The 54657-nt window shown below is 26.9% G+C and overlaps 9 protein-coding genes and 1 non-coding gene across 11 annotated transcripts in view; 2 read left to right on the top strand and 8 right to left on the bottom strand.

The window, feature by feature from the left end:
• Positions 1-396: 396 nt before the first annotated feature.
• On the top strand, positions 397-2310 carry Bma-rab-7 (ras-related protein Rab-7, putative; the record flags this gene model as incomplete). 2 transcript variants are annotated; one of them, XM_001894616.1, is made up of 4 exons in its annotated part: positions 397-588; positions 1145-1296; positions 1766-1895; positions 2146-2310. In XM_001894616.1, the coding sequence occupies 4 exons, from the start codon at positions 397-399 to the stop codon at positions 2308-2310; spliced, it is 639 nt and encodes a 212-aa protein (XP_001894651.1). The 2 variants fall into 2 exon arrangements, with proteins under 2 accessions (XP_001894651.1, XP_042934167.1); XM_043078233.1 differs by having other exon boundaries at positions 481-588.
• Positions 2311-3446: 1136 nt separating this feature from the next.
• Positions 3447-4077, bottom strand: Bm1404 (Uncharacterized protein; the record flags this gene model as incomplete). The annotated part of the gene is made up of 3 exons (XM_043078232.1): positions 3447-3545; positions 3649-3744; positions 4033-4077. 3 exons carry the CDS (start codon positions 4075-4077, stop codon positions 3447-3449), a joined length of 240 nt encoding a protein of 79 aa, XP_042934166.1.
• A 7039-nt stretch (positions 4078-11116) lies between these two features.
• Bm5763 (Uncharacterized protein) lies at positions 11117-15008 on the bottom strand (the record flags this gene model as incomplete). Its single annotated transcript, XM_043078231.1, has 6 exons — positions 11117-11355; positions 11471-11642; positions 11888-12105; positions 12440-12668; positions 13198-13398; positions 14919-15008. The coding sequence occupies 6 exons, from the start codon at positions 15006-15008 to the stop codon at positions 11117-11119; spliced, it is 1149 nt and encodes a 382-aa protein (XP_042934165.1).
• A 6755-nt stretch (positions 15009-21763) lies between these two features.
• Positions 21764-22653, bottom strand: Bm8320 (retinitis pigmentosa GTPase regulator, putative; the record flags this gene model as incomplete). The annotated part of the gene is made up of 3 exons (XM_043078230.1): positions 21764-22029; positions 22276-22333; positions 22546-22653. The coding sequence occupies 3 exons, from the start codon at positions 22651-22653 to the stop codon at positions 21764-21766; spliced, it is 432 nt and encodes a 143-aa protein (XP_042934164.1).
• A 2707-nt stretch (positions 22654-25360) lies between these two features.
• Positions 25361-25986, bottom strand: Bm17481 (Uncharacterized protein; the record flags this gene model as incomplete). The annotated part of the gene is made up of 2 exons (XM_043078229.1): positions 25361-25732; positions 25957-25986. 2 exons carry the CDS (start codon positions 25984-25986, stop codon positions 25361-25363), a joined length of 402 nt encoding a protein of 133 aa, XP_042934163.1.
• Positions 25987-26852: 866 nt separating this feature from the next.
• Bm8317 (UBA/TS-N domain containing protein) lies at positions 26853-30499 on the bottom strand (the record flags this gene model as incomplete). The annotated part of the gene is made up of 8 exons (XM_043078228.1): positions 26853-26957; positions 27369-27451; positions 27740-27911; positions 28173-28367; positions 29009-29244; positions 29701-29828; positions 29973-30091; positions 30347-30499. 8 exons carry the CDS (start codon positions 30497-30499, stop codon positions 26853-26855), a joined length of 1191 nt encoding a protein of 396 aa, XP_042934162.1.
• Positions 30500-32699: 2200 nt separating this feature from the next.
• Positions 32700-35712, bottom strand: Bm17480 (Uncharacterized protein; the record flags this gene model as incomplete). The annotated part of the gene is made up of 2 exons (XM_043078227.1): positions 32700-32774; positions 35566-35712. The coding sequence occupies 2 exons, from the start codon at positions 35710-35712 to the stop codon at positions 32700-32702; spliced, it is 222 nt and encodes a 73-aa protein (XP_042934161.1).
• A 5235-nt stretch (positions 35713-40947) lies between these two features.
• Bma-cutl-16 (cuticlin 1 precursor, putative) lies at positions 40948-46924 on the top strand (the record flags this gene model as incomplete). Its single annotated transcript, XM_043078226.1, has 10 exons — positions 40948-41038; positions 42398-42573; positions 42679-42732; positions 42855-42943; positions 44204-44425; positions 44670-44736; positions 44946-45044; positions 45328-45697; positions 46028-46369; positions 46740-46924. 10 exons carry the CDS (start codon positions 40948-40950, stop codon positions 46922-46924), a joined length of 1695 nt encoding a protein of 564 aa, XP_042934160.1.
• Bm14523 lies at positions 41937-42023 on the bottom strand. The gene has a single exon. It is a non-coding gene; the product is annotated as a tRNA-Ile (tRNA).
• A 7218-nt stretch (positions 46925-54142) lies between the features above and the next one.
• Bm17479 (Uncharacterized protein) overlaps positions 54143-54657 on the bottom strand; it is a gene marked incomplete at both ends in the record, with an annotated part of 4285 nt that continues 3770 nt past the window's right edge. The window contains 2 exons of the mRNA XM_043078225.1: positions 54143-54194; positions 54520-54657. The exon at positions 54520-54657 is cut by the window's right edge and continues 56 nt beyond it. Of these exons, the coding sequence (XP_042934159.1) occupies positions 54143-54194; positions 54520-54657 (190 nt within the window). The remainder of the gene's footprint in view (positions 54195-54519) is intronic.

Here is a 54657-nt window from a genome sequence, read left to right as displayed (position 1 = left end):
TTGATTCAGTGGAAGCTTGTTTACAAGTTCACATGCAATCATTATTGTTCGGTCTTTTTTTCAGATGATTTAGGTTAATGACAGCATTAGCGTTTTTTTTTTTTTTTTTTTCACATGAGGAGATTGTTGTCTTACATTTTCTTTAAAATCTTGTATTAGAATTTTATTTTTTTCATTCTTTGTAATTTCAAACTGTCAACGGTGAACATTGAGTAACGGAAAAGATAAAGATTTTTGGAACTTGCTAATTTTGGTGTTCACTACGAACTTTTATGGCAAGAATCGCTAAATATTTCACAAATTTCATTTCCAGTACGTCTTGTGTAAAAGATTGTTGATTTTTAAATTTATTAATGCTTTATAAGTATTTCAGTTTGTTTACGTAAATTTACCACAATGTCGGCACCGGGTGGTGGTCGCAAAAAAGCTCTTCTCAAAGTAATTATACTAGGCGACTCGGGTGTTGGCAAAACATCACTAATGAATCAGTATGTAAACAAGAAATTCAGTAATCAGTATAAAGCAACGATTGGTGCTGATTTCCTGACAAAGGATATATCAGTTGGTGATCGGACTGTTACTATGCAGGTTGATCAATATTTATTTATTCTTTGAAGATTAATTTGGAATCTAAATTTCTTGGACATGACTTTAAGTGAACAAGAGTTTGTTTGAAATATTCCTCTTCAAGGCTGTGTGACAAAGTAACTGAAAGTTATTTGGGTCTTTTTAAAAGCATGCATATCATTAATTTAAAACTGTTCGCTTTTCCGAACTCTTTCGTAATTGGAATTTTTAAAACTGGTTATTTGGTGTTTGTACATTGGTATCTTTATGCTTCTACTCCTTCTGTGTAGTTAATTGGTTTAATAATCAGGAATGCTAAACTAAGGAAGCTTTATTTAGATGGATATTTTCATATTTGTTTAAAGAGCAGAATCGTTTTGGAGAGTCTCTCACGCATGTAGGACGGCGGTTATTCAGATGCTACCTTTCCATTTTATGATTATTTGTGTCACTTACTAATACTTCCTTATGTCATAAGATAACTAGTATTATTATGTAAGATATAAGCTAAATTGCTGATTTGTACGTTTGGAAATTACTAAATAGATCTGAGTTGGAAGTTGTTGCTTTTTTACAGATTTGGGACACAGCTGGACAAGAACGTTTTCAATCGTTGGGTGTTGCTTTTTACAGAGGAGCGGACTGTTGTGTACTTACTTATGATATCACTAATGCCAGTTCTTTTCGAAGTCTTGAATCATGGAGAGACGAATTTTTGATTCAAGCAAGGTTTGTTTTCGACAATTTAGCTCCACACAGTGATTTTCAGCTGAATCTGAGGTATTAGTGTACCTATTTTAGCTTTAAGGAATGTGTTTTCTATGTAATTGGTAATATGCTACATTTATACATTTTTTTAATTGTAATATTTTTATTTGGGACAAGTAGATTTATTCTAAAAAGGTATAAATGATTTATGGCCTTATGTTTCCAAGAATTGTCTCAAAGGAAGGGAATTCTGAGAAGGTCGATTATCCTATTTAGAAGAGTGGGATCTGTATCTCTTTGCAACGTATGGATTTTTTGTTTGGTGTTTTATTTATAATATTAGCTTTTAATCAAAAAAATATTGTTTGTCAAATGTTATTTCGTATGGGTAGTGCAGGATTTTGTAGCCATATCATGAACAGCGTACCGAAGAGTTAGCAAAAAAATTTTGATGCAGCTTGGAGAGTTAATAATAATATTTGATTTTCAGTCCACGTGATCCGGAACATTTCCCATTTGTATTACTGGGTAATAAAATTGATCTAGAAGCTAGACGTGCCGTTAGTGCCAAAAGAGCGCAAGCATGGTGTCAAACAAAAAATAATATCAAATATTATGAGGTTAGTCATTTAATGGTTTTTGTAGAATAAATACTTAGGAAATATTACAAATGCTTAGCAAAAGTTGGGATGAGGATATTGTTTTTCTGTCGGATGTTTATTGCAGATTGTTACCTGTTAAACATTTCCTATTCGTATTATTGGGTAATAAAATTGATTTATGTGTTTTTTCTAAGTTTACGTTTTCCTTTGCTTGGGTTTTGGGATAATTGCCTTTCATTAATGTGAACTGATTTGTTTCGCATTCCAGGTATCAGCTAAGGAAGCCGTAAACGTAGAGCAAGCATTTATTGAAATTGCTCGTGATGCTTTAAAGCGCGAGGCGCAGGATGTGCAGGATTTTCCGGAGTTTCCCGATCAAATTCGCTTGGATCATCGGGAAATAGCCCAACCTAATAGTGGCTGTAATTGCTGAGGGTTTGAGTGACCGGAGTTTGCATTTAGACTTAAATATAAGGAAGAGTTTTTTTTTGTTTAAAGTATATTTGCATACTTGGATATAAAATTCGAACATTTATGTAATTGTTTCTCTAGTTTCCAGTTCACCTTGGAGACTTTCATAATATTGCTATCAACTTATCATAGTTTCGATTATGTGACACGTCCGTAAATGAATATTTTTCAAATTGCAAAATGCAGCCATAATGCGAACTTCTCTCTCGAAGCGCTGGTTTTTTCTTTTGAATACTAAAAGTGGTCCGTTATTCCCTTTATAAATTAATGCCTTATAAAAAGTTTTGCTTTTGGAGGAAGTTCTAACTTTTCCAAATGTAGAATTTTTTAAACTGTTCATTAAATGTTAATGAAATTTACTCTTCCTCTCTCTCTGTTTATCTCTCACTCTCTCTTTCCTCTCTCTGTAACAAATTGTAAAAAGTCAATCTTTCGAAAAGATTTGGAATTGAGCAAAGTTTTATACTTTTCTGTATCCTGTTTTCCTATAAAGCAGTTGAATAAACAAAGTAACGCTTTATCTCATTGTGATTCTTCAAAGCTTTTCATGTCCACGTTGAGGGAGGCTGATGGCATGTTTTGTGCATTGTAAAGTTATGCAACATGCCTTTTCGCAGAAATGCATTTTACCAATAATTTCCCTTTTCAGCTGTTATTTACACTGCTGTGTAACGTAATGAATAATAATTGCATCTCCAGTTGGTTCAATGCATTTCTGCTAAAATTTTTGAAATGGAACAAAATCCGTTACTTCCTACTCTTATTAATTCTGAGGTTAGCATATTTGTTGGTGATATTAGCAGTTTATTCGTTGTATTAATGGACAGAAATTAGAATATTGCAAGATGATAAGAAAAGTAGTCATGTGCGACTATTTTTCATTATACAATAAATTTATAAATAGTGAATCATCAATGCCATCCTTCATTGATTTCTTTACAAGGGAAAAGTGCAAAATTTTCTACACTTTTATCATCTCATCTTTCCATATATTTCTTATCACTTTACCTTTCGATATTTTTACTACCTTTCAAGTCATAAAAATGTTAAGTGAAACATTTAAAAAGTAAGTATCTGTTCAGAAATTGCAATACTGTTTCAAACTGATTTCACGGACATGCTATTGTCCATTACACATGCCGGTGTTTGTCCGAGTTGAATCATCAGGAAAACATAAGTGAGCATGAACGAAACCAGCTTAGGATAATAAAACATTTGTTAAATTAGATATAATTATATTCAAACAAGATTAAGATTAAGGTTAAATTAAAAACTCTTTTGAAAGCAGGAACACACTCACTGTAGGAAGAAGTGAACGTTTGACAACGAAGAATCCACCAGAAGTGAAAATTATTGGCATTGCTTCAAGTTGATACATAAACATTAGCACTTTAGTCTATAAGTGCGAAATCAGTTAAGCTAAAATAACATTTTACCAATAAAAGTTTGTAATCCTAACCTAAACTAATCATCCGATTATCCGGTAATTATTTATAGGTAAATTAGAAATGAATACTTGTGATCATGAACCATTTGAGAGCTATTATCTTATTACCAAATATTAAAGATCAAAAGTATGTTTTCATTTTTATTTTCAAACTCTAAAATTCTTTGCTTTTTAATCCAAAAAAAAAAAAAAAAATGAAAATGATACACTAAGAAATAATTTCCCTGCGAAACTAACCGCTAGCACAACATTTGAATCTTTTTGCATTTGTTTTTCGAACATTTCCGGACATATTTCCGATATCTTTTTATTCTGTAAAATATTGTTTTGATTAAAATTAACAAAAAAAGAAACGGAAAGTAATGTCAAAAAATTAATAAACACATTAGTAAGTAGTATTACTCATATTTACTGTTTACTTATTTATACCTACTATAACAAACATAAATGGAACAATTACAAGAACTATATATCAAAGGATGATAAATAATATCAATATCAAAATTATTTCTTTAATCATTCAACAATTCTTTTCTTTTTTTTATAATATCCAGCAATTGTATTAATCATTTCAAAAGCATAATTACTGGTAATTCTTCCTCTTAACAACTTAATAAAGTATACAAAACTTTCTGACCATTAAAAGTTTCAAAAAAAAAACCATTAGTGCTATTATTATTTTCAAACCAATTTGAAAATTTGAAATTTTTGCACTAATAAAATGATAGCTGTAACTTTTAAGAAATTATTCTTAAATGTATAAGTAAATTTCAATATTTCACTATTCCATTTATTATCCTTTAGCACTGTCCAATCTAATTAGATTACAAAATTTAATTGTAATAATAAGTAGAGAAAACCTTTTCATAATTGAGATATGCTGGTACTATAAATGATAACATAAATGAAGTGATTTGAATGACGAAAATGAGAAATAATATTGTATCAAACCAATTCCAATTTAAATTTTGTAAATATGCATAAAGTAGACAGGATAATTCAATTAAACAAATCGTTTGCACATAGAATGCGATGTATTTGAAATTAAATTCGATAACATTAGCGGCTTTTTTGAGAAGCTGAAAATTTTTAGAAGTAATTAAAGATGAGAGAAATTGAGGGAAATTGTAAATAAATGAACAAATACAAAGAATTTACAAAATATATGTAACATTTAAGAAAATTATCAAATTTTTGAAAGAAAGAAATAATTTAAATTAGTCTAAATCAATAATTTTTTTTTTTAAAGAAACAATACAAAGTGTTAAAGAATAGTTTTTTTTTTTTTTCATTCTTATCAATTAGATCGGAAATTTTGCAATATTTTCTGAATAAAACAATCATCTTCAAACTGATCCATCCATCCATCTCAAAAGATAACATTTCATGATTATGAATTCTTCTAATTATCATTTGTTATGTCTATCATCATACAATACAATCATTCATTCACTATCATTATCACCACAAGCAAATAGCATTTTTAATAGTGATAACCTGATATCGCTTCTGGAATGATTCCAGTTTATTTAGAGCATTTTCAGATGTCATCCTGTGAAAGACCTTTATTATTCATTTTATTAGTTATCATTTTTAATCAAATATTTGAATGAATAAAAAGTATTTTACTGTTTTATTAAATTATCAACTTTTCCCTTACTACTATCACTTCTTTTTCTTTTTTTTTACTTCACTTTATTTAACTTTGTCAACTTAAAATTTTACTATTCCTAATAATAATAATAATGATTCTTGTTAATAATTTCTGATAAAAATCGTCTTTGTACCATTATTTTAACACTTCTTTTAATATCAGAGCTTTCCTTCATGCAAAACGATTTCAATTTTAAATTATAATATGAAATTTAAACAAAAAAAAAAAAAAATAAATAAACATTTGAATGTTTCACACAGAAATATTGATGATAACATTCACTCATTGAAGGAAAACAAATTCAAATCATTAAATCTATCTGACATTTTAATTTGAATTTGAATCCTTTTTTTGAATCATGCTAAAGATCATTATCATAGTGATAAATATGACTTAAAACAATTTAAAAATCAAAATCTTAAAAATAATCAGAATTGAAAGCTTAATGATTACATATCTTATCATATTTCTCATATTATTCATATATTATCATACTTATATTTGATTTGATTAATTAAAATTTATTAAATTTAGAAAAAAAAATATACTTTAAAGAGAAAAGAGAAAAATAAATTAAATAATACTTACTCGCCATCAAGCATAACTCCAGCATGATACATATCATTTATAAGCTTATCCAAACATCGTGCCAAAATATAGTTTGGCAAGAAATAAAGTATTGTACAACTCATTAAAGCTGATTGCGCCATAAATGCGACGTAATAATCAACAAAGTAATAAATAGTGTAAAACGTGGAAGTTACGTGATCGTTAGTTGTTACTTCAATACGTTGTACTACAAATTTTTTTCATTGATATATAAATGTTTACAGTAATACAATTTATTACATTTAATATTTGATTGTTGTTTATTTTATTCAAACAATTAGTGCAAAATATTTTATTTCATTTTATCAGTTATTTTAATTATTTTTTTACTGATAGAAAAAAATGATATAGTTTATTTCATAGTTTATTTCAATTTATATCCCAATGAATTTGATTTTTTTTTTTTGCCTTTTTGAAGCTAAACAGAGAAGAAAAGTTAAATGTAAATAAAAGTTCTTTTTTTTTTTTTTTTTGCAAAATTCTTAAGCTAACTTCGAGTGTAAAGCATTCATATTAATAGGATTTTGTTTATAATAAGAATTATGAATTAAATTACATTTGTTTATATTTAATTTAAGCTTTTTTGGTGATCTTTTTCCTCCCGAAAGATAGTGAAAATTGTTTAGAAGAACAGGGGAAAGAGATAAATGCAACAATTATTGTTTGAATATTTGCATTAATTAATTAATTAATTAATTAATTAGTTAATTACTTAGTGATTACTGCATGAAACATTTCAAATTGATGTAACATTTTATGATAAAATAAAATAAAATAAAATACAATATATATATATATATACATATTATTATAATTTAAAGTTCTGTTCAAATTACTATTATTTATTTTTTTTTTTTATCAATTACTAATATTTCATTGCTAATTTTAAGTGGAAATTATTTTAATTTTAAAATAATTTAAAAAGCAACTAATTAAATTTTATAATTTTGTATTCTGAAGAAAGAAACAAGAAGAAAAAAAAAAACAAAACAAAACAAAACAAACTGCTATCAAAAAGGACGGTAATACAAGAAGAAACGAAAATAACAACAACCATTAATTTACAAAATTTTCGTATTCTTTTCGAGCAATAAAATTTTTCATCAAATGATTCTATCTGACTGATAACACTTTCGTTTAACATTAACAGATTTTTTTGCATGAAATATAGAAATGATGCACAAATGCCACCACTGTAAACAATTTTTATTTCTTAAATTTTTGATTTCAAATTTATAAATTAGAACTTTCTTTTTAAAAATCGACTATTAAATTTTTTACATTTTTACTCTAACATTAGTTTACAAAAAAAACAAGAGAATTTTTTTTTATAGCAATTAAAAATGAAGCAAAAAAAAAAAAAAGCGATGAATGAAAAAAATGGAAAATTTATTTTAAAATTTAAAATGATTCAAATAAATAAAAAAAATTTTATATGCGAGAAGGAATAATTTTCGAAGTGTTATAATTTATAATTTATTTTATTAATTTTACCTTGCTAAGAAGAGTGCATTTGCAGTTGTAAATGCAAATCGTACCGTAAATCCATCATACGAAAGGAACAAAAGTTTGTGTATTGCGTGATAATTATGCAAATAATTGTTAAAAAAATAAAATATATAAAAAGGAAATTGATAAAAATAATTTATTCAGCAAAATTTAGTTATTCTTATAGCCTTAAAATTAAAATTTGCTATTAAACAAATTTATTTGGCATAAAATTCATCACTATTAAATGAATTTTAAGCAAAGAATTTTGTTGTTTTCTTGATTTCCAACTTTGTTTATAAGCTAGAATTTATGAAATTAATGTGACAATTTATTTATTTTATCAATTGTTTCTTGTCCTAAAATTTTATCAGAATTATTCAAGACTGCTATCACTATTTATAATCACTATTCAGAGTTATTCAAGACTGCTATCACTATTTATAATCACTATTCAGAGTTATTCAAGACTGCTATCACTATTTATAATCACTATTCAGAGTTATTCAAGACTGCTATCACTATTTATAATCACTATTCAGAGTTATTCAAGACTGCTATCACTATTTATAATCACTATTCAGAGTTATTCAAGACTGCTATCACTATTTATAATCACTATTCAGAGTTATTCAAGACTGCTATCACTATTTATAATCACTATTCAGAGTTATTCAAGACTGCTATCACTATTTATAATCACTATTCAGAGTTATTCAAGACTGCTATCACTATTTATAATCACTATTCAGAGTTATTCAAGACTGCTATCACTATTTATAATCACTATTCAGAGTTATTCAAGACTGCTATCACTATTTATAATCACTATATTCTAGCTTATAAACATTTGTTTCCTGTTTTTTTTAATATTACTTATTATTGTTATTTTTATTAAGTTATTATCATTATCATCACAGTAACATTATCATCATTATCATTCCCTGATTACAGCAATTCAAATACACTTACCAAACAAATTATCACCAAAATATTGTAAACTAGTAAAGGTTTCTGTAATCGATCATTATTTGTTATATTTGTAAAGCCCAACAGTCGCATATATGTAATTAGCGGTGATAGCATTGATTCCATCGAATTTCTTTTTTCTTCTCTTACATTCTTTTCATCTTTTCCGCCCAATTCTTTGTTAGGCGCATTTGTTCCTGTCACCAAAATGTCTGACGCACCTTCTATAAGAATGTGTCATCAATTCAGATGACAAGAAACACATCACATTTAATTGAAAACCTACCCGATGAAGATGAAATGTAATCTTCCGGTATTGCTAATGGAACCGATATAAGCGACATTGAATTTATTTTTTGCTAAAAAATAATTCGCATATATTGTAGAATTTTTAAATTCAAAATTTTTAAGTTAAAAATTAAAAATCTTATTTATCTGTTTAATAAACACACAAAATTATATTTTTTAGTTACACTTATTGCTCGCTTATTTATAAAATACTTTGAAATTATGGAATCATTACTCAATACCAATTGAAATTTTACATCGTTTACCTAATTTTACAATTAAATCAAATTATCACAAATTATCTATAAAAGCTGTTTTATTTACTTAATTATATCAATTAATTAATTAATTATCAAAGAGATAAAATAAGCTAAATTATTCAAATATACGTTGAAATGTTCATTACATCATCCTTCATTTATTTCAAAGAATTCCCGTATAAAAAGATGAAAAATTTGATAGCATAAAACAAAAATTGAAAAACATAAAAAAAAAATATAAAACTTTTCGATTCTACTGGAATAATTCCGAAATGAACTGAAAAATGAAAAGTATGCAAAATGTTTAATTGAAATTAAATGTACAAGAAAATGAATGATATGAATAAATTTGAAATGTAAAAATGTAAATTTTATAAAAATTATTAATTTTTAAATGTGTAATTCATGTCTTATTAATTTATTTAAAATTTCTCATTTAAAAAAGGTAGAAAAGTATTTGAAAAATTTTCATTATAATTAGACAGATAATAAGAAAAGAAGGAAAAGCAACAGAATATTAATTTCAAACTTAAAAAAAAAAAAAATTCATTTGAGAGAGTTTTAAGTTTAAAAGTTATATTGAAGAGAAATATTTGAGCAAACATCAATTTAACATAGTTTATCTGAAAATTAAGAAAAGCCATAAAATGAAAATTGTTGAAAGATGCGTGAAAAACTATCATAATCAGTTTGAAAGTAATCAATTTGATGTGTGTATAATTTATTATTGAACGAAAGAAAAAATATGCTTACACTTTTTTTAAAATTCATTTTTAAAAATTAATTTCTCGAAAAAATAATGAAAAATTGGAAAATGAAAATTGTCGAAGAAAAAAAATTTTTTCATTTGACAATATTGTTTTAAAGAGAGAAATTTTTTCTTTAATCATTTAGCTTAAAATTTTTATTGGAAAAAAAGAAAAAAAGATGTGATAAAATAAGTTTAAATGTCTATTATAATTGTAAAAATAAGTTTTACTCTTTTATTTGTTTCATTTTTTTTTTTTTTTTTTTTTGCATCCAATTAAAAATTATTAATTCATTTTTTTATCAGACTGAATACTTTCTAAATATTACTTTTAATTTCAACAATTAATCTGTCGCTTATGTATAATTCATTTTTTTTTTTAATTTTTATTGATATTGTTAATACTGTAAATAATTCATATCATTTATCACTTTTGATTGATAACAATTGCTTATCAGTATCATTACTGATAATAATCAATCAATTTAATTCATTATTTAAATAATCCAACAACAATTACTGCTTCATTTCAATTGCTCACCTTTTAATAGGTTCTCGTTTTATTTATAAATATAAGTAAAGAATTATTCGTTTCTATCTTTTCATCAAAATATTGAAATTCAAATCAGTCATTTAATTTTAACTTAAAATAGCACACAATTTTCTTTCAATTGTAATTATTTTAAATTCATTTTTCTTAAATAACTTATAAAATAACAACTATACTAAAATAATTATTAATAAAGTAACAAAGTATAAGTAAAATATGACAAAAATAGTACGAATTTGATATGCTAATAACATTTGTTTCGCAAAAGAATTTTTTCCGACCATTACGATTCATCGAAATTTCAGATTCTGATGACATCTCATAAACTGCGCGACATCTGAACTTATAAATGATAATGAGGAATACAAAAATAATTAATTACAAATTAGTAATAAGCACAATAACTTATGCCACTTTTCCCCTTTTTTTTTTTTTTTTTTTCATAATACTTTTAAACGATTATACTTTAATATTAAAAGTAATAATTACTTTTTTATCACTTGTAATTTGTAAAATGATAAACAAATTTGAAATGGTACATTTTCTGCTAGTTTATGATATACTGCAAATGATCAATCATTTGAAAAATTCCCAATTAGTTGTTCAGTGAAAAATTTAATTCAAATAAATTCGAATATCTAATTATTAAATAATCAGAAATATTAAATTAATGATAAGCTATCAAAATTTGCTTACTAATTGACATTCTATTTTCATTTATTGTATTTGCACACATTAACGTTTGCAAATTTAACTTAAAAAAAATAAATTAAAATGTGTAATTTAAATTTATTTTGCATTTCAGTTAATAAGAAAGTAAAAAAAAAATCCAATTTCAAAAAAAAAAAAAGAACAAACTTAGTACGAAGTTTAGTTTTAATATTTGTATTAAATGCATGCAAAGATATTGTCGATTTATTGGGAATAATTTCAGAAATTTCTGTCGATGTTTTCGCGATTATTTTTGCTGATAACGGATCACAAGTTCGAGCTCCTAAAAAAATTTTTTTAGGTAAATCTTTTTTTTTTTTTTTTTCGAAAAAAAATTGAAAATATAATTTTGAAATATTAATTAGCATATTTGAATAGCTATATTTACTAAATGATACCTCTTTGAAGAAAACAACAACATATGTGATAACCATCACCATAAAAGCAATGATTATCACTAGATGGCTGATCATTTATCAGCAAGCAGTATCGATATAATTCATCGTTAAAATGTCGATAAACACAATGATATTCGGTTATATACTTCATCATATATTTATTATTTATAGACTAAAATAAATAATTCTTAACAAAAATAAAACAAACTAACATTACAACTATAAATTTAAATTATTTCAAAAATTTCAATTTAAATTATTTAAAAAATTTATTGTTTTAACAAAATTAAAGAGAAAAACTTATATATTATTGCTTTTTGTTTTTTTTTTTTTTTTTGTTTTTTCTTTGCAATATTTTAAATAAATTTTGAAATATTTTTCTTGCAGTATTTCATATAAATTTTAAAATATGAATACTTGAGATGAAATCATTGTATAGTCTTCATAATTGATATGTACAGGTTGTACAAATATGACATCCCTCTCGTTCTCGTTCTCGTTCTCGTTCTCGTCCTCATTCTCGACTCCTTCTGATTGTTTCGTTTGATTGTATTCCGTGTAACTGAGACATCCAATTGGCGCACCTTGACAGTAAACATTATTGCAGATGACTGGTTCAGCAGGTGCTAATGTTGCTGTAAACAAAAGAGCACATTGAAAAAATTCATTTAATTTTCTTTTTTTTTTTAAAATTATATTTTAAATTATAAATTTTTTAAAATTATATTATTAATAAATAGTCATATCAATTAATTTTCTTACAAAATATGCTTATCACAGTTTAGAAAGATATAAAATAATTTTTAAATAAAATAAACAAAGATTTTTAATTGTCATTTCTGTTTCTGTTTTTTTTTTTTCTTTTAAATTCTCAAATAATCATATTTAATTTATTAATGTAAAGAGAGAATTAATTAATTAGCCAATGAAAAGGGAAGAGAAAAAAAAAAAAAAAAAAGAAGAACTTACGAAGAACATTTTCATTAGAATGAATAATTTTCTGAAGAAGATAATCATTGATAGCGCAACAAAATTTTATTCTCTTTGTCAATAATCGTTGTAATTTATCATCATTTCTCTTATTCAAATATCTATCATCACTTTGTTCAATTAAATATTGAATAAATTTAGGATTGAATGAAGAAAGCATTATTTCTCGACAACGTGCCTGATCATCACAATATTTCGAAAATAATAACTAAAATAAAATTAGCATTGATATTAGCGATTATATATTCATAAATTTTAATTATGAAAAAGTTTTATTCTGAATCTTTTTTTTTTTTTTTTTGCTACTTAAATTTTAGTGAACAATTTTAGCAATTTCATTTGTACAAAAGATTTTTGTTTTAAATTTAATTTTATTTTATAAGATGCAAATAAATATTTTGCAGTTGAATTAAACTGCAATGATTAATTTTAATTTACAAAGCACAAATTATTAAACTTTAATTAATTGTATTGTAATTGTTTAATTATATGTTAGTATTGTTCAAAAATTATTTTAATTTTTAAGTGAGAAGAAATTATAAGACATTTCAGTTATAATAATGATTGATGATAATCATTTAAACTGATAATTGTTAACAGATAATGCTACTCTATCCTGTTGTAATCCTAGTTATCAGTTTTTGTTTTTCTTCTCTTTTAATTTAAATTTCTTTGATCTAAAAAAAAAAAAAATATTCGAAATGATTTTTTAAAAATTAAATATGCAATATGTGAACCTGTTTTAGCTCATCATTATCATCATTATCAGTAATAAGAATACTGGAATCGATACATTCATAGAATGCTAACAGTTCTTCCTTATCTCCTGGCAAAAATATTTTTCCGAATTCGAAATAACCGCACGAAGTGCTGGATGATGGACATAAGGATGGAACTCGTGTTTCCGGAATATGTGATTGACCATTACGGCAGTAAAGCTGAAATGAAATGATTTATTGACCGGCTTCTATAAATAAATATTCCAGATGAATGTTTATAGCGGTCATTTTTAATTTTCTGTGATATTTCTGAGATTTTAGTTTTTTCAAACAATTAATTTCAAAATTTCCCAGATACTATCCTAATTTATCAGAACCATTTCATGTAAAAATTTTAAAAGTTACTTTATAATTTTTAAAAGGAAATTTTGTATTCATTTACATACCAATTTCATTTCTAGCACCTGTCAACTAAACGTTTGCACGTCAAACGTGATAAACACGTTCAAAGTTTTACGTTTTATGCCAAATGCAATAAGAAGAGTCTTTTTTTTTTTTTTTTTGATTTTATGAAAATTAAAATATTTTTACAACAATTTTTTCATTTACTTTAATAATTGTTGCCATCAAATAATTTGGCACTGTTCCTTTATCATTCTTTCCAATTTCCCTTTCTGCTTTTCTCTCTCTCTCTTTTTCTCTTTCTCTCTCTCTCTTTACTACATACCTGCTAACTTTTCCTTCCATTAATCTTATCAATTCTTGACATCTTTCTACTGATAATCCTCATTTCTTCATCAAAATCACTACTACTCCTTTTTCCAAAATATTTCATAGATTGTACCTTCCTGTGCTATCCCTCAAAATATATTTATCATTTAATTTTTTTTTTTTTTCAACTTTCTATTTATTATCATTCAAATCTTATCAATGCTTTTCCTTAATATTTGATATGAATAATTTATCAAATTAATTACAATATCAGTATGATATCATACTGATATTCAATTTAATATTTTAAAATATTTGAATGTTGTTAAATGCATTGAAAATATATGAAAAAGTAAATAAAAAAAAAAAAAAAAAATGACAGAATTCATTTTAAAATAAACTTTGTTACTTTATCAGTCAAAATTTTTAATTTAAAATTATTTTTATGCATGCATAATAAATGGCATAGATGATTTTAAATGTTTAAGCAAATAACAAATTTCCTCCTCGGAAAGCGAACAATAATTAATTATTTATTTGTGTTCCTTAGCAACTTAATGTTTTTTCTTTTTTTTTTTTTCAGGGAGAGAGAGAGAGAGAGAGAGAGAGGAAAAAATTTGGAACAGATGCTTAACAATTTACAACAAGAAGTGGAATAATTATTGTGAAAGGAAATGATTTAACAAATACTTTTAATCATTATTGTAAACAAAGCAGTAAAATTTTTTCTTTTTTTTCCTAATATTACAACAAATAAAAATAGCGCAAAAAAAAGAATTTGCTATTATTTTGTTTATTTTTACCCTTTTTTTTTTTACTAAGTTTTATAAACAACAAATATTTTAGTTTTATTTCTTCTGCAAGAAATGTCATAAATGTAAAGATGTGATTATTTATATGTATGTATAGCTTATATGAATGAATTCTTTAACTGTTTGATAAATTTATTATCTTATTGATCACAAAAATTGATAATGGAACAATTAGACATTTTAAAATTATAAATTAATAGTAAGTAAGATTATCACCTTTAAATTATATGATGCCAAAGGTATATTGCTAAGGCATTCTCCATACCAAACGATTGATATAATAATCAGACAAACGAAAGCAATCATCTGAAAACCCTAATTATATCCATTAATTAGTTTCTAATTAATCAATCAGTTGATGATATAACAGAGAAATATGGTGCATATGATATGATATGATATAGTGATATGTGATGGTGTGACGTGTGATATGTAGTGATATATGATAAGGTATGATGTGATATATGATCATGATTATGATAACGATATTATGTATAATATGATATATAGCATAATTATGATATGATATGATATAATCTAACATATATTATGATTATGATATGATATGATATAATCTGACATATATTATGATTATGATATGATATGATATAATCTAACATATATTATGATTATGATATGATATGATATAATCTGACATATATTATGATTATGATATGATATGATATAATCTGACATATATTATGATTATGATATGATATGATATAATCTGACATATATTATGATTATGATCACATACGATGATATATGATGATATGATGTACGGTATGATACACGATGTAATTATGATCATGATATTAATTGTGATATGACATGATATGATTTATGATATGATATGATATGGTACGATGCGATACAATGCATTATATATAATACATCAATACATGATATGATATGATATGATAAGATTATTTGATAGTTGATATAAATACAATAAAATGAAAAAAAAGACATTATAAAAGCAACAAAAAGAAAAACAGTTCACATATACTATGGATGAAAATGATAAATTTAAATAAATTGATTGAACAATGGCTGTGTTATTTAAATTAAATTTTGTAGACAATGAATTATTTATTGTAATTGCTTATATTAATTGCATTAATTATATTCTTTTTGTTTCTCAAATTATAACAAATTAATCAAAAAATTTACATTCATTCATAAAAATATGACAAATTAATTAAATCTTAGAAAATTAATTTGTCCAATAAAACATTCCTAAAAGAGTAACTAATTTTCATCAAAATCAATATGCAACTATTTTGATTATCTATTGATGGATAAGAGAGAAAGAAAATGAGAAATTTTTAATAAAATTATCAAAAAGACAACAAAACTAAGAAATTTTGAGCAAAAGAAATAAATAAATATAAGACGAAATGAAGAGAAAGATGACATTAACAAAAAGAAAAAAAAAAAACTATTAGAAATTATATTCTTTCAAATAATTTAAGCAAATTTCATTGAAAGATTTTCTAACCTAATTTTCACATATTATCAAAAACTTTTATAATTGAATCTTTTCGCCAAACAAAAAAATATATATATATATATATATATATATATATATATATATATATATATATATATGTTGATTTCAAAAAATGATACTTAAAAATAATTTTAACAAAATAAACAACAAAAAATGAATGATAAAAAAAAGTGAAAGTTTAAATTTTATGATTGCAATTCATTTGTACTTTCTAACATTTCAAATACAATCATAAAATGTTAATTAGTAAATTTTACGTAAACAAATAAGAGAGAAAGAAGAAAGGAAAAGATAAAATGGATTACACATTGTCGTATTCATCGTTCCTTTGGATGGAGTAAGTCGATCGGATCGATTTATATGATAATGTATCAGTGGATGGATGATAAATAAATTGATAGATAGATTGATATTAACAATAATAGAAACTAAGTAACCAATAAAATGAAACATTTCAAAGAGATTAAATTAAATTAGAACATATGAAAATTTATGTGATATTTCAATCTTAGCTTCATAAACTTTTACTTTTTTTTTTTTTCCTTTCGCTTTCTCATTAACTTTTGTTAATTTAACTGATTTAAACACATTTAACATTATCAACTATCAATGTGACAAAATTCTATTTCTAATATTCTTTTACAAAAAAAAAAATTTTTTTTGCAAATTTTTAAAACATTAATTTGACTAAAAAGCGAAATTTTAAACTGCAAACATTTGTAATGTTTAAAGTGAATACTTTTTCTTTCTTTTTGTTCGAGAAGTTGAATTTTTTCTTATTTTTTTTCATCAAAGACAGCATAGAAAAACTAAAACAAAAAAGATTTTGGAAAATGAGAGAAGAAAATTAAAATATTCAGAAAAAAAATTAAAGATGAAAGTTTACATTTGTTTCTCCATTAATAAAAAAAAAAAAAGAATCTGTCATTTAGATGTCAACGTAAGAAATTAAGGCAAAAGAACCTTATTGAATAAATAAATTTCTGCTAAACACTTTTTAATTAAGAATTAATTAAATTAAATATTAATTAATTAATTCATTGATAATTTTTTTTTTTTGCTTTTGAATATTTAATGACAAGAAGAAGTATGCATATTTAGGTAAACAAAAGTTACTTTTTTATTTTCCATAATATAATTCAATGTCGCATAATTAGCATACCATAACGACAATAGCAATAATCGCTTCTAAGCGCAAAAGTCACATAATATTAATGAGATCAATTATAGCATATACATACTACTAAACAATTAATTACTTTTAATTTTGTTTTGAAATATTATAATTATTTTGTTTATTTGTTATTTGTTGGTTTATTGTTTGTTTTTTGCTGTTTTAGTTTAATTTTTAAAAATTTCTACTTGGTAATTGTAATCAGTTTGAATTTGTGTTTTTTTTTTTTTTATTGTTTTGGTGTACTTACCTCACTCATTAGTTTTTTTTTTTTTTTTTTTTTTTTTAAATTTAAATAATTTATTTCTTATTAAAACATAATTTATATACTAAAATTTTATATGAAATGATTCTTTCTTTAGCTATTGTGTATCAAATAAAATGAATAAACAGATATGATAATATGATAATTTAAATGTATCATATAAACAACAAACAACTTTGTAATTTATTTATTGTTACTGAAACATTAAATTAATTGCTGAATTAATTGAGTTAATCAAAATTAGCAATGAGTTCAATTTATAACGCTTCAATAAACAACGAAAAATTTTGTTATTTAAATTGATAACTTCCAATTCTGTTTGATTTTTCTTATCATTTATAATATTCTTTTTTTTTTTTTAACATTTTCTTTCTCTTTGTAATAGAAATATTCTATTTTGCTATGTTCCATATTATAAACATTTCTCACATTTATCATTTAAGGGAAAATATAAAAAATTCGACAAAAAAGAAAGTTTGAAATTACTTAAAAAGTTAAACTTTATATTACTTAATAAAAAACTTATTATTACTACTTGTATTAATTGATGAGAAGCTCTAATCAGTAATGCAGTGATATGATAACATTATCAATGTATAGTTAGTATAACTGATATGATAATATCATCACTGTGCTTGTTTAATTAAACTTATTCTAATGATTTTGAATGAAGCAAATTAGCAGAATACAATCAGTCAGCTACTTTTAATCTCTGATCATTTATTCATAATTGATCTTTAAGATAATGTTCTTTCTTCACATATAAATAATACCTGTCCATTTATCTGCAAAAAAAAAAATGATTGAAATGAAATAATGTTATGGGTCATAGGTCATAGTTCAACTATGCTTATGGTTAAAAGCTCATAGTTATTGGTGGTTATATGAACTAATTAAAATGCATACTTTTGCATAAGACACTATTTCAATTAAAATTTAATACTAAATGCAAGCAATACTACAATGCAAGTAAAAAAAAAGATAGCATAAATTGACATTTAATTTTGAAATTGATTTAAATATAAACAAAGTTTATATTTTATTCGCTTTTATCACTCTCTCTCTCTCTCTCTTTCTCTCTCTCTACAGGTGACAAATATTGAACAAGTTTGACAATTTTGTATTAAAGAACCAATCAGAACATATATACCTTCTCTTTATATCAACATTTCATTTATAACTTTTCAATTTGATATTTCGATTATAATATATTGAATTTAATTAAATGAAATTAGATTGCAGACTCATTGATTCCTGTCATTTTACTATCTGTCATATTTGCATTATTTTCTTTATAATCAAAAGTTAGATGAACTGCTAAACGAAAATGATTGATCTTCTGAGCATTTTTCTCGATTATTCTTGATGAAAAATGTGAAAATTAGTTTTTTTGAAATATCGATCTCTCTGGGAAAATTTGTCATTAAATCAGATTAAATGTCACATTAAGCCTCTCTCATGTGGCATGCAAAAATAAATGTTACATAATAATTTTAAAATAAATTTTATCGATTAAAATCAAATAATTCAAAATAAAAATTTTATCGATTAAAAGAAAACATAATAATTTCAAAATAATAAAAAAAAAAATCAAATCAAGTGACAGAAATAAATAAAGTAACATCATTTTATTGATCAAATAAATATATAAATGATCAGATTAAAATGATAAAGTAAATGACTTGAAATCTCTTTTTCCTTTTTCTAATCAAAATTCTCGATTGAACAAGAATGCAGCAATATAGAAAAAGATGCTTGAAGATGATTTTATTCATTCTTTGTTCACTGAATTTCTTTCCATTGAAATTAAATCTTGTTGAAGAGGAATTTCTTTCTGATTTCCTTTTGATTAAAAATTCTTCAATAAACTTATCAGCAATTAATCACATATTCAGATTATATAATTTGATAATAATATCATCATCGTACTATTTACCATTCATAGAGCAGTAATTTGATAATGAATGAGTGCACTGATATGTAATTTTCCAAATGATGCATAAATTTAAGTTGTAGAATTGTTAAATAATATTACAGTGCCAGAAAATCCTTTTTTTTTTTTTTTTTTAAAGAAGACTAAAGATAGAATAGTGACATTGATGCTCGAATGCCGAAAAAATAAACTTAATTAAGGAACGGAGAATCATCTAAAGCAAACATTTCATCTAAAATACGGTGTAAAGCATATTTAATAATCAGTTCAGATAATAATAATTGAATTTAGAGGCAATTAATAAAGTAATTACTTAGACACCACTCTTTCTTCAATAATATCAACTGTCAATTGTCAAATGGATTATTTGCAATATGTTAACTAATTATTAATTATTACTTTCATCCTAACTGATAACTATCCTATTATTCACTTCAATAAAGTATGTTCAATTTTAATTCAGGTAAAAAACAAAACTTTAAAATGAACTCAGTTTCTTTCAATGTTAACTGCATTATACATAAAGATTTAAGAAAGTACCATATCGGACATCTTCCGCCTCAATATGCTTCAATGAAAGTATACTTATCTCTGGGAATATATCACGTAACAGCAATATCACGTGAACACCGTCAAAAATACCCTTGAATTACAGTACACGCAGAATACCTAGAAAAAGTACGACCATCTTTAAATTCTAAACACGCCTCCTCGAAATGGTTGCCAACGTAAATGTTTCTTTCGAACTACCAACGAGTCTCAGAGCAATTTAAAACACTTTAGTCGCCTATTTCTATGTTCAGAAACCCTACTGCCTGCTTCCTCGAAAGTTTCCCACCACTTTGCGCCCAAAACCTACCCATTCTCTACTTTTCATCCCCGTAGCGTAAAGAGCAACTCTAGGAAGACCCCATGCTGTTATTCAAAACCATCAGAACTGCAATAAAATCCGAATTCTTTCGCAAACTAAAGGACCATTTTTGTACTCTCCCAAAACCGGAAATTCATTTGAAATACAATGAAAATTCAATTATTTGCTGCCACAGAATGAGGTTACTTTTAATACTCCGAACAAAACGGACACGCACACACGTACATACGTACGCACACACATACAAAGTAGAACGCCTGCAAAACAGTAAAACATTCTCTGACATCATACGAAATAATAAATCATAACCATATCAACAAACAATACTTCTATTTAGCTCAGAAAGTGGCGCCAATCCTTATGTGAGCACGATAAACCAAAGTTATTTAGAAATTATTCCAAAGGAGAGGGAAAATCGTGACGATATTAATACACGACAAAGTCGCCTCCATTGCCATTGCGTGTGTGTGTGCAGATAGTCTCATATACATATAATGCATGGTGCAAACAAATCATGGTTGCTGCTAGCAGTACAAAAAAAATGAAATTCAGAAAAAATCCAGAATTCCATGAACATGCAAATTCTTTCCTGAATTAATTAAGCGCATAATACTACTGTGAGTAATGTACTGCACCTTCCACAAATTCAACAGAGGGCATAAAATAGATATACATAGAATTAAGAATAGATAAATGAACAAATCTGATTTTCCTCGCAAGACAATTTCAAAACTAAAAGAACGAAGGAAAGGGAAATGAGGGGAAACATAAAAATGCCAACAACATTTTATCTAAACATATAATAAATAAAATATAAATCAGAAGAAAAAAAAAACAACGTAATAACAACAATTTCTTTAAAGTAAAACGAAAATCCCAGTCTCTACATTTTTTTGAGGAAATGCAGCTGGGAAGTTCAAAAATTTTGCCCGTTCATTTTTCGAGTGACGAACAAATTTTCAAATATTTAAATAAACTTTTATGACAAACACCATTATAAATAGCAGAAAACAAAACTATAACAGCTAAAATTTCCTCAAAGAGAACAGTTTGGAAGGACCAGTTCACATTAAGGCAAAAAGTTTCAAAATTCACTCAAAAAACAAACATCCCCAAAACTGCATCTTTCTCCGCAGTGTGTTACAGGGATTAGAAAAAAATCCTGAAAACTTATAACTAATAATCCCCAAACTGTTACCTTTAAAATTGAACTGTCCTTCCATAAATTGTAAGATCAGGATTAATAAACGGACGACAAAAAACGGCAAATAGAATTTGCAATAGGCATCAACATTACTATAATCATTACTCTTCGCTTTCTCCACCTTCTTCACCTTCCACATCGTCATCATCCCCAAAATCACCCCCTTCACCATCGCCTTGGCCGTCGCTTTCCTCGGATCCAATGCTCGCCTCATCGTCTTCGCTACCTCCATCTTCCTCATCACCTAAACTTTCATCATCCTCACCACCACTCGATTCTTCAATACCCTCTTCACCATCCGCTGCATCCTCACCATCTTCTTCATGTTCGCCATCATGATTCTCATTTGCTGTCTTCTCTTTATTTTCTGCAAAATCTTATTTCACATTTGATTGACCAAGATTATAAGAACAGCGCGTGCTAACTATTTGCACAATATAACACATCTAAAAGTATGCCCTGAACAGCAATCCCCATTCAAATAATAATTAACAAGCTCCAGTTTTCTTCAATCAAGTTAATTATCTACCAAATCTTCAAAAGCTAAATTAAAAAAAAATGTGATCCAGTAAAACAATCAATTAAAAAGCGAAGTATAACCGCATTAAAAGACCTTTCAATGAGGAATTCTTGTCTTGTTTCAAATCTCTGACCTCTGCATCACCTGCTGCCTGAAAATGAAGACGTCGACAATTCAGTAAGACCACCACCATTGAGTAAAATGTCAAACAAAATAAAGTGCTATTTTTTGGGGATACAAAATTAATGAGTAGTGATTTATGATGTTTGGACAGTTTCAAATGTCAGTATCATAAAAAAATGAAGTGCAGTTGTCAATGTGAATATCTGGATCTATATGATTCAAAAACTAAGCAAAACCTACCGCAACGATTCCATTTTCAACTTTGGCTCCTTTAGCGGACACACCATTCTCAGTATCCTTTTCCTCCAATTTCCTTTTCTCAGCAACTCGTTCGTCAACTGCGCTCATCTTTTGATTGCTGTTATCTGGATTTTTCACAATATGATTACACTACTACGGCAGTACGCAACTACAACGAGAACCTGCAACGCACATAACAACTTCAATAAATTATACACTAAAATGATCTAACAACAGCAAATAAAATCACAACAGCAGTAAGAGCAACGGCAGCATACATATGTCAGCCGAGAAATGCAACAGTGATGTCTCAAACTTTCGAGTCAATACATCAACCATTCTCAAAAAAAAACTATCGATCTATGGGATAAATAAGCTAAGGAATGGTTTGGGCAAATGCTTAACAATATGACATCACACTCACCATACACAGCCTACTACAAAGTCACTCTGATTACAGATGTACATGTCACCACGTCCACTACCACAATACGTACTCAACTTTGACACATGCATGCATACATCCCATGCACTCAAGCACACACACACACACACACACACACACACACACACACATACCCACATACATATACCCCATCCATAGGCACACAGAACATACGGAGACGAGCAGCATGCAAACATTAGAAATCAGAGCGGGTCGCACGCCGTATGCTGCTCGAGTTTCACTGCTGTGGAAGTGAGAGAGGCGCAAACTGCAGTGCATAGGGAGAGGGTAGGGAGAGCTCAGAGGCGCTCCATCCAATCTTCGCACAGACACTTCCATCGATAGTTCGGATCGTCCTAATGGCAACTCGCCAACATATCTTCAGCTGCAATGACCATAAACCTTCACCATTAGCGCCAAAACCACAACCTCGCTCCTTCTCTCACCCTGCATCTCCCATTTGGCCTCACTCACTCTCACACTCTATCAGACTGCCTCTCCGAATTCTTCCCTTTCACTATTATATTGAATTGCTATGCTATGCCACCACGAGCGCTCCGCTCATCGCAGCGCTACCAAACATATGCTATAACTCGACCCTAACCTAACTACATGCACCGAGCAACGAGAGGTCGCACCTCGAAACCACGAGCTTACGAGCTGGATGACTGGTGTGCATACTGTCCGCACAATGCATGCATGCCAATAGGTACTCAGCACTCAGCTGCCCATCAAACACTGAGTTACCATCACACTGAGTAACCTAACCTTTGCAGTTACCAACCCACCCGACCATACCCATTCATCCCTCAAGCCATTCCGGATTCATTCATATTTATGAAGAGAGGAAGAAAGGTAACTCACTACAACTTACAATTTCCTTCTTACATCACATATATCCATCCAACCTTCCCATACGCCACAATCGATAATGCACCTCTCACATGGTTTATATACTTAGCACCTATGTACCGTCATCTCCGCAATATCTCAATTCACACACACTAGTCTCCCACATGCTAAATGAATTTTAGATGCGTTTCACTAGTATATTGGTACTGATTAGGAATGCAATCTTTGAAATGAGCGGGAAGTGACTGCAAGAGAACAGCTGACTTTCTGTAATTCAGTCTAAAAAAAACGACAGCAAAATGCTAGAACATAAAAGGGGAAGCGAAACAGCGATGAAAAAGTGAACTCGGCTGGAGACGAAGACGATAAAGGAAAGGGAGAGAATATACAGGCTCTTAGATTTAACTTTGCATTCAGATATGGCACAGCTGGTACTGGAAACTATGACGGTAATGATCTGTCCCAGATAGTGCTAATAAATGAAATGTTCAAAAAGAAGAGATCAAATGACACGGGATGACAATTAAACTGAAACTGAAATAGCACTAATGCCAGACAAAAGTTCTGTTGCATTAAAAAAACAGTAACACAAATGGGAGGGAACAATTTCGTCCCTGATTAAAGTCAAAGATGTGGACAACAAACTGAGGTATTTCCATGCAAATTAAACACTTATATGATGGATAAAGTGGAACAAAATATTCTAGAACAAATAACTATCACTCAGAAAGGTTGAAAGGTTGATAATAAACGGAAGATGAAATATTAAAACATACACTTGTGAAATTAAGAGCAACACAACAAGACCTTTCTTTCGTATATGAGAAATATGAAAAAGATGCATCCATCAATAGATGCTATGGACTAAGACCGATTAGTGACTGAGCTCAAATAGCCTTTTCATTAACTGATGACAATCTTACATTCGAAAACTGACTTAGCTCCGATTATGGCATATTTGCAAAGAACGTAAACGAAAGCTTAGCGTGAAGTACAAGAATGAAGTTAGAAGGGAAACCACAATATGTGATACTTCTAAACGTATATATTAACACTGCCAATGAAAACATACTTAAGCGATGTGATGAGGAGGAACGATAAAGAATAGAAAATATTTATTGTAATAAATGGAAAGTCAGCAATCAATCTTAGCACGTGAGTGAGGGATACGTCGAAACCGTATAACGGAATGAATGCAAACGTTGGTTACGTAACTCACGAGTAAGTAAACCTAAGATGAAATTTTCCAGTGAGAAATGGAGAAAACTGGCTGACATCCAAATAAATTACGGCCCAACACTGTCGGTCGATATCATTGATGAATGTAAAGAAGAGGAAGGGAGCGACGCGTCTCAGTGGGCGGTCAGTTGCACAGAGAGACGAGTGATCGAATGGGGCGGAGTGGAGCGCTACCGCGTCGATATTCCACGGCACTGAGAGATGCTGTCGTGGCATTCCGAGATACAACAGGCCGTGTGTGTTACCGACTCGCAGACACAGACATGCACACGCACATACTTAAGTGCATGCTGCTGTCTGTACAGTACAGGACACATGTATTTCTGTGCACTTTTTGTACGGGGAATGCACGCACATGCATGCTCGCATACATTCGTAGCTGGCACGGAGGTATAGGTAGCTGTAGGTTATCGGGGAAAAACGATGACGACGACGACGACCCAAGCAAAGCAGTGAATTCGTCGGATTGCAGCTGATGGGTGCAACCAACAACTGAGTGGCAAGCAACCACCGAGGGGCGGGCAGTGCTCGTGGGGCGGGTTGGGCTGGGGAGGTTAACTTGCGGGAGCTTTCAGTCATGCGAGCGAGTGCTGCAGACCCCTCCCCTCCATCACTTATTGCTGGTGATGCACTGCACTGCACTGCACTGCACTGCAAACGACAGACATAATGTATATATGGACTGCATGCAGGTACAATGCATGCTGACGAAAGATGAGGCAAGAAGGTATTTCCAGGAGTGGTGACATCCCGCGATATGATTAGCGGTAGGTAAGTCAACTATTTCCTATCATTGCGGAATCTTCGTCATCTCTGCATCTATACATCACTTCTCGCTGAGATTCTTGTCAAACTCCTTGTCAACCACTACCTACCATAACCATTCCCCGCCCTTCTCCCAACATTCTTCGTCACACCTGTGCAGCAATCCTCCAAACACGATTTAGTGACATATCCTAGCGATATATCTATATAGAATTTATTAACAATTAATTAATTATACTAAAACATAATGAATTCACATGTGAACACACTCACATTCTAACAGCAGTACCACACGAAAATGAGAGAAATTTTGGTTCCATGCAATGTATAATATACAGAATGACATTCAATGTTTAATAAAAACATTAGAAGGATGGATGGTAAGAATAAATGGTAGTTAGAAGGAAGCAAATGGAAGACAATCACATTTATCTAATGACTATATTTATGATGGACCTCACTGTGATAGCAGTTTAGCCTCATCACCCGCTATTTGTATACTGGTTGGGATATTACTTGTTATAAGAAATAAGAATCTTCAATATTTCTTCGGCGAAATCACCATAGTTATTTAAACTTAAACCTCACCCAACTTTGATCGCTTAAACAGTCGTTAAAACATGTGATACTGATTAGCATGAAGAGCATAAATTTACATGATTTAACAGAATTAGCGCTGAAATGAAACAGTGCAGGCGTTAGCGGAATATTGATCTTCAGCTAAATACAACTGAAATGAAAAGTTAAGTGCATTCCTCACCCTTTCAAACTACAGTGTTTGGCGCATGGTATCCAGATCCTGTTTTTCTGTTTTAGTTTCCTAAGCTCTTAAGTATTCAATATCAAACAAAACATTTAAGCAATGATACATACATACAATAACCGTAATATCATGAAACACAAGGTTAAATAAAATTCAATGATTTTCATTGAATCTGTGATCAAAAATTCTGATAAACTATCTACAGAAAGCATACTGAAAGAACGAACGGCAAAAATGTTTAAATTATAGTGTCAAGAAACGAAGATCGCCTTGCTTATTTAATTGCTCTTCCGACATGTTACCACCTTGTTTCCGTCCCCGTTTTTCCTGTTGCTCAGAAGCTGTCAGCTAAAACATTAATAGTGGGTAAGAATGTAACCTCAGAAATTTTATAAATACCAAATTGGTCTGATTTGCTCCCGAAACTACGGATATCATTCCCTAAGCATAATATTTTTTTTTTTTTTTTCTTTATGCAGTGGAGATTCAGAAGATTATAAAATAAGGCTCAACAAATGGAAAGGCATGATTCAATCTGAAAACTTGTTCCCGGCAAAAGAGTTAATAATATTACCGCTTCTCTTTACTTTTTTTTTACAAGAAAGCAAAATTCGGATACTGAAAGCTACTGACATGCAAAGTGGATAGAATCTGGCTCAGTATGTCAATTTTACTGATTGATTTATCGGAAAGACTGCATAACAATTAAGTACTCCATGGCCTAAAATCTTCTTATTCATATGAAATAACAAAAAATACCTCAAAATCGGCACGAGTTGGACAAGCTGGTAAAGTACGATGCCTGCTAACATCATTATTTCGGCCTTTCAATATTCTATGTTCTAAAATATAGAAAAGTACAACAGCAATAACATAACAAATTCTTAGCGTCATGAAAAGAAAGAATTTATTAAGTAATGAATTCCATTAAAAGAATTTTCTTAAAAAAAGGATAGCAAAAATGTTCCTAGGAATATCCCTTGTCTTGCAAACCAAAAGCACCATGCCAGCTTTATTTCAAATTCAACCTTATTCCTGTCCGATTTTAATTAAATTTTGCTGTTGGGTAGTTAAAAAAAATTCTAATCAATGAATCAATTCCAGAATTCAGATAAAGTAATCAAATCTACCTGTCTTTTCCATATCACTTCGGTTCATCGATTTGGAAAGATTGCTATCACCATCAGGGGTAACGAATAATGCAAGTGAGAGCAGGTAATCAACAGCTTGATCCAAATCTCCCGAATTTTCTATCAGTGCCTCTGTAGCCAAAGCATCACAGCACCCAGTACGATTCATCACCTGATCAAAAAATCGAAATAAATTATCACATTCAGGAAATGAAAACTGGACAGAATTTTAGGGATAACACTAATAAAAAGAAAAGTGTAAGTTATTTGAAAACATAATATTAAACAATTAATTTTCGTTTCTTTTTCTTTTTTTAGTTATATCAACATTTTATATGTGAAGTTCTATAAAACCTTAATTTTATATGAAACATACAAAATGTGCGTTAATGAAAATAATCAAAGAAACACTTTTAAAAGCCATGAAATGTACTTCATGAACTAAGGTAGTGAATTCGTCTTTCTCATAAAAGTATGTATTAACGGCTCCTTCATTTGAAGCATTTGTATTATGTTTATGTAAATTTGCTGCAGACTGCTGCAAATTAGCAGAATTTGCATGAGAGGTGAGAGGTTTCGTAGATGTGTATACGCTGTGCGATGCACAACATGGAACAGTAGTTGGAGCCTGCAAAAGCACAAGATAATGACAGATGTAAAAGTTGAAACAAAAATTGTTATACATATACATTACATTATTAAATAATACTTACTCTAGTATTACAGTTTCAGGAAATATATCGTTTTTTCTTCTTAATCTATTTTAGAAATTTAAAATTGTGCATCACTTACATGTACTTTCACACTAATCAAGTTTACAATTCTATCACATAGTGTTCTTGCGACAGGTGTATGTTTCATTTTTGAAAGTGACCCCCTCTGCCTGGATAAGTATGCAAAAAATTTCCACATTTTGGAACTTGTACCACAAGTACCGAGATAGAGGGAAAAGGTCAGACCTCAAACTTCATCGAACAAAGTGCCGTTGTCTATAAATTTTACAAATTTTGTACATTGTTTTTGATTTCCTTTTTAATTTTCAATATTTTCAGTCACATTAATCATCACTTGAAAGACAGAAGTGAATTTTAAGGGACAAAACACTACATATTTCAATAAATGCAATTCATGTTTCCTTAGATTAGAGATTTCTTTAAATATTTCACAACAAGATAACAAGCAAGTAGGGTTCTCAGCAAGTCTTCATTAATGAAAGGTGGAAAAGATACAAATTAAGTAGATTTTGTTCCAGAAACAATAACTCAGTACCATAATGCGTATTCCAGCGGGTGTATTTGCGATATCACCGAAACGACGAACACTCGAATAATGCTCACCATTATGATACGAAAGATGAAGCTCAGGAGCATTACTATCTTCAGAACCTTGAATTTTCCATAACGGTCTATTCAGCTGATGTATGATGATGTTTACTTCATGTAAACGCGCAAACGCCACAAGTGCATCCTGGCCAGCATAAGTACCGGGACGACTCAAATCATTTACTGTAAACATTGTAATTAGTAAGAAATGCACAAAAAATTTAATTTAATTCCATAACCCAGAAGACACCAAAATTGACCATTAAATTCGTTTCGTACTCCATATTAAAACTATCCATTATTTAGTGAGTATCCGTTATAACACAGTCGTTAGCTTAATCCTTGCACTAAAGAAGTTAGTTAGAAAACAAGAAAAATTGGAAATTTGTAATTTGATTTTAGGCTAGAAAATCTAATCAACTTAAGAAAGTTTGGAACGAATGAGTTATAATTAAATCTCAGTATTTTAAAATATCATTCCTATTTGCACCTCATACAAGATCGTCATTATAGTTGAAGAATTACGAAAATGCGAGTGGCAAAAAAAATAAACAAGCTTCCGAAATGCAAATAAAGCCAAAAAATCCTCTAAAAAGTTAGGAAAAAAAAATTCATCCAAAAATTTTGAAGAACACCAACCATAACGATCGAAAGGTACATCGATGAACGGTTCAAAATGACCACGATGGTTTATCATATATCGGACCGTATCGAGTCGATGCTTCAGGTGATTCCCTGTGTGACCGTCCAGTTGATCGCCCAAAGCCCTGAAAAAAAAAAGAACTTCGATATGGTGAAAATTGAAAAGTAAACAAGAACCGAACATTTTTTGAGCGATAAGAGTGACCATCTCCTAAATGTTAGCAAATTCAAGTTCAAACCATATAAAATAAGAAAAACGAAAGAGGTACCTGAAAAGACAGTTTCCATCTCCTGGAATATCTCGAACAGTTAAACCAAAAGATCCGAGTTGTGCACGCAAGTCAGCAACATCGTAAACATTCCGTACGCTTGTTCCCGGATATACAACCTGCAACAGTGTGTAACACAAGTTGTAATCTTAGTATAAATTGAGAGATATTTCGCAAAAATTTTTCAGTTTCGATTCATTGTAAATAAAAGTTTAAAGTTTTTACGTTAAAACAATCAACCGCAACAACAATATCTTCGAGATCGATGGACTAGCGACCATTCTAGGAATCAAAAAGTTCGAATAAATCGTGTTAAAATACTGATAAGGCTTAGTTTCATTTATGGAAATAAGACATATAAGCTTATTATGTACCTCTTTCCGTTTCGAAATTGGATTAAGTCGATCTAAGTCCATTTCACATTGTGCATCATTCGACATATCATTTTTCGACGTGCGTTTCCCACCGCTACTAGTAGTACTATTTGCATCAGCGGCCATTCCGCTGTATTCCTTCTTCCGCGCCATAAAATTCACGCAACACAAGCGGCTGTTCCTTTGACCAGACAAACCAAAGCAGCAAGTAATGAAAACGTTGTTTCTATTAAAACGGGCTGCAATGTTCCAAAATAATACTCTGAAAATTTTTGAATAATATAAAGGATAGTATCGAGAAACAAAGAAAAACCGACAGGTAAAGAAGTCGTTGTAAATCGTGTCAAGTTTGACAAGTGTACTATGGTTCCTAAGGGTTAAGCGAAACCAATAAATATATCACTTTTAAGAAGTAAGATGCATCAATCATTTTGTTCTATTGCAATTTAGCAAATTATAACTAGTAGAATGCTCAATCGGAAAGATTAGTAAACTGCCAACAGCAAAGAATAAGATAGTCAGAATTTTTAAGTCATATTAAAGAAAGCTCTCCTAGAGAATGCAAACATACAATTTCGTTAAGAGTGAACCAAAACAAAATAAAGTGGGACCTGCAACCACTGCAAAAAAACTTTTTGCTTACTGAATGCAAAGTTGGGAGAAAATTGTGGAGATGCTGCTGGAGAAGCTACAGAAGAAACATGCGGATAACAAACAAATTCATTCCCCCAAACTTTAGAATAACCGTGAAAAAAGTTTAGCAATAACGCTCAGGAGATAAAGTGCAGTGCAACATTCCCTCAAGTGGAGTACTTTCTCAAAAATTTATGCTAAGCTGATTAATAGCCGTGTGAAGATAACTCACAACCAATCATCTCAGTTTTTTTTTTTTCTTTCTTACCACAGTGAGATAGCTCACGTCAGAATTCACCTTTTTTCGTTTAATTCCATTTCTCTGCGTTGTTTGTTGCCCGAGATTTCCTCCAAAATACATCGAAATGCACTTTAAAACTTGACGTACATACAGACACAGATAGACACGCATGAAGACACTCATACACACACACACATACACACATGCGTATCTATCGATATATTGATATAACTGGAAATGCTTGTCCACCAATATTTAAGCTTTTTGTGAGGAGCTGTGGTAAGTTACAAATTTAGCTAATTCAATTTCATTCAAGCAAACACTGGATATTATTTCCGGCAGCATCAATACTGAACCAGAAATCAAAGGACCATTTCAGGGAAGAAACGGAATACCCAGAAAACATTCATCCTGAACACTTCGGCCCTTACTCCCACATCTCATTCCCGTAAAATGCCCATGCATCATACTTAACTCGTAAAACAAGAGGCGATATGCAACGACTCATCCCACTGTATCATAATATATTACTATTATTGTATGTTGAATTGTTTCTAGCTTTTAATTCCTTAAAATTCAGTACGGTTTCTTTTTTTTTTCGAAATTTAATACAATTGACCAAATTTTTAGAAATTGATGAGAATAGTTTGTATAAATGCTATTATTTTGCAAAAATTTTTAGAAATTCAATTAGCTTGATGAATTTTTAAATTTTATTATAAAATACATTTTTTCCTATCCCTAATGTTTTATATTAAATTTCATCTTTTTTTTTTTTCTAATGACAAAATTCTGAATTCCAAATATCTTGTCATTAGTGTTTGTCCATTTGTTCAGTACATGAAAAATGAATTTTAACACTTTTCACATTTTATATATCTATACCAAAATAGACAGTTAATGAATTGTCTAATAAATGTACCAATTCAAAATGCTGTAAATTACATGTTTAATTTGATGACGATTAATATGACCTAATGAATTTCATACATAATTAAAATATTCAGAAATGATTGAATTTTTACTGAGCAAAGTGGCAAGATCACCGTCCAAGGTCAAAATGATTCGATGAGTGGTGTCATTTTTAAAGCAATCATTTCATATTTTTCAAAAAAAAAAAAAAAAAATTGGACAAGCAAACAATTTTAATTCAAATGCAACCTAAATTTTATCAAAATTTTTAAATAAAAGCTTTTGAAGCGATCATAAGCGTTATATTAAAATTACAATATATGATATTTGTGCAAATAATCTTTGCAATTGTAATTTATAACTAAACAAGTATCATCTTGACCTATAAAATTTCCTATACATACCTGTAGTTACTTAATACTTAACCTTTTGGAGATTTTTTTTTTTTTTTTTTTTTTGCCGGCATTTAACGATGCAATAAGTCTTCTTAAATATAAGTTTCTTGCTTTTTTTTTTTTTTTTTTCTCCATAATATACCAAAATTAAGAAATATAAAATTGAACGAACTTATAATAATGAATTGAAATATGAAAATACTTCTAGCGCTTTCTTCCTTTTATATTTTACATCTTTCTCGATTTCCTGAAAATAGTTAATAATGTTTTTTCTTTTTTCATTTGTAGTAGAAATACGTAAAAGTATTGTCAATATGATTTCAGCAAATACATAATTGCTTAAGGATACTAACATTTGATGATTAAATAAGATAAAATTTTTGGAACTATTTATCATTTCTATTTATATTTGAGAGAAAAATACATTGGGAAAGAAAGAGAGAGGGAGAGAAAGAAAGAAAGAAAATGAATGAAATGGAAGTATTCAAAAATTTGCTATCATTCATACCAAAACAAATGTATGAAAATTAAGTATATTTGAACTTATCAGCAAGAATTTAAATTAAATGATCGGACGGATTACTTAATTTAATTTAATTTGATTTAATTTAATTTAATTCATGGTAGAGAGTAAGTGACAAATGTAATTCAGGATTTTCGATTATTTAATGCAAAGTATTTCCGTGTGATGGCACATCAATACACTAAGCAAGGTTATACAAAATGACCTGTCATTGATGCTTACAATATTGTCAACCTTTCCGGTTAATTCTTGCGTAATAAAACTTTTCGTAATTTGTGATTTAATTGCCATTTTTAAAAAATTGAAAATCTTAAATTATCCATTAGTGAAATATTTTTGAATAAAAATCGGAGTATATGATCGATGATCATTACATATACTAATGGAAGTAAAAGAAGGAGAGTTGATAAATTTAATAATTTGACAAACTTTTCCTTTTTCTCTCTTCCACTCTCACTTGCATTTTACTATTTCTTTCTGCATAAATTATATAGTTGCAATTGTTTAATAGAATAAGTAAAATGAATTACATATTAAAATAAAATTTTATGAAGCAAAATAAACTTTAAAAAATAAAGAGAAAAAAGAATAAAGAAATGAATGAGTACCACTCATTATTGCTATCATTCATTTTATATCTTTTTTAAAAATGAACTAACTATATTGCAAATTGTATTGACATAATTTGAATAAAAAAGCTCGATGTGTTTGAAGTAATTATAATGAATGAAGTAAATAAAATTTTCCTTTTAAAGTTTATAAAAAGTTTAGTTTTTTAATTACAAAAATTTCGGAGACTTCATCAGTCAATAGAGAATAATTAAAAAGCCATTAATGAATGAGACATTTATGGAAAATTTAAAAACAATTTATTGGGTGATTGTGCAAATGGAAAGATGTTGAGAAGAAATGCAAAAAGGTGTCAAGATGACAAATATCGGTGACAAATATTTTAAGTATCAAGATTTTCATTTTAAAGTATTAACTCTTCACTTGAGATTTCTCTCAATTGTTCTTCATTCTCCTCAATTTTCTATTATTTCATTACTTTAATTATTATCATATCGATAGATTGATTCTGATTTTAAAAATCTGATCAATCAACGAACTATCATGCTAACCATAGAATTATTATGGAAATGTCAAAGGTTAATGATTTTTGGATGATTTTAATGATTGAATAGTTGATAAATGATTACTTCAATAATTACTGCATTTCACCTATAAATCATTGACAATTAAAAAACAATGAAATGAATTTCAAAAAAATAAAAAATAAAAAGAAAAAGAAAAAATTGTAGAAATAAATGAGAATTAAAATAATTCCAAATACATTTAATTCATCAATATTTGATAAAAAATTTGGTCATTGCATTTTCTTATCTGTCTTTTTGTTACATAAGACCTTCGTTTAGTATAATTTTCTCAGTAAAAGTGATAAAAATTATTACATTATGATTATGTAATTTTATAAATTTTATAATTTTTATTAACTATTAGAAAAGGATATGATTGAAATTTCAAATTAAAAATGTTTTATATAATATCAGACGATGAGAACAATGTCATAAACTATTATTATTACTGCGAAAAGATTTTCGCTTCTTAAGTATCAATTAGTAATTCAATAGATTTGCTATTTAAAAAGCGAAAATGTGATTCATTTTGTAACAATTACAAAAAGAAAAAAAAAAAAAAAAAGAATGGCATGTTTAAATTTCATTAAGTATGAAAAATAATTTTATTAGATGCAAATGAAATATGAAATATCAATGATGAATGTAAGATTTGATATTTTTTAAATTTTAAAGCAAATCAAAAGCGAAATTATCAAGCAATTAATGACAATTGAAATTAAAATTTAAAAAATTTTTGTTAACAATTTTATTATTTAAAATTTATTAGCATTAATATACTCCTTTGTAGCATTTTTTTTTTTCGTTTCAATTTCATTATATTTTTTATTATGAATTAGAAAATGAGTAAAATATTAAAAATATTTGTTAATCCCATTGCACTCTTTCTTCATTCAAATTTTACTCAATCAATTTTAATTTCAATTTTATTCGCTACTTATTGTCTATATCTCAAAAAAAAAGGCTAAAACTGATTAAACCACAGTTAATAAAACTTTTCTTTTTCAATTTATTTCATTCATCTTTTCATGTCTAATGAATTGTTATATTAACTTATAGCTGCAAAATATAAAATTAAATTTAATCAATCCGAAATTCAATTTCAAATCAGTTAAAATACTACCTTTTTTTTGAAAATTTTATTCGTTGTTTTTTTTTTTCCTTTTCTTTTTTTTGTTTCCTTTTTTTGAGAAATAAATTGATGACATCAATTCACTTTACAACTGCCAATATAAGAGACTTTTGATTTTTGAGAGAATTAAGGAAGAAATAAAGAGGTGTGATCAGATGGCATAGAAGATGATAGATAGATAGTAGTATCATGAGGGAAATATGATTCGTATAATAATAATTAGATGAAGAATCAATCTATTGAAAACCTTAAGACTGTCATTTTTCCTCCCTCTCTCCTCTTTCTTCCTCTCTTCTTCTTCTTCCTTCCTTCCATTCTTAGAAGTACGCCTTTCATCCTTTTCATGAACCTTTGCATCCATCATTGGTCGGAACAGTCTGATGATCATTGCCATTATTGATATTGGTTTATTTGTAGTATTACTTTGTCCTTCTCTTCTCTCTGATCTTTCATAAAATTTACAAAATATATTTATTTATTTATCTATTCAACTAAACCATCATATTTGAAATCTTTCGAAAAGTACTAAATCTGTATTATTCATTCTATTTTACAATTGTTAATTTCTCCTTGTAAATAATTATAACTTCTCACATTTTACTATAATTTTATGATTGATTGAAAAGAAAATGAAAGTATCTTTCTTATTTTAGAATGAAAAATATATAAAATGATTTTATCAACTATTATTTTAGAATGAAAAATATATAAAATGATTTTATCAATTTTTATTTTAGAATGAAAAATATATAAAATGATTTTATCAATTTTTATTTTAGAATGAAAAATATATAAAATGATTTTATCAATTTTTATTTTAGAATGAAAAATATATAAAATGATTTTATCAATTTTTATTTTAGAATGAAAAATATAAAATGACTTTATTAATTTTTATTAATTGTTTATAACATTATAGATATTCTTATATTTCATTTTATTTTTAGCATTTACAAAATGTTCAACACTTTCTCTGTTATTCTTTTTTACAATAAATGAAATTGTTCCTTACAATTTATCACTTAAATTTCATTATCTTTTTACTCCTTGCAGTTTATCACTTAATTTCACTATCATTTTGCATTTCAATTTATTTAAGCAAACTATAATTTTATTCATTTCTTAACAATTAATTAATTATCACTACAAACGAGCATTCTTTTTGATCAAAAAATTATCTCAAAAATTTATACTGTTGGATTAATGGGCGCAAAAATATTAGCACTTCTCATAAATGTCATGCATACTAAAGAAGGAATAATGAAAGAAGAAAGTTCTTTTCAATATAATATTCAATAAAGTACTGCAACGAAGGTTAAGTCTTCAATGATCGGTTGCTGATCATTTGCGCATCAGTGATTTTGAAAGGAAGTTTCATTCTTTCTAGTGACATTCCAACAAGTCAATTTTTTAGATTTTTTGAGCAGAAGAATTTTTCATAATATGAAGCAAATATTTAGATTTTTGCAAATTTGACAGTTAAAAGGTTTATCCAACTTCTTATCTTATCATCATTAGCAGCAAATAGCGCCAAATAATTAACATCAATGAGTTTGTTCCTTTTTTTCTTGTAATTATTTCAAATTAAATTTTGAAACACAAACCAAGAATTTGATACTTTGGAATTTTAAATAGAAAGAATCACAATAAAGTAAGATAGAAATTTAAATTCAAGGAAAACAAAGCATTGTAATTAAATAGAAATTCATCAATTATAAAAAATATCTGTTTTAATAACTTCTGAAAAGTTTAAAATGAATCAATCACACTCTTAAATAAACCTTGTCATATTAGGAAAGAAAAAATTATATCAGAATATTTCAATCATAATAAGATAATATTTGCTAAAACGAAAATTATATTATTACCAAAAAACAATTCTTTTGCAAAATTTAAATAAAACCATTGAATTTATTGTTGAAATTCTAAAAATAGCATTGAAATTAATTCCAATCATTATCTTTTGGAGGATTTAAATTAGAAATATTTGTCTTTGGAGAAAAATTAAAATTTGAAAGAAAGATTGTACACCAATATTTTTGTCATAAATTTATTACAATATCAATCTGATATAATAATTTTTTATTGTCTGTGATATAATACGGTATTAGTTTTAACTAACATTTAATTTTTCAAATAGATTTCAAATTAACAGCATCGCATCCATATCTGAACACTTTTAAGAGTATTTTATTTTCAACTGACACTTCGGCTGATAGTAACTATTTGGCAGTTTATTGATATCAAAACTCTTTGTTATACGACATATTCGTATTTTATTGTCCCTCATTAAGAATCATTTATGTGAAGGTTAATTGTGCGGTCTTTTCTATGTACAAATTTCTCTCTTCAAAAGCATCCTTAACATCACATGAACTACTCATCTAAAATGAACTTATATTCCTCCTCACCTGTTCTCCTTCTTCTTCTTTCTACTCTTTCCTTTTTTCTCTTATTTGTTCTCTTCAAACTTTCATTCTTTCAGTAATTTTAGCATTTGTTACTGAAACTGAAAAGGTCAGTTGAACCTTTTGTGATTTATTTACTGCATAGGAAATAATATTAAATTGATATTAGAAAATATTCTTATCCTTCTCCTTAATATATTCAACTAATAGAAGAAGACAATACCAATGCAAAAGTACTCATAAAATATTTCTCATCATACAAACATTATTTATCGCTTGACCTTCAACCTTTAGTGGCTACTGTCCATTTGTTGAATATTTTCCATTTGAATTCACTATGCGAAGGTTAATTTTTCGAATGTTGTTTGTTTTATGATTATATGGTAATATTAAACTTTAGAAATGATGAAAATAACATTTGTGATCATTCTACAGTTCTTCTCTTGATAATATTTAAATGAATTTTTGAAGTTTTTAAAATTTAAATTGCCACTTTTTTTAAAATGTTTTTTATTGCAATTTAAAATTAATATTTAAATTAGAAGCTAAATTTCTGAACCAAGCAAAAACGAAGCGAAAAAACGACGAAATCAGAAAAATGAAATGAATAGATGTGGTGTGTACTCCGGAAGTAGATCTTATAATTAATCATTTCTATAAATGGAAACAGATCACTTTCCTCTGCATCATATCGTTTCTTTTCTTTTCATTTGACATTATTTTGAAAAATGTCATATATTATTCCTATTGTGCAAATTTGCATTTTTAATAATCGCTTTAGTTTGATTGAATTTTAGATTGAATTTTGCCTTTCTAAAAAATACATCAATTTTTGATTTAACAATATTAAGTCTTGAAATTTAAGTGATTCGAACTTGAAATTTTTAAAACGCTGTTTTAAAAATTTAGAAATTTAGTATTTAAAAAGTTCGTTTTTTTTTTTCTCTCCGATTTATTGATTTAATCTTGAATGAACATTTTGTGTAATGCATCTATTATTAGCTACAATAAAGTATTCTATTATGATCGAAAGTTTTCCAAACTTTTTGTTTCAGTTAGGATATTAATTTTGATTACAAAACAGAAACAAACAATTGATAAGTAATATATTTTAGAATGAACTCCGATTTACTAATATATTTTAAATTCAACTCCGAATTACTAATATATTTTAAAATCAAGTTCGAATTACCAATATATTTTAAAATGAACACCGAATTACTGATCCTGTGGAATATGCAAGGTTTATGATGTTTTCCTTCTAAGTCAAATTTTATAGATTATTTCCTTGAAACTGTATAGTGCAAATAATAATTTTTAGTAGTAATAGAATAGTTTAAATAAATTTTCAAATGTGTTTTAATTTTTATGATTTCACAAATTAGCTAATTATCATTTCCTTCAATTAATTTCTTCCGTTTCAATTTTTCTTATTTCATTCCTCTTTTCAATATTGTCCTTTTTCTTCCACACATAAAATAATGTAAAGTAGTACAAGGTTGAGTACAAGGTTGCAAATCTGTTTCCAATTTTTTCAAAGAAAAAGGAGGAGTGAGAGAGAGAGGGAGAGAGAGAGAGAGAGAGAGGGAAGTAAAGGTAGATAACGAAAAAAAAGGTGGGTCTTTTCAAAAATCAGCCCAAATTAAAACTAATTTTGACTCGGAAAACTTTATAAATTTTCATGCTATTTTGACTTAAAGTTATTCTCGCATTTGCTGATGATAAAACTTCACTTCTTATACTCTAATAAAATTATTACAAATAAAATTGTCCATTTTTTCATTATAATTTTCGTTATGATAACATCTTTCAATCACTTCACTTTTTTTAATTTTTTTTTTTTAAATTTTATTTTATTTTGATGCAACTTTCTATTAGTTATTTAAACTTTCATTTTTACATTTAGCTTACAGCAAGGATTGATTGATTTTAATTTCAAATTTTAATTATTTTCCATCTTAATTATCAATCATACTCTTATTTTTAATTATATATTCATATTGCTCTTCCTTAATTTTCATATTTGCTTCGACTTGAAATGAAAAGAAAAATGATATTGTTTGATCTTTCATATATTTATCAAACTTATATCAGCAGTACACTAATAAGAACAATCATTGATTAGTATATCTAGAATCAAGCGTGGTGAACGTGAATCACGTCAAAGAAAAACACGTACTACATTGATGATATCAGATTGACATCGTACTCAATGAAAAATATTAGCATTTAATAAATTAGCAGCCTTACATTAATAAATTTTTTGTGAAATGCTTTGATTAAAAAAAATAAGAAGAAACAAGATTTTTTGTTATTGCTTCAGAATCTTATTATTTCCATTCTTATTGATCGTTTTTAAAAATTTGTAAAGTAATTCTAAAACAACAATTATAATGAAAATAATGAAAATAGGAAATATAAGTAAGTAATGAAGCTTTAATCAGTGATTTAAGTATTAATTAAGAACAGATAAAATTGATTATAAACAAAAGGATGAAATATCTAAATACTTCCTTCTAACTTTCTTAACTTTCAATTTCAAAAACTGCACTTGTCAGTGAATAATATTATTTCCAAATTAATTATTTCAAAATGGGTCATTGAAATTTCTTGCAGTTTAGTGTTTTTATGTATTTCTTTATGTTTTTACAACGATTTCAATTTGTCACCTTCATTTATAATCATTATCATTATTATCATTACTCTATAAATGCTATTATTGTCTGCTAAGGTATTTTTTGCAGATTTCTGAGCTTTAGTAAATTTAATTACAGACCAAATTCTAGGAAATATTTAGGACAAAAAAAGACATTTCAAGCATTTAAAATTACTATGAAAATAAATGAAATAACACATTCAGTAAAAAAAATTACTAATATCAAAGATCACTACCGGAATATTTTTATACCGTACTTACCGTATTCTCATTTCTGTACCGTAATAAAGATAAACAAGGTAGATACTGTAAATAATAATATACAGCTGTAGATCCATGTATCAGTTTCATTTCATTATCATTGATTAATTGATTTCTCAATTTTTATCTTGGATTTTAATGCCCCAATTTAAATGTAATTTAAATTCTAATTAAATAAAAAACTTAGATATTTGTATGATAATTTAATCGTTCATTGAACAAATCATCAAATTATTTTGTTTTCTGTTTCAAAAAAAAAATTGTCGTTGTTAAAAGAAAAAAAGAAAAATTTCAATTTTTAGAAATGTTAACGGCTCTATTTGTATCGGTAATCGTATCACTTATTGTTACGAGCGTACGAGCAACAGCTTCGGTGTTCAATAACGCAATTCAAGGTTGTTAACTTCACAGCTCATTAAGTATTCATTCCTCAGTGTTCGATCGTTCCATCTGTGTTTTACTATTTTAAATGACAAATTTAAATGGGATGATCGTTTGGATGACTTTTACTGAATTTCACTTCAAAAGTATTGTTACCAAACAAAAATTCACTTGCAGCTATGAATAAAAAAAAAAAAAAAAAAAATTAAAAAACCGAAAAAACCTATTATTTCTTTGATATTTGTGTACTTTTAAAATTCAAATTCTGAAATCTTTAACAAAATTTACAAATAATTAGACTGAATTGTCAAAAAATGCTATAAATTCAAATACAAAAATTATAGCTCTAAGGTACAAATTTGTGAAAAAAGAACAATTCTGACCTTCACATGCATTCAGCAACAAAGGCGCATGATATTAAAGCAATGAGAAAAAATAAATAAATAAATAAATTGAAAATTGAAAATCATTTTGCTCCTTTTGCAATTTACATAAATTTTTTAATTGTTTGCTATAGCATATATGCAAAATATAAAATATATATTGGGAATAGTACATAACAAATATTATTATTTTGGCATAACTAAAATTTCAGTATTTGTTTAACACTGAAATTTCAATGTTTTTTATTAAAAAATTTGACTTACTTTAAATTTTTAATCGATCTAAATTATGAACCTAAATATATTTCATTCATTGATGTGATATATTGCAATAATTATTTTAATCATTTCTATAAAAACCACTAAAATTTTATCCATTGACCTTGTGATTACCTTTAATTGCTTGGTTTTTAAAAAAGTTAAAAATGAACTTAAAATGAAAAAATTACACATTCTTTAAATTTTTTAAAACGAATTAGTTAAGTAATTCTCATATGAATGTGGCAATAGTTTTTGCAAAAGATGTTCATGCCCCATAGCAGGCTCGAACTGCTGACCTTCGCATCTCTTCGTTCACTTATAAGTACGACGCGCTAACCGACTGCGCCAATGGGGCCGCGTAAGATTGTCACCAAATTTTGTCCCATCAAATTATTTCTCAATAATGTTTGATTAATATTTGAAAAGATTTGATATTTTACAAAAAAAATTAATGAACAGAAAAGAAAAAAAAAGCTCTGAAAGATTTAAAAAATAAAATTTTATGGCAATTTTCCAACAATTTATTCAACTATTGAATTATTGAAGTAATTTTTCTTTCATAAAACTTGAAATTTTTACGAATTGCTACACAAGAAGATTTTGGCTAGTAATTGAGGTTTAAGTTTTAATAAAAAATAAATTGATTAAATAAACATTGAGAAATAACTTTTTTTAAGTTTTCATAAAAACCTATTAAAAAAAGTGAGAAATTTTTGAAATTAATTTTAGATCAACCAGAAGTAGAATGTGGACAAGGTACTATAGCAGTACGAGTGCGAACAACATCCAAAAAACCATCGTATATCTTTGCCAAAGGTCATTTTCACAAAGATGGTTGTCACTTCAAGCAAACCGATCATGCAACATTCCATTTTGAGCAGTGTGACGTGAATAGGAAACGTGAAGTACGTAAGCATAATCATTAAAATTTCTTTAACAATTACATTCTCAATTTGAGATTTATTAACAGCAATGGAAAATATCATTCAAGAAGTTATTTTAATTTGCAGGTGAATCCACGTGGAATGGCTTATTCATTTACAGTTATTGTACAACTTCATCCGGTAAATTTCAAATAGATTTGCAAAAAATCAGAAATAAACTTTAAATCTGAATCTAAGTCTAAGATTCGAATAAAGTAATAATAATAAATTCCTTCTGCTTATGATAAAATGAAACTTTGCAGTTATTTATTACAAAAGTGGATCGAGCTTACAATGTTCGATGTTTCTATATGGAAGAGAATAAGGAGGTTGATGCTGAATTAAAAGTTAGGTATGTATTATACTTTTCTAATTAAAAAAAAAAAATTCAAAATTTAATTAAAAATTTAACAAAATCTAATCATTTTATTTTATTTGAAATTAAAAAAAAAAGAAACAACGAAATAGACAAAAAACTTATATTCATACAACACAATAATAAGTTTGAATAATTTTTTTATTGCAATTAAATTTTTTCAAAATAATCCTTCATTTAAACTTATTTATTTGGGTATGAAAAAATGAGGACAATAATTCGTAAATATTAGATTGAGAGAGGTCAAAATATAAAAGATGTTTTTTTTTTTCAAATTGTTCCAAAATAAACATTGTCCTGAAAAGGAAACAGTAGGACCAAGGGAAGTTGACATAGTAAATGTGGCAAAAAATAAAAAAGAAAAGAAATTGTTACATAAAATTGACAGAAGATTAAGAAAATAATAGTCTCGAAAATAAGGAATAAATTTTATATTTTTTTTTTTTTTTTTTTTTTTGGAGTAAAATTTATGAATTTCAAAAATTAACGAAACCTTGAAAAACCATTGTGCAAAATGTTTTCAATATCAAAAAAAAGTAATTATTTGAATTTCTTGAATGAATAATTCTAGTTTATGATCTCTAATCAAATTGCATTAATAATCTTTATTTGTTGGCATTTTCAGTTAGAAAAAAAAAAAAAAAAGAGAAACAACTTAATTATTTATTTTAATAGGAAAAAGTCAAAAGATATGAGACAGTTAAACATATTATTTTGTTTTTTGTCACTACAATTCTTTCTTTATTTTTTTTTATTTATTTTTTATTAGTTAAAAAAAAAAGAAATGCATTTTATTTACAAGAAAAATTACCATAAATGACATTAAATTATTTCTTGTCATTGACAAATTTTCCATTTTCCTTTTCTTTCCTTTTTTTTTTTTTTTTTTTTTCCATTTCTTTTTAAAAGTAAAAATGATTCAATTATCTTTCATGTAAAGAAATCATATAAATATTCTCACAATTTATACTTTTTATTCTTCTTCTAATTTTTCCCACAATAACCTTTTTTTTTTTTTTTTTCAATTTAATACTTTCAGTTTAATTTTCAAATAAAAATTAGAAAGTTGAAATTTGTTAGAAAAGAAAAGGAAAGAAATGATTTGTAATTATAGTAGATATGAAAAACTTTTTTTTTTTTCTTTTCTTTTTCGCAAACAAAAATTCAAAATAAAAATTTATAAATCAAAATTTTTGATGAAATTAATAATTTATCTTTTTTTTTTTTTTTCTTCAGCGATTTAACCACATCAATGCTTGAATCAGGACATGCAATGCCTCAGTGTTCTTATACGTTACATCGAGATTCCCCGAATGGACCGGTATTACGATATGGTCGAGTAGGTGACATCGTATTTCATGTTTGGGACTGTCCATCGGATGTTTATGCAATGCTCATTCATAGTTGTTATATTTTGGATGGAAAAGGCGGGGAGCATCAAGTTATCAATGAAAATGGGTAGAAATTTTTTAATATTTAAATTTTAATTGCTTTAATTGAATTTATTAAAATTTTTATAAGTATTATTAAAGATATTGAATGTTAATTGAAACCATAAAAATACATTAACATTTGATATTCAAATTGGAATTAAATTTTAAGTTCCAATTAATAAGCATAATTCTTTAAGAACAAAATGATTTTCTTTTTTTTTTTTTTTTAAGTTGATTAATGAATTTTAAGTAAATATAAGTTTTTGCAGATGTTCAACAGATGATTTTATCATTCCACAATTGACATATTCTAATGAACTTACTCGTAGTTTTGCGGTTAGTAGAATATCTATATTTTTGTATTCATTTTCTTGTTTCAATTAATTAATTAATTAATTAATGAAATACTAAATGTTTTGCATATTCATTTTCTATTTTTATTTCGATTGTAATCTCAGATCGATCAACATTTTAGTTGACAATTTTTCCTTCATTTAATAACTGCTATTTTTTTAAGATTTCGAATAACTTTTACCATATTTCAGGGAGCTAGTGTTGTAAATCTTCCGGATCGAGAATCGATTTATTTCAGTTGTCAAGTGAAATTATGTTTCAAGAAAGGAGATTACTGTACCAATGTGACGGTAATTTAAAATATCTTTTTTCTACTCTCTCTCTCTCTCTCTTTCTCCATGGAAAAATTCAAAAAATTCAGAACATTTTTATGCTAAATCTGTATTTATTTGATGATTTGTTCATTTAATGATTCCTGCAAACGAAGTATTTTTTACAAAGCTTAAATGTATTGCTATTAACTTTTATTTATTGTTTATTGTTTACTGTTTATTTCTTATCATTCTATTTTATCATTAATTAATTATTTACTATTTTATTGTCAGTTCGACAAATGGAAATAAACTTTTACAGCCACCACGTTGCGATGATCAAATTTTCATTCCAACAAATTCGAAAAATGAAGCAAATCATATCGAAGATGAATTACAAAGTGACCAACTTCTGTACACAACCACTGGTCCATTGGCCACATCGAATACTGTTCGAATTGTCCAGGGCACTCTGCCAGATGTGACAATTTCTCCGTCATCCAAGAATTCATCTGAGTTCCAAACTTTATCCACCACTTCACTATTCACTGATCGTATCACTGCTACAGTGAAATTATCTGATGCAAAATCATCAGAAATTTTTTTGGATGAAATTCCGAAGCAAAACAAATTTTCGAAATTTCGCATACAACAAAATGAGAGTAACAAAGAGTTTAGTTACGATATAGAAGGTTAATTGTTTCTTTGTGTTATTTATTTTTACTATTTGGTTAAGTTTTTTTTTTTTTTTTTTTTTTTTTGCGAGCCCACTTTTCTTAGCTAAAGAAATAAACAAACACAGAAATGCATTTTTTTTTTTTCGTATCTTTACTTGATTGATTAATTTAATTAGCAGTTGAGTGTCGAATGATACAGGTGTGAATTCATATATGATAAAAATTAGAATTACATATTTGCGAAGTAGTTTGCTTTGTGTTTGATTTATGGATTTGTACAAAGTTTAAATATTTTTTAGATTATTTGTGAAATAGATTTGTTGTTTACAAGTTTGTTGTTTACAGGTTCGGGTGAAAATGAAAATTTGTTAAATGTAACAAATGAACGAAGCATAGCTATTCCTGATATTGTTCTCACTAACGTTGGAAGTTCAACTAAAATCTTAGAGACAACAATGATAACAATAACGACAACAACAACAACAACAACAACAGCAACAACAATGCCAACAACAGCGTCATCATCATCATCAACAACAACAACAGCTGCAATGACAACTTCTGGGATTGAAATTATCAAAGAAATAAATTCGACGAGAGGGCGGCGAACAATTTCTGAAAATAATTATAATATTGTTGACTTGGATGTTGCCACACAACAGCTAAAAATTCTCGAAGAAGGTTTTGGTAAGTATTAATTCTTCCGAAATATCATTTAGCGATTTTCAAAAATAACAAAATTCGAATACAACTGTGTGTGTGTGTGTTTGCTTTTGTTAACCTTTTGTTGTTGTTCATTGAAGAATTTCAATAATTATTCCTTTCTGTCATATTTGGTCTTTTGTTAAAAATTTCAGGAAATTAACAGGAAGAAAAAAAAAAAGAAAAAATTGAGAGAAGGTAAAAAAGGAAAAGAGGGAAAAGAATGAGAAATGTCATTTATGCGACACTTTGACAGTTGCACTTTTTCATCTTATTTATCATAATTATCATTATTTTAATTATTCATTAATTATTATCAATGCAAAAAGAAGAAAAAAAAAATTTCAATTTACAGATTTACCCGAACAATTAACAAGATCAAATTTAATAAAGGATCACAATGAAGAAAATGTATGCATACCAGTGTTAAGCATGTGGATTCTATCAGCATTTTCATTATTGTCAATATCAATAGCTATTGCAACAATTATTTACTCTAAACTTTCTAGTCGAAAGATGGCATTATTTTATCATTATTAGGCTAATTAACTCATCATCTCTCATACTCCAACATTCCAATTTTTTTTAGGATATTAATTTAAAAAAGAAAGCAAAAAAAAAAAAAAAAAAATTAAAAATTAAACACAATTCGATTAACAAAATTTTTTTTTCTTTTTAAATTGATACTGCACTTTTTTTAAACATCAATTTTTAATTTAATTTATATTTGATTAATATCATTTTCATTTGGTATTTAACTTTTGCCTCTGAGACTAACATTTTATCTAATTAACTTATTATAATGCGACGTTTACTCTTCCTGTTAAGCTATACATGCAGTAATTACATCTAACATTCCACAAAATATACTTTATTTATTTATTTGTTGTTTTTTCTTTTTTCTTTTTTCTTCGTTACTTTATTTTACGTTATTTTTTACTATTATAACGTTTACTTTTGTAGTTCAGCACGTCATGTCATTACGGATTAAGGAAAAAGTGGATAAATACTATGTAATAACAAAGATAAATACATGGTACTTACGTGCTAGATAATAACAAAAGTAAATACGTGGTACTTACGTGCTAGATAATAACAAAGGTAAATACGTGGTACTTACGTGCTAGATAATAACAAATTACTGTAATAATTTGTAACTATCTTAATAGATACAATAAAACAGTAAGACTTAAAATTAAGTTAGTTGAATTTAAATGAATTAAATTCAAAATTGACTTTCATTGTAAAGGTTATCAAATTGTATTACAAGGTTATTGTCAACCACTTTAATTTAATTCGTTAAAAGAATCATTCCTCATACATTCCTTCTTAATTACGGTTCATTTGATAAGTATATTTGAAAATATTCAGCTTACAATGATAACAATGCTATTACAATAGCAAATAATAATAATATGATAATAATAGTAATAATAACAATATAATAATAATAGTAAAACAACCATAATAATAATAAATAAATGAATAATATTAACAATAACAAATAGTAGCAATAAAAACAATAATGATAATAAAATAATAGCAGTAGTGTTAATAATGTTTTTTTGTCTTTTTTGTTGTATTTTGTTGTATTAACAATGAATTATAACTTTTGTTATTAGCTAAGAAATTATTTTGTTATAATAAATTTTACATAAATAAATAACTAAATCTTCTATAACACACAATGTATGCTGCATATTTTAATTAAAGATCAAATTAAAAAAAAAAGACTACTGGGAATAATATTTATTGATTGATGTCAATTAAGCTTCTGGTAGAAAATTGATTTATTGACCTCGCAAATATTTTTTTTTTGCTTTCTTCTATTATTTGCACACAAAATTAGGTCATAATTTAATTTGGCATAATTTATTTCTTTGCATTATGGCGACAAGTATTTTCAAGGACAAATATAGTTAATGTCACAAATGTATAAAATGACCAATCATAGATTTCTGAATTTGGAAGACTATCGAATAATAACAAAGTTTTTTGTTGTTTTGTTTTTTGTTCAATGATTCGTTGGTCACTTCAGAATGCCAATGGTCACTTATTGAACAAAAGATCTAAATGTCTCAAAAATTATTTATTCTTACACCATTTTGTTTACTAATTGTTCACTTTTTTTATGAAAGAGAAAAATAAAAAGCAATTTCATTGAATTTAACAATTCAGTAAATTTGAAATTGAATAAAGTAATATACATTTTAATTTAAATCTGCTGCTAATTAATCAAAAATACCATAACAATTTCATTATCTTTTCAGTTTTTTTTTTTTTTTTAAAAAAAAAGGAAAGGTATTTTTCGGCGAAAAGTTAGCAACCATGAAAAGATAGTACTAAAACATTGGCTGATGAGCCGAAAAGTTGACAGTGTGAGGTATTCGATTCACCATAAGAAAATAGGAGAAGTGGATAGCAGTAAAGAACACATTTATTAAAACCATCAGTACAGTCTGAAATTAGATTTAAAACTTTAAAAATGTTACCAAAATTTGCTTAAGTTTCAAGAATATAAGTTCAAGATCAAAAGGTCAAGATCAAGAGTATACTTCAAGAGCCAAGTGTCCCGACAAATACCTAATAGAAAACCAAACGTTCGCCAAAGATATTGTCATATTCCAATAAGAATTCAGTAAATTGAAATTAAATAAAATAATATATATTTTAATTAAAAAAAATTTAAAAATTTCAATCATCAAATACTTTTCAATTAGAACTTAAAAATTTCAACACTATGCGATATTTAGTTTCATAACTAATTTTATAGGATAAAATTTTATAATTATAAAATGCGGTAAAATATGGGATAAACAAAATCTTTGAAATTTTAAAACATATTTAAGAATTTTTTTAGAAATTGAAATATGTACGCACAATTTGCCTATGAACTTATAGTAAAAAAATGATGAAACTTTGTTAAAATACATCCAACATAATCATCAAAAAATAACAATTCTGGTACAACTTAAGAATAAACGTTAGAATAAATTTAATTTCAATTAACCAAAATTTTTTGAAACATTTTTAAAAATTCAAAAAAAAAAAGAAAACTTATGCATTCAATAGAAGTAAAATCAATAAGATATAAATAATTAATAAGAATACAATAGCAGTAATAATTTTTATGATTTTGTCGCTAATTTTATTTTGTTATAATTAAGATTTTGATTTAATTTTCTATTCCAAGTATGTATATATTTGTATATTTGTGAATAAACAAATATATGCATATTTGTTTATTCATTTGTTTATTTAACTGATTAATCATTTATTTTGTTTACTCACTCATTCATTCATTTAAAATATAAATTTGCAATTTTTCTAGGTGAAAGCTGAATTTTTTTTAGGACAGATTCTTGATTTAAAAATATTCTCAAAGTACTTTGCGAGTAGATAAACATTATGGAATTTCGGCTTTTCTTGATATTTTTAATTCAACCACCTGCTCATGAATTCAAAAAATTAATGACTGTAGGATTTTGTAAATAAACTATCGCTGAAACCATTGAAAAATCAATACCAAAACATTAAAAATATAAATAGCTGCAACAATAACTCTTTATCAGTTATCATAAACAAAGACAAATGATAAGTTAACTTTTTTAAATCTATGTTAAGTGTTAATCAAATTTGGATTAACTTTATTCCATTCACGGTATATTTATAAAACTTAAAACTTCTGAGACAGTTTTATAACTTCTGCGTTTTTAATATATCTAAGCAAATGCAGCAATTTAATCATTTAAATGTTAAACTATGCTAAACTATAAATTTTAATGTCTTATTTAATTAATTAAACCAATTTTCATCCGAGCTAATTAACAAATTTAAATAAATCTTCCTATTCTGTCAAATCTACTACACCTTGTTGAAAATTTGATTCAAATAACAAATATCTTTAAATTAATTATGCATTCATTCCTTTTTTTCAACCAAATTTTGATAAAAATTTACAATCAATTTTTGTGATACTAATCCTTCATTTCTCTAAAATTAGGAATTTTACTTCTTTCTCCTCCAAATTTCACATTTTTTTGTTTACATATCTTAATTATTGATTGTTTACCTTTTCTACTAACTTTTATCTCCTTTTTAGTTAACAACAATCTAATTTCTCTTATTCTATTTGAATAACTTTTTTTTCTTTCCTGGGAAACCAAAGAAAAAATTGGCCCATTTGCATTTCTTCTTAGTCATACACATCGACACTGACAACATTAGCGCCTTGAATCATCGATATGTCATTTGCGCCATCACCAAATTGTTAACACTTTCCCATGTAGGACTTTCTTTACGGTGTCAACAGGTAACAAAACAGGAAAGACTTCTATAAAAATGATAAAATTTGACTAATTTAAAATTCAGTTTAAAATTAATAGTACATACAGCAAATGACTAAAGATTTGTTAATAGAATTAAATACCTTTGAATGCAAAGTTTGTCATTTTGGAATAATATTAATTGATATTTCAAATTATTTCCACATATATATTAAGAAATAAAATACGAATTTAATTTCATTAATTTCAATTTTGTTTCATTTTTAATTTAAATGAAAAAAAAAAAAAAAAGAAAATGAACCTATGTATGCAATTTTCAAGTTCATTTTTGAAATAAATTTTTTTAACTTTTCATAAAAGAAACATTTTTACAAATCATATTTCAAAAAAATGACATTTTAAAAAGAATTTAAAAAATTAAAGGACTTTTTCTTAATTCTCAAAGTTTAATTTTTCAGAAAAAATTCCATTATAACATGAAATTGTTGATAGGATTGGTATACAATTAAGTAAATCAAAACCTATTAATATACTATTTTAATCTTACGTACTAAGCGTAACAAGTTGTACCTTATAGCGTACAACTGGAAATTACGTAGATTACTTGTTGAAAAAAATTGTTTACTGCAGAATAAATACGGATGAGTTACGTTGATTTGATCGATGCTATGATGTTACGTGATTGATGTTATGATGTCACGTGATTGATGCCATGATGCTACGTGATTGACGCTATGATGTTACGTGATCGGTTATTTTTAGGCTGTTTAGTTCAACAAAATGAACCTAATGTTATGCATCTCTAAACTTCATTAATTTAAACATTCACCAGTTTATTTTACTTGATAAGAATATGATGATAAGATTCATCTATATTTAGTGATTTTGAAAGAATATGAAAAGATCGATCAGATCAATAAAATAGATCAGAATTCTAGTTCAGTGATCAACTGGAACAGAACTATCAAACTGAATGATTTGTTTCATGAAACTGTTAATCTGTGTTAAAATTAATTAAAGTCTCATGTTGGACTTATAGCACTGTGAATTAGAATTTGCAAAGTATAGTAAAGGAGATAGGATCACAATAAGTTGTGATGACTTTATCACAAACTAATCAATAACAATCAATCAGTTGAAGAAAAAAAATGATCGTTTAATTAGCTAATTAAGCTAGAAGGGAAGACTTTAACTTCATTTTAGCATTGTTAGTAATACTTAAGAGATATGGATGAGATAACTTTTAAATAATTTATCAATTTCAAATATATTAAAAATAATAAACAGTTTTTATTGTCGTAGAATTTTTGAAATATTTAATTCATTTGTATTCATGTTTGTTTGTAATATATAAAAATTTCATTTCTTTTTTTTTCCAAACTTTGTTTATTTTCAGATTGGATAGATTTCATTTTTTCTTTTTTTTTTAAATTTTTTAAATGAAATAAACATTTAACTGTGCAAACAACAAATGATATAAACGTTACATATCATTGTAATTGATAAAAATTGATAATTTTATTAAATATGAAAGAAGAAAAAAAAAAAATGAAAAGAATGTAATGACTAATTTTTTTTTTTTTAAAAAATGATTTAATAGCAATAAAAATATGATAAATAGAGCTATTAGTCGATTAATAGCAACAAATTATTATTAAAATTATTGATGAATCAGTCACTGAGCATATTTCTATCCTAAAAAAAAATGCTCATTTTTGATTTGAAATTTAAAATTTTGTGCAGAAAAAATTGATTAGAATAAATATGCAAGTCTAAAAATAATTGATTTTTAAGCAATACATTGCATTTTTCTTTGTTTTTTTTTTTTTTTCACTCTCGAAATATTTATTATATTTTAATTATTTTTCATTAACTTAATCATACTTAAATAATCGACGATAATTGTTTGAAAAGTAAACGAACAAAAAAAAAAAAAAAAATTAAGGATGTTTTTATATTTTTGATTCTTGTGGATCGTCCAAAAATCTCTTCTTGGCTTACTTGTTTCAGTGCTAGTGAATAATAGAACTATCAAGGATTTCATGTAATTATCAATTGCTTCAGACTGTTAATTTTTTATCAATTATCAACCCATTCCATCCAACTGATTGCATTTGCATGCAAACTGCTATCAGCTAATCAACCCATTCCATCCAACTGATTGCATTTGCATGCAAACTGCTATCAGCTAATCAACCCATTCCATCCAACTGATTGCATTTGCATGCAAACTGCTATCAGCTAATCAACCCATTCCATCCAAGTGATTGCATTTGCATGCAAACTGCTATCAGCTAATCAACCCATTCCATCCAACTGATTGCATTTGCATGCAAACTGCTATCAGCTAATCAACCCATTCCATCCAACTGATTGCATTTGCATGCAAACTGCTATCAGCTAATCAACCCATTCCATCCAACTGATTGCATTTGCATGCAAACTGCTATCAGCTAATCAACCCATTCCATCCAACTGATTGCATTTGCATGTAAAAGTTAATCATTCCCGCATCCAACAAATACACATGAATAGCCTTTATTCTTTCAGATAATTCAATCAAATTTTCAAATCTTACATTGAAATTTATAAAAATAACATTAGATAAATTGAATTCATAGATTTATGCTTAAGCAATTGTTACCTCTTCCTTAAATTATTTATCAGTCAGTTATTAAATTTTCTCAAATTCTCTTTTTCGAAATCATCGTTGTTTTTTTTTTTTTTTTTTTTTTTTTTTATTTCTGAAAAGAAAATGGAATAAAATGAAATTTAGTGAAAATTTTGCATCAAATTTAAGAATGATCAATTGATCAATTAATCTTTGATGACAGGGAGAAGTGCTTATCATTAGTTGTTGTAATTTATACGGATATCATAATTTAGAAATAAACATGATAATACTAACAAATGTTTGAATCATAGATTTCAAATGTCACAGAGTGGCTTCTCTGTCGTTATCATATCATTTAATACATGCAAGAATTACATTTTATAGAAAAAAAACAGTGATAAGTGTGACATATTGGAGAAAATTATCAGTTTATGAAATGGAATAATCAATAAATTATCAGTTTATGAAATGGAATAATCAATAAATTATCAGTTTATGAAATGGAATAATCAATAAATTATCAGTTTATGAAATGGAATAATCAATAAATTATCAGTTTATGAAATGGAATAACACAGATATCAATGAATTTGTTAACTTTGATCAACAAAGTAAAATTATCTAAGTAATCCAATTGATTTGATAATTATTGTTTATTAATTCTATTATTGTTGTGCATAAAGAGTAAACAAAAAAAAAAAAATTAATAGTTCAAAATTAAACTTTAAGCAGACACGAGTAATTTACACAAGCATACTAATTACTTCAAATTTGAAAGCACTTCAATTACTAAATAATTAAATACGTACACGTATCACACGTTGACTGAATTTCATTTACAGCTTCTCAAATAATCGATCAGTTGAAAAGTGTGCGAATCGGTCGAAAAAATGTTTTACCATTCAATTTTCTTAAATTGTTTCAAGAATTAGACGCAAATTAGTGTAATATAATTTTTGTTGATTTTTATTAATAATTAATTAAAATATATTTTTTGACATAATTTTTTTTTTTTGTAGCTTTTTGTCAAAAATATGGTAAAATCAAAATTTAGAAATTATTTTCTTTTATAAATTCATTATTTGAAATGATTCAACGCTACTTGTAAATCTTCTAATTCAATTTAATATAAATTACACTAACAGTGACCCATCTTACACAAAAAAATTTAAATATTTCAAATTCGTTTTTTTTTTAAAAAAAAAGATACCAAAAGAAATGATTAATTAACTTACGAATTAACAAGCATAATAACAAAAGTTTGTCGATATTTTGAGCTTAAGAAATAATAAGTCATAAAACCAACGTAACAATTAATCAGTGATAATAAATCTAATAAATTTGCCAAATTTCTATACAAAATGCTATGCACA

This window comes from Brugia malayi, assembly GCF_000002995.4.
Source record: "Brugia malayi strain FR3 genome assembly, contig: Bm_v4_Chr2_contig_001, whole genome shotgun sequence".
Lineage (NCBI taxonomy): Eukaryota > Metazoa > Nematoda > Chromadorea > Rhabditida > Onchocercidae > Brugia > Brugia malayi.
Note: the sequence above shows the minus strand (reverse complement) of the source record. Positions and strands in the feature narration are given on the sequence as shown.